We start from the raw sequence: 72,089 nt of genomic DNA on the forward strand, positions 1-72,089 counted from the left end.
TATGTTGTGTTAGTGTACTGTTTATTTTTTTATCTTGTTCATTTCGGCCTGGGTGGTTCCAATATACATGTAAGCTTTATAAGCTTTGGGTATTGTTTAATCACAATCTGACTAAAATACATCTCTATTAAATGCTACGCTTTGGATCTGCAGACGTGCTATTGATAGCCTCGTTCTGACTACCCTTGCACTAGCCAATCAGAGCCTTGCTTTCAATATTTTGATCGTGACAGTAAAAGTTTAAAAAAATTATATTTAGTCGGGGTTTTCATGTTTACAATTCTTATGACGACCGCATCATGACTGCGCCCTCATGTTTTGAGAGGAATCATATGTCACGGTACGGACTTGGTCACGTAAGATGTCTGGCAACCGGTAAGCTCAGTCGGTAGAGCACTCGCCCTGTAAGCGAGGGGTCCCAGGTTCGAGCTCCGGACTGACTGCATATTTTTCTCACCCTTTGACATTCGAGGCTATTTTAATGGTTCAGCCAAATGTTTGTTGAAACGAGTCGTCTGAAAGAAAAAAAACAACTAAAAATAGCAATATCGGAAATCCAAATATATAGAAGATGAATGTGAATGGGTCATCCTCAGACCTTCGTTTAGAAGATCAAGTACTTTAGTCAGATTGGTTTAATCACCCCTTGGATATGGTGCCTGCTTTTTAAGTTTGTTTTGGCAGTTTCTGTAATATACAGGCTCCATAACAACAGATCCCCTCTCTAAATTCCAGTTTGTTTAGCTCTGCCCATTGTTTTCTCGTTTAGGGCACAGCCATTATTTTATCTGGGGACATACGCCACTTTTCATGGAATTGCACTCTGTGCATCATTGAAAGTTCCATGTGCACCGCCGTATGAATACATCTGTATATGTCTCTAAATTACATTCTGGTACTTATAACATAAAATGTAAATGTTGAGGTCTGCTCAACCCGGGGCTAGAGGGCGTGGACGGTATATTGCACTTCAACTACCGAACCGAATCGGCTCAATCAAACCGAGCCTGCAGCATTTTCGTTTATGTCGTGTTGGGCGACCTGTAATTTTCCACTTTTTTCGGCGAACGCCGTCTAAGAACGAATTCGTTACCTATGCCACGTGACTTCAGTTTGCAAATCAAACTACTTGATAACGCATTATAGATAATTTATCAAAATGGAAGATTTATGCAACACTCTGCCTGATTGGACGAGAGTGTCAATTTCTTTCACTCTGTTGATTGTGCTACGCTGAGTGAAATGTAGACAAAGCCTTTATCCTAAACGACGCTGTTCACAGTTTTAAAGCTAACTTTGGCTCAGTATATTTAGCAAGAATATTGATATATCTCAAAATGATAAGTAAGTTTAATAAATATGATAAAAACCTGTTCAAATACCAACATATATCAAATTAAAGAAAGAGCTGAATACGGTCTGCGTATCACATGAATAAGGGTGTGATAAAAGTCTTTTATGTAGAGAAGTGCTTTTTAAAAGATTTTCCTTGTTACAATTGTCGTCTGTATATGAAAAGGTTTCTTGCTTTGGTGACTTATTAAATTATTAAAATGAGTAATTGTTTGCTTTGATAGATTTGTTATAAATTATTTAACTGATTTATTATATATGAATATTTTTCTTTAGTATGGTATGCAAATATTGAACTCAGTTGAAATCTATTTGTTAAAGCGGGATCAGTTGGCCTATTTTAGAAATAAATAAAAATGATAAATAAAAAAATGCTTTAATTGATTTTTTCACATGTATTCTAATCAAACTTGATTTGTAGCATCTTTATTAGGCCCGCAGCCAACTTTGTTCAGCTGGGACATTTGACCCCTTTTAGGGGCTGCTAGAGCTAAAACTAGAAATGCCTTTATACAGCGTCTCATGAACAGCTTGGTGGATCTTTGTCATACTTGGTCTGGAGCATCATTATAAGGTTCTCTTCCAAATTTATTTATATAGGAACTTGGGCCGTATTAGGGACCACTATAGCTAAAAGTAGATATGCCTTTCTTCGCATTAACCACTAAAATGTAATGGATTTTTATCAAACTCGATGTGTAACAATATCGTAAGGTCTCCTGCTATTTTGTTACAAATGGGGATAGGGACCAATTTAGCTAAAAATATAAACACGTTTAATGACCTCTTCTCATGAACCGCTTCATGAATCTTCATCAAACTACTGCTGTAATTATTCGTCTAAGAATAAACGAAACAAAATTGCAACCCTACGAAACCTTTGCGAAAAATTAAAAGAGAACCATTTAAATTGTTAAAGTGCGGGGTTTAGTTTTGCAGTTTGAAAAATGTTAGATGAAAGATGAATGTTAGATGAAAAATTCATAAACTTCTTTCCTTATTACAATTCGCCGACCATCATTTTTAAAGATATTTCTTGTTTATTTCATATAGTCTGGCTACCGACTACATAATATTTTCAACTGTTTTAATCATTTCTCTTATATATTCTGACCGATCTTTCTTGGCTCTGATTACCTTGTGTTTTGAGAAGAAAAGAGACATAATTATACAAAATTTAAATTTGAATAGCCTCATGAGTAATATCCTGTGAACAAAACACAGAGTCTGAACACAGACTAAGCTTCATATATTGTTAATATTTTCTGGTCCTTAGGGATCATGGCGTCCATTCAACATAATTATGTATAATAGAGTTCCGCTTAAGCCGGTGCTGGTGGGGGTGGGTGGGGGGTGGGGCGTGAGAGGTGTTGCACATTTCATTACCTCTCATGAATAGACTCAATCAAACTGAGTCTGCTATTATTCTTCTTGGTTGCATTCTTTGCTTCCAAAGGATCTTTTTACAGATTTGATTCATAGTCACTAATTTGATATTTGATAGAGTGCAGAGATGAAGATCTGTTTGCATATAAGAAATAATAGAGATGAAAATACCAATGCAATTGGCATTGACATGTGTCGTCTCAATTAATTTCAAACATAATCGATAAAAAGTGTAAAATCAAAGAATGTGTATGCATTAATTTTATAGTCGATCAGGGTTAATTTGTAGGCTTAAAACATGCGCATATAAAATCAATATAGAATGAGAAAATTTATATCTGCATCTGTAAAAGTGATAAGTAGAGTGGTCACATACAGACATTCAAACAAATGCAGAGACAAACATTCACAAAGCTATACAATGTGCTATCGACAAGTATACATCTACATAACTGTTATTATCTATGTTATTTCTCGCCTTTTTCTATGTGAGATATTATTTCATATATAAATATGTTTATCTTTATTATAGTCTCATCTTTGTATAGAACATAAAATAATAATCTCCAATAGTCATGCACAGCTGTACAAAGTCATTCTGTAAAATAATTATAAAAGGCTAAGTATACTTACTCAAGAAACACCGTCATAAAGAAAAATAATAGTACATGCTATATCTGAGGAACAATTGCTAATTTCAAAGTTAAAGCTAATAAAAACAAGTTTGAAAGTACTGATTGTAGTAAATGGGCTCTAACGCACATTTAAGAAATGTTTTTCAGCCTCGATCAGATCGAGAGTAAACTAATTAGCCTATATAGTTTAAATGCATAAATACGTTGACTTTTCAATTTCTTTTAATAAAACTTAAGGATCACATGAAGAAGCTAAATACATTCACAAGTGTAGAACTTGTATACTATAGATTTATCGCAAAAGTCCTGAAAAAGCCAGATTATGAATGTGCTAACAAATACATTAGAACACGTATTTGGTTCATGCGCGAATCAACATGGCGTCATATTAATTGCCAAAAATAGTCCTCCATCTCTGATTCATGTGGGGAAGTTGGCAGTTACTTGCGGAGAACAGGTTTGTACTGGTACAGAATCCAGGATTGGTTAGGTTAACTGCAGTTACATGACTGAAATACTGTTGAAAAATGGTGTTAAACCCAAAACAAACAAACAAACAAACAAATAATTGCCAAAAATAGTGCTTTGCAATGACAATTATTCTAAAATCATTCTGTTTTCAGGTAGTTGTTACCGACCAGTTTTACGTGTTATAAAGACCATTAGATTCACAATGTTCACACCTCTGCAAGCAGAAAATAATCTTAACTATGTGAAATAGGTAAATTTCAGATAAACAGAGATGCTCAATGATAAAGCACGCATACGCTAATACTTTACTTAAAGCAAAATAAGGAATATTCATTAAATTCTGATAGATCAATGGGTATTTTCTAGGGCCGGTTTTTTCAATAGGATGTTTAAAACAGATAAGTCTGTTTATCTATAATTTAAAGATAAGACAAGCCTGTAGTACTCCTACACATTATTCTTTATAGACAAATTAACTTAATGTGTTGACAAACTGCTGGTTTATTCAAGAGATCTTCGTTCGATAACATTTATTTCAGTAAACATATAATGAGAATCGATGTTTCTCATTACAGATCTGGTGCAGTCGTTCTGCACATGTCACAAAATCATTATCATCGGAGCGCACAGCAAAAATACGCAAATTTTTGCATGTCCTCACGCATTTAGTATTTTACAAGTATAATATACTGACTAAAGATTAGGGCTAGGATTACCATGGTTATTTATATATTAAAGATAAAGAAAATCAAATCACTTGAAACATGTATATACCGGAGTGTACAATACATCACAGGTGCATCAGATCTGTTTTAAGACATAGCAAATGAGAATAGGATCGGTGCTAAAGCCTACTACACAACGAACAGACTCAATCAAACCGAGGCTGCCTTTACTTTGCTTGATTGTATTCTATACTTTCGAATGATTTTCTTACAAATTTTATAGTATTGCAAAACGATCTAACACAAGAAAGTATTTAATCGAATTCTTTTGGCTAAATTAGTGCTTCTATAATAAATCCATCGGATATTTGCTGTATATTGATAAGGTAACATCACTGGCATGAGTAGCTCGGTTACTGTATAGTTTTTAAGTCACGCTGATGAGACTGCCGATATACATTTTATTAAAGAATTAACTGTCGATGTGTCAGGCATTACAGTAAATGAATTTATAGTTGCTCAAAGTTAGCTTATAAATTCAATTTAATGGCTTCTCTGTATACGTGTTTGTAGAATGCAACTGTTACAATTGGGTCAATATCAATAAAAAAGAAATATTTAAAGCCTGTATAAATAAAACAGGAAAGAGGGGCAGATACAAATTATTACGACATTTCATAATTTACCAATGGGCAATGCATATTAAGTACAATGTATATATCTGGTTTACGAAAATATTTTAAAATGGTTTATTTGGATTTTCAGAACAATGGCAAATAAAACCCGTAAAATGACTGATATTTTAGATGTACAATTAGTGAGTGAATTGGCGAAATAAATAATGTTTACATTTTTTATAATAACGTGTTTATTAAACCAACAACAGCAACAAAATAAATGAATAATTGCAAATAAATAAATAAGTGATAATATTAATAATGATAACAACAACAACAACAACAACAACAATAATAATAAAATAATAATAACAACAATAATGAATAGTAATATTAATATTAATAATGATAAATAATACAGACCATTCTCATATTCATTATCATAGTCATCATTATCAACGGAATTTTCTGACCACTGTCCTACTGAATTTTCTATGAATATTGAAAAAATGCTATTATATGATAATGATGTATTAACATTTGAAAAAAAATAATATGGAGTGAAACTGATCCCGCTAGCTTATTATTATTATATTAGCTATTATTCTTAGTGAGGAGAAACACATGTTTGATGATACTGAACACAAATTGATGTCTGGTGAATCAGATTTTGATAATAGTATTTGTACCAGACATAAACTGAGCTAAACCTTACATTTTGATTCAACTGAAGCGGCTTTTCCTTATTGAGTAATATATTTTTAGAGTGGTAACGTTAGAATGTTTGAAACATGAAAACCCGATATATAACAAATGATCTATGCTGTTTTCCGACCTCGGTGTCTGTTCTCATTATTAATTGTAATTTATGTAGACAAGCATCAAATACCTAAGAATTACATTTAATCAATACAATTAAATATTTAATACTATAAATGAATATATGTACGAACTACGTTTGTCGAGGAATGTAGATTATGTATATCATACTTCATGCATATAATTATCCACCTACCTGTAGATATTTACCACCGGTAGAAAATTCGAAAAAAAAAATACAAATGCATAACTCAGACTTAATTTCCGCTAACAATTTATATTCTTAGCATGGTGTATCATCTGTGTGCTAAAACCATCAACAATAGAGAAATATGCAAATATATGTTGAAATTCCTCAAACACAAAATGATTTTGCACTTTTCGCTCTGAGAAAATTTCACTGCAGGGCTCCTATGAACTGTCAAATAAAGATGGAAAAGTAATAAAACAGACAAATACATCCAAACTATTTACAAATAATTATTATTGTTTCGATAAGAGACAGAAGCGTGGATAGGTTGGTGTAACGTTCTAGTTAAAGAAGGTACTTGGACATGTTTGTTGAAATTCCTGAAACATAATCTGATGCAACTTACAAGCTTTGAACGATTTTAGGTTAGGTAATTTTTCGACTGTATCTTGTAAACCCTTATCGATGTGGGTTCGAGCCTCATTCAGCGCGTTGAATTCTTCATATGAGGAAGCCAGCTGGCTTACGGAAGGTCGGTAGTTCTACCCAGGTGCCCGCTCGTGATGAAATTATGCACGGAAGGGCACCTGGGGTCTTCCTCCGCCGTTAAAGCTGGAAAGTCACTATATGACTTATAATTGTGCCAGTGCGACGTTAATCTCAACAAAAAAATAAATAAATACGAGAGTTGTCCCAGAAAATCGAACTTTATTATTTATGCAATATTTACTCGTAAGTATCTGGTGCAGTTATATATAAAACGTTTTATCAAAAGAGGTTATGGCCCAATTGTTTTGCGATACACCGCATCCCCTTACGCATTTCACTGATTGTGTCTGACGGAACAGGCGGAGGTCTCTTATACAGGCAGTTTTTAAATCTCACTGAGGCTGAGTTGTTTTGATATCGCTTCTGCCCTGTTGCGTAGGGCAGTTTATGGTGTTTTTCATTATGTTCTGTCTTCTACAAAAGTCTGAGTTCATGCGTTTTTTTTTTTTTTTGTTTCTTAAAAGTTTGTATTTTGTATACATTTACAAGGGCATTTTTTGTGTTAGGTGCGCACCATAAAGCGGTTTAAGCTCCGCAGTTGTGTTTTGTCACTGACCGTTCCAAGGCGGTGCCCAACTGTGATCCTTAATTTGTTCGTTTTGTCATTGTGTGTTTTGTGTGTTGTGTGTTTGTGGTGTTCTGTGCTTCCGAGAAATATACCCTTATCTTTTATCTTTTGCTTTGTATGTGCGTGTTGGAAGTGTGCACATCTGTGTGCTGTGGGTTGCGATTTGGGGAGGCTGCGTTTTTGGTATGTGACATTCCCTTTTGGACATTTGTCCTTGCTCGTTTTACATGCCATGCTTTCTGCTACTGCTTCTTGTGTTAAGAGATTCGTCTTAAGGGAACAACGTTGATTTACACTGCCATGTGACTTCGAAACACGGTGGAGGTGAGAGTAAGGTTCGGTGCGCACCATAAACCGGTTAAAGCTCCCCAGCTTTGCCACTGACGCCCCACTGTGATCCTTTGTTTCTGTAAAACTTTCAAGCATAAGCATTCAATAGTGTTTGAAGAATTGGACACAAAAGATTTCTCTCCATACTTTATATAGCAAAACTATAAAAGGGCCATAACTACGATAAAATAGTCAGAGCAAACGTTCCTTCCTTTATGGCCATCTGCACATCTAGTTTGTTCATCTGTGAAAGTTTGAAGCAAGTCAGGCTAATAGTATGGGAGCTGGACACACAAAATTTCATAACGTACAGACGTATGGACGGACGTACGGACAGCAGCAACGTTGTGTACCCCCATGACCGTGGTGGCATAATAAATTTAGTGATTAAATATAAATTTAGTAATAGTCGTAAAAATAATGATGATAACAACAATGATGAATAATAAAGATCATCCTCATAAACATTAAAACCCTGATCATCATTTGCATCATCATCATCAGCAGCAGCCAGCAGAAGAACCAACATCATCAGTGTCATGCCCAGCATCACCATCGGATTTGCACTAACCTCGAATCTAGTTGTAATGCAATAACAATTTATTTAGGACAAACAGCTTTTTCAAATAAAGTCAAATAGTGCAAAATAACTCTACAAATATATCAAGGTTCTTTTATAATATAATAAACGCCCTTGATGAAATAATTCGTTTAATGACTTAACCGGCTTTGGCGTGGATTTTTCTCGAGTAGAACAATTAGTTTATTCCAAGATATGACAACCTAGTAGTATTCTTAGTGCAATGATATTCAGGGTGAAAGGCAGGTAGCTTTTAATTAAACGTTCAGTTGCTCCTGGTTGCTGCTTTTCATGTAAACAATACACAACTAACATATGTATTATAACACTGCACACATGTTTACTAAATGTTATGTTCGAATAAATCATACCCTTAACTCTCCATTAGTTACTACTTACAAACTATATAACTACTAGCATTTAAGTTTAAGTGTTTATGTTCTTTGGTGCAAATACAGTGATGTTTTTATCACTTAACAGATCAGCTAAGACAAAAACTTTAAAGCATTTAGTTATCTTCGTGTAAATCTTAAACATATCCAAGTAAAAGAAAAATGGCAAGTATGAGATGCTTTCAATGATACAAAGATGGAAATACTACACAGATTCTGGTAATATGCATATTCAGTTCAAACATTTTTTTTTCTTTTAGTAAATGAATCTGTTAATTTAGTTCTCATCTAATTTGAACATGCAGCTTTTGAGCAATTGGTTCGCCAACCAAGGTTATCTTGGTGTGTTTTTATTTAAGAAAGCCCTGTCCGATAAATGAGAAATATTTCCCATTACTTTTTGTAAAGCCCTTTTATGTAGTCATGACTATGCAACGAAATCCAGTTGTGTGTGACTGGTTACACAAAGGCTGTCTTTATAAAATAAAGTCTGCAAACACCCCTCACGTCTCCGGTTTATGCGGGTTCTATTATGGTAAACTTGAATGTACTCTAAGATCTAAATAAGAACAATGTGTCCAAGCACGGGGAGACATTTTTAAGTTTCCTGTTTCGGTTTGCATGTTCATACGTCAACTCGAAAGTAAAGTACTAACTCAAAAGTATGTCTCTGTTCTGGTAAACCGTCTTGTTGATTATCCAATATAAAACGTCACCGTTGTATAACTTCCAGTGGTTCATTCTCAGCATATTCAAAGTTTGGATGATAAGATTTGTACCAGAAATATACAGAGCTAACCCTTATTTGTTTATACCTGCACGTCGCTCCAAATATTTTAACCAATTTTTTTTGGTATATTTTAGAGCGGTGGCGTTGATATTTAAGGAATAATAAGTTCCCAGTCGTGGTTTATCATAGAAAAACCCGTGTTTTGAGTTCTTATGCGTAAGAATATATCACGAAGGACGTAGGTCTGGGTGATATATTGTTTCGCATAAGAACGAAAAACTCGGGTTATTCTACGATAAATCTCACTAAGGAACTTGTTATTTTGATTATAACACGACAAACTACATCTACAGTGTTAGAAAAAAAAAGGTAGCTACTTTTTACGACCGTGCTACGCACCTGGATCGGATGACGTCATTGTACGCGTTTGGGTTATTGCAGAATAACCCGACATAGATTTTGCTCTACATGTATGTAGTTTATTTGCTGGTCGTGTTAGAATTTTAAATATATGATACTGTTATTACACACGATCACCCGCAGCGATGCTATTGGTCTAGTTCTCGTTCATAATATTAACTTATGTAGACAAGCTTGAAATAACTAAGGAATTACATTTAATCGTTATGTCGTTGATGTGCTATAACGCGTGCAATTTGATTATCATATCAAGTGATAAAAAGTTATTAGGTAATTAATTCTACTGATAGATTCACTGAAAGATAAAGGTATAATTATTACACCGAAAGAACAAAGAGTTAAGGAATTATCAGATATTACTCTGTCTAATAACGATTAACACGTTTTCTGTCGCATACATAATTTGCAACATAAGCATAATATTATCACGTATGTTTCTACTACGGATCTACTATATGAGGCATTAAAAGTTGTAATATTGTTAGAAATGGCTTTTGTTACTATATGTTCCTGTTGCGATCTATTACTTTTGTTTGTGGTTGTTCTATCCACTACATCGCACCCACTCCTCATCCCAAAATATAGTTTCTCTTTAGCTACATTAATGACATTTTAAAACAAGTGCTGTAATAATATTACATTAATGAAATGTTTCCATGTCCTGGGAATAGATGTTTGTTTCCTAGTCCAACAATATGAATGATAGCTAAGTTTACTGAGGAATGTCAATGATGTGTATCATACCTCATACATATGTTTATCCACCTAACTGTAGTTATGTAACGCCATAAAAAAACAACAGAAGATTACAAATGCATAATTCAGAGTGCATTTCCGCTTCACAACATTGAAAACAATGATGTAACATCTTCATGTTAAAACAATCAGCGTTAGCGAGACGTGCGAATAAATGCACAAAAATGGTTTTGCACTGTTCCCTCCGCGAAAACTTCAATGCTGGGCTCTAATAAACTTTCAACCAAAGATTGAAAATTGAAAAAACAGACAAATGAACATTCAAAACAGAAACTTCATAGACAAGAAACGGCCACATGCGGAAATTGGTTTTGAATAGAAAATAAGAATGAATATTTAATAGGGATAGCCACGTTCCAAAATCACAGCCTCCAATAACCACAACTCACAGCGCGTAAACATGCGCACAACTGTCACAAAGGCACACACTTGTGTACGCGAACGCACAAACGCACATACAAAGACCAAGCAAGCATAAAGGGACAAAACGAACTAGAAAAGACCCTCGTTGGGGAAAGGTCAGTGGCCAAAAGCATCAGTGGGAAGCTCGTCCGGTTTCATTGTGCGGAATTTCTCTCACTCATACGCTATCATGTATCTGTCACACGACAGTGTGAATAAAGTTAATCCCGCCTGGTTTTCTCTAACACAACCAATGGCAACAAAGGGCATGTCATGTAAGCACAAAAATGCTATAGTAAATTTATTTAAGAAACAAAATTATGAATTTTAACCGCATGTACTATATGCCTTTGCAGAAAACAGCATCAAGAGAAACACTCTTAACATCCAAAATATTTTCACACGCGCGCACACACGTGCGTACGCAGCACAGTTTTAGCCCAACAACATTAATGGAAGTGCAAACTAAGTCTGTGATAGAATGTTAATAATCTATACCATTATTCATACCTTTATCAGAATACGCGATGATATTTTAAGCAGTCAGACAAAAAAGCACGCATAATTCATACTGCATTTCTTCTTTGCAACAATGAAAACAATCTTATATCTTAGCATGGTGTATCAGCAAGAGCGGATGTGCAGATATAACACTTGGCACTTTTCGCCCTAAGAAAAAATCATTGCAGGATTATTTAATTACACAATTTAAAATACACAATTTGCACTTACAGAATGTTTAAATTTACGTATTCATAATAAATATCGTCAAAAACTCCAGTAGTGCATATAATTCTTCACGGCCTAGTACTATTATGTAAAGAAACGAAAAAAGTGAGATTAGGTAATAATGTCAGTTAGTTTATTGGTTGTCATAGGTTGTGGTGTGTGTCTGTGCGTATGCATATGCCAGAGTGCGTTTGCAGATTTATTGGTGCTATGTATTTGCACGCAGATTTGTGAATTTTGTGATAGAATGGCTATGTTGCCGGTGGTGTAAGCGGAGTTATAGAATGTAATAATTGTTTTCAAAAACATGTATTTCAAATAAAAACCCGATCCCATTTTCATTGACTTTATCTTTCATTTTAACTATGTTATTTTCTTTTTCACACATTTTGCTTTAAAACTTTATACTTTTTATTGCCTCTTAGCCCTGGCTTAAGCGCAACTCTATTTCACATCTATTGAATCGACTCCGTGATCCCAGTCCTCCGTGAGGACTGGAAAATATAACAAAACTGAATCCATGTACGGAGAGACTTTAACAGCCGCCACACGGCATTTAAATAATGCTGTTATGATAGCAACCAATCAGAATAATAGCAGACTCGGTTTCACTAAGTCTGTTCATTAAATCTGCATCAGCTTAAACTTTGTCCGTTTTGTATTATATGTTATGTATATTGTCCTGTTTGCATGTTGTGTTACTTTCCTTATTTCTCTCCTCGTACGTTTACGCCCCTCTACTTTCACTACAAAGTAGGTTAGGTATCAACAGTATTTTTGCTTGAGCTCCATCTGTTTTGCTCCCTCCCTGAACAGTCTCCCACTGTGTTGTTTTGCCCTACTTGTCAGTTTTGCCTTGTCTATGTGTGTGCACATTTGTGTATGAGTGTATATTTGTGTTGGTCTTGTGCGCTGCTTGCAGTGTGCGGAAACTAGACTTTGGCCTTCCCTGTTAAATATTCATCCTTGCTTTTTCCATTCCCGCCATATCCCCCACCAAATCCCCACCCTTCTCTCTATAATATCCGTATTTTTTGCATCTTGCATATAATCAAAAAGTACTTGTAGCTGTGTTCTGTGCTTCCAGTAACCCTACTCTTACCTTTTTTGTTGTGAAACTACAGAAACCCTGCAAAAGTCACAAAAGTCCTAAAGAATCCCTGAAACATAAATTCACTAGAAAGTGTAAAAGTTGTATTCCGACTATATCGACCTGGAATATATGCTCTCTGGCGACCAAATTCTTACAGCTTAGCTTTTGAGGTGTTTTTATCAGATTAATCCGTTGACAAACTGTTGGCATAAAAGCTCGAGATCTACGTGCGATATCAGTTATTGTTGGGAATAAAACAGGTGTTTTGATTACAGGAAAAATAGATTTGTTGAAAGTTACTGCCTATTTGTTGCTTTTGATTAAGCGGAATAGTTTAAACACGATGAATATATCGAGAAGCTTCCACTCGTCTTTTTAAGACAAATTCATGCAAGGCTTTGACTTACAGCGTTCGAACTTGCCTATCCTATCCACTAGGCCGCGGACGCGGCTTTCGTTCCAATTTTCAGATAAAATATGCAATAACGTTTCATGTGTTATTAAGACAAAAATTAGAGATTAATGGCGTGATATAAACTGATTCTTATAACAATCTTTACTTTTCTAATAAATTAGACTTTTAATAAATCACTGAAACCTTTAAGGTGATAAAGCATTTCATTGTTTACTGGTATATAATAAAATCTGTAAAAAGATCCGTTGGATGCAAAGAACGCAACCAAGAAGAATAAAAGCAGACTCGATTTGATTGTTTTGTCGTCCGTGCACAAAGTGTAATTTCCTTTCATTTCATCATGTATACTTAAGTAAATTTACCAAGAAGTAACATTAATATTGTTACAGTTTGTCAAAGATAAGTTGCATACCATCTTCTTGCAAGTAAGTTCAGATTGGTTTGAATATTAGTAATCTAACCGTGTATATGGAATATATTATATAACCGCTGGCTGAATTTTCTTATAGCTTCGCGTTGTAAAAATCGCAGAGTACGTAATTTACCCATTGTCATTCGGGTCCATCAGCTTGAAAGATAATAGAAACAGCACAGGTGTTGACATTTACTATTTACACTGTTGCTGTTAATATTGTTGATTTCCAAAATGATTTATTGAAGATCAAGCCAGAAGTGTTTTGCCTCTGGCCGTTCCAAGACGGTTTCACTCTCTGTTACTTAACCTGTTTGTTTGCATACACAGTTGTAGGAGATTTTGTTTTGCTCTTTCTTTTACTTCGTCTATGTTTGTACGTGTATTTATCCTACCTTCATGCGAAATAAAGGGCAAATCTAGGGGTATGTGTATGTCTATATATTTCCGCCTGAATTGGGTTTTGTTTTGCGTAGGTTGCTATCTGGTCCAATTGTATTTGTGTTATTGTTCGTCTGCTAGCCAAAAATGTCGGTTTGTCTGTTTGCTATTTAAGAAACCATAACAGAATGTAACACAGGCATATCTTTTAATTTTCACTTGAACAGAACATACAGTTACAAGCAACAATTCATATAGATGTATAAGTCATAAATATAGTTACACAATTCTTGAGAAGAACTGTACACAAATGCTGCACATGTATATACCTATATAACTACATATACTATACAAATAAAATTGGGCATGTCAATCAAGACATATTCCATCAATCAATATGTTTTTTATGAGACGACTTTCCAAATGTTCAGATGATAAAAATTATTACCCATACCTGGCAATTAACTATATTGGTGGTCGAGTCCATACTCGGCAGTTTACATACTCGGCAGTTAACTGTCGACTAGTCCATACTTTGCAGATATCATACTCGACAGGTAACTGTCGTCTAGTCCATACTTTGTAGTTGACACACTTGGCAGTTAACTGTCGACTGCTAAGTTCATACTTAGCAGTTAACATACTCGGCAGCTAACTGCCGACAGCTGAGTTCTTATTTCGTATTTAACATACTCGGCAGTTAACTAACGACTGCTGAGTCCATACCTTACAGTCAACATACTCGGCAGTTAACTATCGACTGCTGAGTCCATACTTTGCAGCGAACATACTCGGCAGTTAACTGTCCATGGCAGAGTGAAGCAAGTTTTACTTGTACCTAATATGCCCAAGGTTCCAATGTAATCTTTTCCGATGAACGTCAAATAAATATTAAACAGATGGCATCTAGCATAGGATGGTTACAGGTTTAAGTAAGTGCATTAAATTAAACCCTTAAAGAACTATATGAAAGGAATTACAAACAGTGAAAAAAAAATACTGTACAATCACAATAGCGGTCCTCATTTCGTCACACGAAATGTTGCGCAGCGGTTCTGCGTTTACATGGTATGTGTTTAAAGGTTTCATTTTTTAGAAGTCCAGTTAAGATGTATAAATTCTCTGCACATAAGCTGACACTTTATAGCGGTATTTAAACACTTTAATGCCATCCTAGAGCGAATACAAAATCGATTAATTTTTCATTTGAGTGATTTGAAAGAACATGTGTATCTTTTTTTTTCAAAGAATACAGTTGTTATTTCAATAGATTGATGAGGAAAAGGTAGCGTCAAGAACTCTTAACGAAATACGAGTTGGTCACTTCTCTTGCGTACATTTATCTTAAAATTAGCAAGTGTTAGATCCTGGAAAAATGTGAGAAACAAATTCGTCTTGCTGTTGACAACCTCATCAAAGCATCAGACATAAAACACACGAAACCAGCTAATAAATTTGAATTAGCACTAAATGCGCATACGTTGTTAGAAACCATCTAACAAATCTCAACCTTTGCTGGATGCTTTTGTATGGCATCTTTTTTGAAATTCAAAAGTTCACACCGCAATGCCTTTGGCAAATTTTAAGTAATGTCGAAGTATCTAAGGTGAGAGGTAGTCTAATAGTTCAAATGTCGGCACCTCAACCTGGAGGTTGTTGGCTCAAGCCCCACTTGTGTCACGGCTATGCCTTCTTATACGACACCAGTACTGGTTTTTCCAGGAAGTGGACTTGGTAATGGTTCAAATAAGCTTATAGCTGTCACTCCAATCGGGTTTAAACAAATTATATAAATATCTACGGACCATTGGGCTAGGTATGAACGGTCGGTGATAAGTTCCAATTTAATTTCCAAAAACCTATTTTTTTTCTTGGGTAACTTGACGGTTTATCCTCCTACAAGTTCAGTCATACCATATAATCAGATGCGTTACCATAGTTACAATGATTCTACCTGTACTGCATCACCACATTTATCAAATATGACTTCAAATTTCTAATTATGAACTTCTATCATAAAACTAAAACTATATAAACTAGACAAAGAAGCATTTCAAAGTTGTAGTTTGACGTCAAATTGTTCGCTGAAGATTTTGGTTTCTTGCTCTTTTCGTTCGTCTGTCCTTCATAATCGTCGTAGTCATAGTCATCCTCAGTTTCAAGGTCTGCCATGTTCTCCTTGGAGGAGAGTTCTTGCCATCTTTCTGCAAGCGATGACTTTGCATAGGAAGATGAGCCTGAAGAAAAAAGAACAATGTACATTGTTTGTTACCAGAATGTTTATTTACTATTGTGAGTTTAGTTTTTCTTTTAATAAACAAAATTTATTATTTTGTTCGAAACGTGTCAGTAGACATGGCTGGTATCAAATATTATTGAGACAATTAACATTTGTGCCACCTTTTGGTTACATGGAAATGTTTCAATAGTAAGCACAGTCAAGGACCACAAAACTCTTTTTACCATAGGTCCATCTTCTTTCACAGAATTTACGGTTATTGTACCCCCTGACAACAAAGTTGCAAGGGGGGGGGGGGGGGAGGTATACTGGTTTCAGGTTGTCTGTCTGTCCGTCCGTCTGTCTGACCGTAGACACAATCTTATGCGCACCATCTCTCCTCATCCCCTTGACACAATTTAATGAAACTTCACACAAGTGATCAGTAACAACAGTAGTTTTGCATGGGGCATGTTAGGTTCTTTCAGAAAAAAAAAATTGCAGAGTTATGGGACTTTGTTTTTTGTTACTATACTATATACATAGACACAATCTTGTGCGCACCATCTCTCCTCATCCACTCGACACAATTTAATGAAACTTCACACAAGTGATCAGTAACAACAGTAGTTGTGCATGGGGCATGTTAGGTTCTTTCAGAAAAAAAATTGCAGAGTTATGAGACTTTGTTTTTTGTTACTATACTATATACATAGACACAATCTTGTGCGCACCATCTCTCCTCGTCCCCTTGACACAATTTAATGAAACTTCACACAAGTGATCAGTAACAACAGTAGTTGTGCATAGGCCATGTTAAGTTCTTTCAGAAAAAAAATTAGAGAGTTACGGGACTTTGTTTTTTGGTACTAAACTATATACATAGACACAATCTTGTGCGCACCATCTCTCCTCGTCCCCTTGACACAATTTAATGAAACTTCACACAAGTGATCTGTAACAACAGTAGTTGTGCATGGGGCATGTTAGGTTCTTTCAACGACAAAAATTGCAGAGTTATGGGACTTTGTTTCTTGTTAACATACTATGTACATACAGTCTGCATATGCAGTCTTGTGCGCGCCTAATCTTCCGAACCCTTGCACACAATTTAATGAAAATTCACACAAGTGATCAGTACCAACCCTAGTTGCGCATGGTGCATGTTACATTCTTTTAGATAAATATTCTGCATAGTTATGGGACTTTGTTTTTTGTTACTATACTGTATAATTACAGTCTATATACATACAGTCCACATAATTATGCAATCTTGTGTGCGTCAATTTGCAATGTACTGTGTCAGTGCATCGGGGGGTACATTCATCACCTTTAGTGATAGCTCTAGTTTTTTTTTATTGTGATCGATAGCTATGTTCATATTGAAAAGTTCAGATTTGGTTCATAATTCGGGTAAAAACTGAAGGTTTCTCATACCCGTAATGTTAAAAGTATTTTCATTTACGTCAGATATTTTCTTTGCTACTGGTTAAATTGTAACATATTTCATGCAGTTTGATAAAACAATACTTCTTGTTGAAAGAAAACGTGTTCTTTTCTTCATTTATAGGCTTTAAGTTTTTAGGCAAAAATGAACCTCCTCCTTTTTAATTCATGTGACATTGTCTGAGCACAAGAACTCTGACATGTTAGGATAGAAAACGGAAAGTTCAGACAATATCGGTAATTAGCTTTCATTCAATTTTCTATCAGTTATTTGCCATATCAAATACGCTTCAGCGACTCATCTTAATTGTTTGTGTATCAGGTGGTTTGATGGAGTTTCTGTTGAATTGGAAAACATTCAGGATAAATGATTACTTTTATAGCTCCTAATTGATTGATCCGTATTTCACGCTCAAATGCAAATGTTTGTGTGTAACGAGTTTTCATTCTTTACGAAAATTGTTAACCTTTTCGTTATATTCTGAGAAAGTAGTTGTTTTGTGAAGATTTCTTTAATTATAAACATAATACATGTACTGTTAAAGACTTCAAATATAGCAAAGTTTCATTTCACTCGTGTACATAAACAATTATCTTAACCTAAAGTGTCTAAAACTGATAGCAATTCTATAAAATTACAAAATCCTTTACGTTTATTAAATAAAGAGCAGGTTTTCCTGCATATTTTTCTTTCTTCCTCCTTGCTTTGTATGTTAGAGAATACAAAATAGATATTTAAGGCAGTGGACGTGTAATGATATACTAAGTGGTAGATAGTTTACATAAATTCCTAAGAGTAGTGAACTACCCAAAGGCCTCCTGGGATCTGGACACTCTGCAATCGTACGTAAAGGAGCATTGACACTGAACAGCAAGTACGGTTGGTAGTGGCCAAATAAATCCTATTTTTACACTAAATGGTAGTTTCCACTTTTGACTCTTATCTAAAAGCGTATTATATCAAGTGTGTGACTGTACATACTAAGCCTAACCTGATGCTCCAATTAAAATATGAACGAATTTTCGGTTAGTTTTTAACGGAGAGCTGATGAAATTAGTTTCGAGGACAAGAGAAGAAAAACAGTTACAAAGTTGAATAGTGGCACAAATTTAAATTCATTTTTAAATTAAAAAAAATCACTATTTCTCCACATTTATTGAATTCATAGTTACAGAATATGAATAGTTATTAAGTTGACAAGCTATTTAACAAATTTTCATTTTCTGCCATAATTACCCCCACTTTTTTTGCATGACAAATTTTAAGGTATGTAAACGGAATATTAATCAACGTTGAAATATTGTTCTCTTATTGTTTAGCTTGAAGAACATTAGTTTCCAATACAAACAAGAGAAACAAAAAAAGAAAACAGTATCATATGACTCAATTTATTTGTATAGGCAATTTTTCACCCAACTGTATAAGAGTTTCTGTTTTGGTAAAATTAAAATAATGTTGGTCACTTTCATACAACATTCGGAATCCACTGAAGTTTTGGGAGTTTCATAGTCTCTACGAGTAATTTGTAAATACAAAGGTGAATTTTCATCATAATTATACAGCATTACAATTTAGGCCTAACATACGTCCTTTAAATTTTTAATTAGTGTTTGCCAAATAACTTTATCCACCAACATTTAATTTCAAGTGGAAACCAGGTTTTATCAGTACGTAATCTACAAAAAGTCTGACATTAAGATTTTCAAAATATTTTGCAGCTTTAATGACACACCAAAATGCTTCATAATGGAAAGAAGAAAAGTTGGGGTCACCGTGCATCTAAGAGATTTATAAAGAAAAAACTGTTATAAACTGGTGAATTTTGATATTTTTGTTCGTTTTCTTTTAATTTATATTTTCTAGATAATATTAAGTGCTATATTGAAAACTTTTATTTCAATTATAGCTTATCATCATATGCATCAGTCAGGAAAATATCAGAACCAAACCTGATCTACTTTAATAGATATTTGAAATTACCTACCCTTACCCCGTTGTAAATCTTGCATCAATTTTAGGAAAATGCCAGCCAAAAATAAAGATGAAAAAAATTTTCGCAAAAAAGTAGAATCTATTTGATTAAATGGTACATTATTAGCCGTACTTTAGTTTTTTAGCATTAATATCTGGCAAAACTTTTGTTAAAAAGCAATATTCGAAGAAACAGTTTTCAAAATGGCGGATATCCTGAAAAAAAAAACACGCTCGTATATCCTTAAGAAAACGCCTGAAAATTGCTATAAATGCCACATTTCAATTTTCTTTTTTCTTTTTCTTAATTGTATAACGGAAAAGGATAGGAAGTCTGCTGTTTTATCTCATTCTCTCTAGAGAAATCTTTGAAATTGTTAGTATTGTTAGTATTATTCATTGAAGAAGAAACTGTAGTACTTTAGTATAACGTTGGAACTGAAAGTATATTGAATATACTTACTGATTTTTTGGCGTTGTTTTCCAAAATATTCTGAGGGGGTCCTGTTGTGTTATCTCATTCTCTCTAGAGAAATCTTTGAAATTGTTAGTATTATTCATTGAGGAAGAAACTGTAGTACTTTAGTATAACGTTGGAACTGAGAGTATATGAAATATACTTACTGATGTTTTGGCGTTGTTTTCCAAATATTTTCATATTCTGAGGGGGTCCTGTATCGAATATTTTTAAAACCCTTTCGTTCTCTCCCGTCGCCTTGTCAGCCTGTAAGAATCAAAACATAATGACAGTGCTGGAAATATAATTTTAAAAATATGTTATATGAAACCGTGATATATAAAAATGTTTAGGTAGTGATGAAACATTATCCAAAAAGGGTCTTCAGAAATGAGGTTTTACAAATTTGAAGTTTCGCAGAAACTTTACTCTATTTTCTGTTTCGCTTTCAGGTTAAGGTGGCGGACCCGTAGAGACACAAGACAATTTCAGATTTATTACATACTCTCGTTGCGTAATTCGACATTCTTCGTACGGAAATGTAGGTGAACGCGCATGTGACTTTCCGTAAAGGAACGGAAAATGCCGAAATCGCATACGGAAAGGACGTAATTTGCCGATTGTCATTACGGGTCCACTACCTTGAGTAAGAAACAATTTGACTCAACATTGATTATAATCTGGTGCTTTTTTTAAAAACAAAGGATTACCTAAAACCACTTTTCTTTATAATATTTGAAAATATATAGAATGGACTCTTCGCACTTTTTCTAAATATGCACTGATATGCTTCTCCACGATCACCCACATCGATACTGCATTATTTTATTTTTTTTTGTCTCGGCGTTTATGTCTCAGTCAAAACTGTTCTTTACATAAACAAGCATCAAAGAACTTAGGAATTACATTTAATCAAAATGATAGTGAGATGCTTTTAATGCGTGCAATTTGATTATCATATCTGGTGATAAAATGTTATTGGCCAATTAATTCTTATTCCAATGATAGATCAAGGTATAATTATCATACCGAAGGAACTTGGAATTAAAGAATTATCATTTATTACACGCAATACACCTGTCAAAAGTGCATTTTTTTCTTCTACCGCATACATAATTTGCAACAGGCAACATATTAATGCATCGTTTTTGGACCGGTCCACAATGGATATGTTATGTAGAATGTGTTATACAATATATTTCAGTTTTTAATTCTATGGATTAAGTGTGTTCACATAATCTAAGGAATTATTTTTATTTCTTAGTCCAACAATAATAATAATACTTTCCACTGGTTTCTAGTTTAAGGCTATCCCAATTTTCTTAAAAAACTGGACCATATGCCTTTTTTTCTTGCAACTGCACTCAAGATAGTGTACCATTGAATGTTACTTGTACACCGATGTATGAATATATTTTCTCAGGAAGTATCAAATGTATGGTTAAACCATCAATGATAGCAGGACGTTGAAATTTCCCAGACAAAAATTGTTTTGCACTTTTCGATATGAGAAACTTTCACTGCAGGGTTCCTATAAACCGTCAGTCAAAGATTGAAAAGTAATAAAACAGACGTATCATTATCCAACGTACAGATTATTTGGAAAAGAAGATTTTTTTATCTTGTATCGACACAAAACAGGCGCATTCGGATGATGGTTGATATACCGTGTTAAATAGAATGTGAAATGGTATAAAAGCGCCACTGAAATATGACACAAGTGGTGTGCAGATGTGTTCCACTGTATCACTTTCTGATTTCTCCAACTTTCATTTTTAAAAAAATCAATACAAGAAAAATTTAAACAATTTCAGGCATTATAAAATTCAATTACTGCAAAAATAGTTATAGTAGAGATAGCGTAAGCAAAATGTATGTCAAAAGTGGCCGAAGTTTATATTTTCAAGCATTATACAGAATATTTTCAATTACGTGATAAAAGAATTAAAATACTTAAAAGGAAAAACGTTTCTCAGATATTATTTATCAAAAGAAGAAGAAGATGGTGGAAGAATATCCAAGGTGCCCTCTGTGTATTATTTCCTCATGGACGGGCACCTGGGTAGAACTACCGAACTTCCGTAAGCCAGCTGGGTGGCTTCCTCAAATGAAAAAATCAAGGCTCCGAAAGAGGCCCGAACCAACATCGATGAGGGGCAAGTGATTTGAAGTCAGCGAACACGGAGGCGATAACATCATAGTGACAAAACACTATGAATGAATGAATATTTAATTTCATTTTGCGCTTTTGGTAGGGTGAGCCAAGTTGTACATATATTACAAAATATACATATTCATACTCTGTATTATTAAAAAGATTCAAACATCACGGTTTTTGATTGCAAATAATTGTGACTGATTTTACTATTTGTGTACGTATTTCAAACCATTCTGCAATCCCATAAATTGATTACATTTACAGAGGCTTCACAGACAGGGGGGTAAAATTAGTCGACGTTGTGGCATTCATATCTATCATTTCAGCGTTGTGAGGATTCAATCTACAGATAAGTCCGTTATTGTCCTATTTCGTACTAACATTGCTTCAAGGAACCAGTAGATGGGATTTCCAAACCCGATCATTTGAATATTTTGGACGTCCAATATGTGAAACTCTATCTGAGGAGTAATACTTAACAAACGAAATCAATTCATACCAGTCTACACAGCTTCGAATGCATTAAACACTAAATTTGATATAAAAACCTGGAGGTAGGCAGATCGTGGAATTTAAGATTTTTGTTTGATAATTATCAACACAATCAAACATATAAATTCTTCCGTGTACGTAATAAGCTATGTCTTAGTTATCATGCAAAGATATTATGCTTAATCCCATGTAAAACATAAATGTGTGTAAATTCTTTTAAATTGTCATAGAACTTGAAATGCATATAATGAAGCAGGATAACATAGCGAAATATTTATTGCGCAATATTTTCTTTTTCATTTTGACGGACAGTAAACTATTTGAAGTAATTGTTCAAATTTTCAAATCTACTCTATCTTTAATACATTAGTTTTGCATATTTTCTTAAAATAATAATTATTCCCGAGGTAATGTCATCTAGTACGTCTGCGCAAAATGTGAAGACTTGCAGCTTCTCTTTAAACATAGAATCGAAGAGTGTTATTAACATGTGACTAGACAACGTATCATTATCATGGAGAATTTTGTTACGCGCAGAGTTATTTATAATAGGTCTTGCACTTTTCACTTATTTCTGTGTGCAAGTAAAACTAAAAAGAAACTTGGCATTCGTCATTAAAAAGAAAACCCCATGCAGGTTACGTTGGAACGTTATTGTATACGTTTCAATTATTGCCAGTGTGTTTAAAGGTTTCAGGAAGAATAAAGGAGACGTGTTGCAGACACCTACATATAACAGACATTAGACATATAATGTAAAACCATGCATTAAATTGCAAATGGAATAGGACAGTTTTCTAGGCAGTAATCAGTTACACTAAACTAATTCTTCGGTTATATGTTTCACATTCAGGCTACTTGCATTACTTTGAAACACAAATGTGAATATTTCTTTCGATGTAGAAGTGGGGATACATCGCGAAAACCTATTTTGTCTCTAGAATTCGTACTGGAATGGTAAACAATAGATATATCCGTAATCAAACCACAATGTCAATCCAAGCCGGTGGAGAAATGTTTAACAAGTTTTCCAGGATAATGATACATACCCATATGAGTGCCCTAGATATTTTGTCTACCCATAATATATGACCTTCATGGAGAACCAGTCTGTCTACATCTTTCAGGTATGGATGATTGGAAAGTAAAACTTTATGGTCGCTTCCGTCGTATTTGATAGAGTGAAGGGACTGAGACCTGTTTGTATAGAAGACAGAGCTGCGGTAGTTTTGAAAACATGTGTTACCGATATTAAAGCAAGTATTTATATATTTAATGAAATAAAATATATATTTTTTTCACCGTTTCAAAAAAAAAGTGAAAATATATATGTTTTCATTTTTCACTGGTTTGGTCTACACTTGAAAACATATGGAAACAAACAGATGCATACACGCACATTTAGACGTACTGAAATCTAAATGAAATCTAGAAGTCTTAAAGAACTATTTTTCCAAAATGAACCCGCAAAAACAAACCACACATATTGTGACGTCATGACGCAATGCAAGTGACGTTGCACGATTGCATTGGGTATTTTTTTTTTGGTTAAAACTATTGAAAATACATGAAATAAAAAAAGACAATTTGTCTTTCACTACACTACTCATGACAATATTGGAAAATATAATATATAATACTAAAAGAACATGGAAAAGGAATAAACAATGTTGTATTAAATACTTTTTCAAATATGAAACATGAAATATAGAATTATTATAGCACAATGTTGTGTACTGCATTTCTTTGACATTTCAGTATATAATATATATATATTTAATTTAAACATATACTGAAGGTCAATTACATGTCACATCTTAGAATAAACAAGTATATATTATACCTTGCATCTACAAAATAAATTCGTTTCTGTCCAATATCAACCACTAATGCTGTAGCCCGTCCTCCATTGACAATTGTCAGTGAGGTTATATTAAACACGGTAGAATGTTCCTCAGTTACTATGGAATAACTTTCTATAGACGAGGACTGGTCGAAAGCAACTCCACGCCGGTCAATCCAAAACAACTTTCTGAAAAATAAACAAACAAAACGTATAATTGCCAGTAACAAATATACAGCATTACGTTTTCTACTCTACAGCTGTACATTGATATTCAAAGATAAGTATAAAGCAAGTTTTATTTTTGGACGATTTCAATGTCTTGTAAAGGTGCAAGCCTAGAACAGTCAAAACTGTGCCCAAGATTTTAATAGAGATAACATGGATTTTACAGACCGCTGGTTTAGAAACCTGTTTTAACATTTACAGTGTATCTTTACATGTGAATATAGATTACATGCCAAAAAGACCACGTTTTTGTCTGTCCCAATTGTGGTCAGTTTAGACGGTGGTCGGTATAAACGGTGGTTAGTATAGACGGTGGTCGGTATAAACGGTGATCGGTATAGACGGTGGTTAGTAAAGACGGTGATTGGTATAGACGGTGGTCAGTATAAACGGTGGTCAGTATAGACGGTGGTCAGTATAGACAGATTTGACTGCAGGACAATATTGGTTACACGTTATAAACTGTCAAATTACATTATATAAATATTAAGAAATAAATACCCTTCTAATGGATCTATTGACAAACTGATTGGATATTTCATGTCATCTGACAGCAGTGTTGTAACCATTCTGCCACTTAGACTTGACGTCCTGAGCCGGGCAACCGGCACACTCTCTGTCCAGAACAGTACTCGCAAATTCCAGTCGACAGCAATGGACTCGACACTGGCAGATCCTGTATCAATAATCGGGCGAATATTTCGCAGTGCTGTTTGTTGTAAAAATAGAAAAAAAAACAAAAGAATTAAAAAATATATATATATAAAAAAAACAATAAAAAACCTATATTTTTCTAAAAGGCGAGCTCGCCGGTGACTCAGTTCTAACAGAACGAGATAAGTAATGTTCTGTAAAAGAGAGATCTCATTATATATAACAGAACATGTATTTGTATTTTACACAAATTGAAATGACATTCATTCTCTGCATTACCACGAAAATGAATGCAGGTGGAAGGTGATTACGATCAAAACATGCTATTTTAATTTTTTATTCTCTTTCCTCTTCGGTAGTGTAAACACTGGTTTTAGAATCTACGTATTGTTATAAAGACTATATCATTCAATCATAATTGTTCACAATTACGTTAGAAAACACTTCTAGGTCTATGAAATAAGTTAATTCCAGCAAAACCCGTAGTTCGTTTGATCAGCATGTTTGAAGTGCTTAGTGCTAGAAGGGGCTAATCCAAGAATGAATATCCAACAGGGAAAGCCACGCTCAAAAAACGCAGCCTCCCCGAACGTAACCCCAGCACGCGGACGCTTACACGACCAACGCACACACAATATAAACACACAAGGACAAAAAAACAACAAATAAAGTAACACAGTGGGGCACCGCCTTGGAACGGTTAGTGGCAAAACCACCACAGGGGAGCTTAATTGTGCATCTAAGTTACATTTTAAGCAAAACTGAGAAATTGATTTTATTTTTATCTGAAGGGATTTTTTTTTTGATTTTTCACGCTTTTTCAATATAATTAAACTGATACACGGCACCCTTTTAAGTCCTTCATTTCTCTAAACAACATGAGCAAGTTTCATTAAATTTTGATATATTGATAGAAGTTGCACAGGTGGATTGAGTCTATTAAAACAGCATGGTTTAAACGATATAATCTACATCAAAAATGATTCGCCACGATCCTCTTTGTTTAGCTACAATTAAGACATACAGACAAACCCGTGGAGTTTCTTCCTAAAACCTTTGTAGAGTTATTGAGTATTGTCAGATTTACTAAATCATAAATGTGTTGACAAACGGCTGGCTGATGCACAAGATGCACGTGCGATAACATTTATTACCGTGAGCAACGCAAAAGTACAGATAATGTAAATAGGACAGGTGCTGGAACCTTCAACGCATTGTGTTGCTAATAGTATATTGCAAAATGATGTAACACGTATGTTACGTACAGAAAATATTTCAAAGGAACTTGTTATTAAAGAAGACATTCACATGTTGTATTGTCTGGTCATAATGTTTCTAGTGTAACAAATATGTTGCGCAGAGAAAATCAGAACCATAAAACAATCTGGTTTTGAAAAACATTCTCGAACGTGCATCTTCCAGCGTTTTCTTTAGAAACACTACAAACACTTTCATGAGCTGAATGCAGTTTTAAAATCTGTTTGTTAAAAGTCAGTGATTCACAAACATGACAAAATGAACTCTTTCTACTACAAAGAAGAAGAAAAAAAAGAAAAGAGAATATTTGGAAAGAATGAGCAAATCAGACCCACTCCAAACAATGCCACAAAATGTGTTGATATCTCACATAATACAAGAAAACGATTTATAGGAAACGGAGACACCCGCATTCAACAAACGCATCTAAATATAATACAGAGTAAAGGAATGACAGTATACGAGACATTTAGACCGCCTGCACAGACGCTAACGTCATGCATATTTGAGAGGTTTCCGTCATGTCTATGATGTAGTTTCACAACGACCTATACCTGCAAACATATTTTATACTCGCGTTAGCTGCAAAAACTGCGCACTGTCATGTCATGTATAGAAAATTTGTATTTTGTTTTATTATTTTCGAAGTGTTGTAATTGATTAATCCGCTGACAAAATGCTGGCATAAAAGCCCAAGATCTACGTGAGATAACATTTATTGCTGGAAATAATATATGTCTTTAGATTACAGGAATAACACAGGTGTTGAAAGGTGCTGCATTATCTGTCAAGTTTAATTCAACTGATTGGCAGTTAAAAGCCTCCATTCCCCTGCTTAAATAGTGATTCATATGACTTAAATTCTAGTCAGGCTATATTATTATACCCTAATTGATATGTTGTGTGTTTGCCGTACTTCGGTAAGCAGAAGAAATAGATTTGTTCGTAAAAATCATAAGCGCTGTTGCACATGTTATGTGCCATTCTTACAGTAAGACGCTTTCGTTGCTGAGTGGTTAAAATTGGTAAGTTTCGCTACTGTGCGTCCAAGCCTTGCATGGACGCCGTCAAGTTGACCTGCTGATCTTCAGTTATATCTGGTGCCCCCCTCGTGCCTGAATTAAAGCCTAGAGGCTGAAGTTTCTACCAATGACACTGTTTGTACAGCTGTACTTTTTCAACAGTTCAAAAGTTTACAAGGTAAGGGGAAAGTTTAATGATGAACCATCTTTCCATGTTTTTCTCTTATACCTTTCATGTTTACTGCATCCATCTGACGGAAAAGAAGAAATAAATGTGCATTGTTGAACATTTAACGCTTTGATGTCTTACGATCACTTGCGAACATTATTACATTATTAAACATGTGCACTCATTGTTGTTCGCAATTTATGATCGTTTTGAGCTAGGTGTTGGGTAAAACATGACAGTTCTCTTCCAATATTGTAGATGCAGTATAACTGTGATTGATTTGTGTCATACATAGAATTTAAAAAAGAAACTTAAGGTATTTACGCGGTATTACAACGATTGTTACGGAATCAGATTGAAGGTCAGATCAATGGAATCAGACATAATTTTCAAGAAGAATACTATTAGAATTAGTAATAAAGAGTAAACTTATCTTGTAGTAAAGGACAGTTTACCACCTTTTTCAACTAGGAAGACGCATTAATATTGTTGTTGATGAATTGTGTTAGACATTAACAGTCTGGATAATGGTACTCATAACAATTGTTGATTGGCTGAGTTTTCCTTGGGGGTTTCATGCTTAAAATCACGAGATCTATTTTGTCACCAGACATACTAAAAGAGTATTATCCTCATTATGCGATTATATGATTGTCTTTTAATGTTTTAGGAGTTTCATTGACATCGATGGCTGTTTTGTTTACTAATTTATTTTCTTTTGACCGCCAACTGGTTGAGAAGTTCATTCATTTGCAATGATACAAAACAGAAAGAATAATACAAATACAAACGCAAACGCAAACGTATTTGTTGTTTTATCAGGGTTCGTGCCCTTGTGAAAAAATAAGAAACCCTTGTGATCCAAAACTAATCCTATATGTTTTGATCATAGAGCGGAATGACATTACTGTAAGAAAGGCTCATGCTATTCCTTCTGTTGATTTTTAGGTAAGACATTTAGGCGGAATTTGCATTGTTGTTGTCAGATTATGTTTATCTGTTGACAAACTGCTGGCATATGCACGGAATTTACGAGCGATTACATTTAATGAGAGAAAAATAGATTACAGATATATCACAGGTGCTGAAATTTATTTTGCATTTGAACTGTGTTACGTTTAGTTAAGCTGAAATACAAACTGCTGATATGCAGTACGGAACGTTAATACTGTATAAATATGTTGCAATCATACAGTTAAAACATATTCGTGTAAAGCGAATACAGTTTTCGCACAGGCAGTTTTTTTTCACATAAAAAAAGAAGAATGATATTATAATATATTCTGGAGATAAACGTGACAGGTATTAATACTGTACAGTATAAGTACTGGCTGTGAGAGGTATTAGTACAGTACAGCATAGGTACTGACTGTGAGAGGTATTGTTAGAGTACATTATAGGTACTGACTGTCGGAGGTATTGGTACAGTGCAGTATAGGTATCGACTGTGAGAGATATTGTTACATTGCAGAATAGGAACTGACTGTGAGAAGTAATAGTATAGTACAGCGTAGGTACTGACTGTGAGAGGTATTGTTAGAGTACATTATAGGTGCTGACTGTCGGAGGTATTGGTACAGTGCAGTACAGGTATCGACTGTGAGAGATATTGTTACATTGCAGAATAGGAACTGACTGTGAGAAGTAATAGTACAGTACAGCGTAGGTACTGACTGTGAGAGGTATTGTTAGAGTACATTATAGGTGCTGACTGTCGGAGGTGTTGGTACAGTGCAGTATAGGTATCGACTGTGAGAGATATTGTTACAGTGCAGAATAGGAACTGACTGTGAGAAGTAATAGTACAGTACAGCGTAGGTACTGACTGTGAGATGTATTGTTAAGAGTATAATATAGATACTGACTTTGGGAGGTATTGGTACAGTGCAGTATAGGTATCGACTGTGGGAGGTATTTGTACAATACAGTATTCTACGATATGTGAAATAGTCCAGCAAAACCAATAGTAAAATATTTGAAGAGCTTATTGGGCAAAGCCAGATTTTGATCCAAAATGAGATTATAAGGGTCTTACTTGCATGCCTCGGTAAGGCACGATTTTATCATCCCGATGGACAATGTGGAATGAAAAACCAAGCGTTATCGGGATTTTTATCCGGCATGTTTTGAAAATAGGTGTCATTCGCAGGCAGACATGTAAGAAAGAGCACTTTTCTCACTGTAGATCGCAATGACACAGATTTTGGTATCTCCTGGCATTATCTATATAGTTTATGACGTCATAATAGGGCTAGTACTATGTGACGTCTTTTAAGACAATGTTTTCCCCAAGGAGACAAATATTTCCTTTCCCGGCCATGTAGGCAAGAAATCAGTATCATTTTTATTCTATTTAAAACACGGCAGTACCTCTCATGAATAGACTCAATCAAACCGAGCCTACTATTATTTTGCATGGCTGCATTCTTTGCTTCCAAAGTATCATTTTACAGATTTTATTAACCCCATTCTTGTATACACACCATTCTGAAACGCTTCTAGTTAAAATATATTATTCAACATTTGACAGAAAATTACCACATTCTTAGTTTGAAATCAGCATTTTGATCCACATATTAGATCTACCAAAGGTTATAGAAAAAATAAAAAATATATGTTTTAGTGCTTTTCTCAAAATAATTAAAATGTGACATGGCACCCTTTCTAGCAATAAGGCCTTCATTTCTCTAAACAGCAGAAAACACTAAATTATGATATATTAATAGAAACTGCACAGATGGATTTAATGTAAGAAAACAACATGGTTCAAACGATAAAATCTGCATGAAATAATTCTGAGACATACAGACGAACCTGTAGAGCTTTGTAGAATTATTGAGTATTGTCAGATTAACTTAATGTGTTGACACATGGTTGGCTGATACACGAGATGTACATGCGATAACATTTATTACAGTGAATAATGCAAGAGTACAGATAATGTAAATAGGACAGGTGCTGGAACCTACAATTCATTGTGTTGTTATAATATATTGCAGGTATGTTAAGAAGAGAAAATATTTCGAAGGAATTTGTAAAGAAGACATTCACATGCTGTATTGTCTGGTCATAATGTTTCTAGTATAAGAAATACGTTGCGCATAGAGATATGAGCACTAATATGAACAACCCCATACTGGCATAATTGGAATACGGTTACATATTTGAAAGAGCTGCTCAAATAGAACGTAAACATTTAATTGACTTTGCCGTTGAATTCAGGATCTTAAGTCGTTGTAGAATACAATCATTCTTTACTTTCAATATATGCAGTATGTGTTACAATCAGGCATTTACTTGATCTTTCTTGTCCTTACAATCTGCGATATGTTATTTATAATCTTAAATCTCACAATAACCGTTCTAGACGTACGTTTTCCATTTTACATGTTCAATGTATGTACATGTAGCATGCGACGTTCTTTGTTCGCGTTGCAAATTTAAATAGATTACATTTTGCTGGTTTAAGTAGATTACAGTCTGAGAGTTAAAATGAGTAACACTGCGAATTTAAGTAGATTAAACTTGCGAATTAAAGTAGATTACACTTTGTGATTTACTTTGTGATTTTAATTAAAGAGACTATACAGACATTACTCATTAGGCAGAATACCCCTTTCTGACAAACATAGACAATTTATATGCTTTAAGTGAACGTTTTAAAAATGTTTATTAGGATTTATGCGGCAGCAGCGTATGTTAAGAGAATAAATGCAGGTTTAAGGTAGTTTCAAGAATTATACCCAGAATTGCACCCTTTACCTGTGTCTTTAGAAAACCTACAGTGTTTTCTATGAGGTGCATGCTGTTCTACAAACTGTTTTTTTTTAATTGCATGATTTACAAAGTGAATTCTTTCCATTACAAAACATTAAAAAGAAAAGAAAGAGTATCCGAAACAAAGAACAAATTAAACACAGTGTCACAAAATGTTAGCTAAGTCACTTTCAACAAACACGTAGATATCTGACAAGATACAGGATAAAGGAATATTAGTATATGCCGCATTCAACAAACACATAAATGTGTGTGGACACATAATAGACCATCTGCAGAGGCGTTAACTCGCACATATTTCAGAGGAACACCCTTATTTTGTTCCTTAATACCCTTACATCATCCTATAAAACAAATTCTTTGTTTGTTTTCAGTCATGTATAGAACATTTGTAATTTGTTCTGTAACTTCGAAATGTGTTAATCGATTAATCCATTGACAAACTGTTGGTATAAAATATCATTATGGCTTAAATGTTTTAAGAGTTCCATTGACACCGCTTGTTTTTAACGGAATAATTTGCTTATTCCGTTTTTACCGTCAACTTGTTGAGTTTTCCATTGATTTGCAATCATATAAAACAGATAAGACTTAAACAAACGCAAATTTTCGGAATTAATGCCCTCACGGATTAATAAGAAACCCTTGTGACCTAAAACTATTCCTGATATATTTGATCATAGAGCGGAATGACATTATTGTAAGAAGGGCTCATGCTCTTCCTTCTGTTGATATTTTAGGTTAGACATTTAGGCGGAATTTGCATTGTTATTGTCAGATTATGTTTATCTGTTGACAAACTGCTGGCATATGCACGGAATTTACGAGCGATTACATTTAATGAGAGAAAAATAGATTACAGATATATCACAGGTGCTGAAATTTATTTTGTATTTGAGCTGTGTTACGTTTAGTTAAGTTGAAATACAAACTGCTGATATGCAGAACGGAACGTTCGCATTCAGCACGTTAAGAAGTCATGCATGTATATTCCTGTCACACAATTAATACTGTATAAATATGTTGCAATCATACAGTAAAAACATGTTCGTGTAAAGCGAACACAGTTTTCGCACAGGCACAGTTTTTTCACATAAAAGAAGAAGAATGATATTATAATATATTCTGGAGATAAACGTGACAGGTATTAATACTGTACAGTATAGGTACTGACTGTGAGAGGTATTAGTACAGTACAGCATAGGTACTGACTGTGAGAGGTATTGTTAGAGTACAATATAGGTACTGACTGTGGGAGGTATTGGTAAAGTGCAGTATAGGTATCGACTGTGAGAAATATTGTTACAGTGCAGTATAGGAACTGACTGTGAGAAGTATTAGTACAGTACAGCGTAGGTACTGACTAGGTGCTGAGAGGTATTGTTAGAGAACAATATAGGTACTGACTGTGGGATGTAGAACTATTAATACAGTGCAGTATAGGTATCGACTGCGAGAGGTATTGGTACAATACAGTATATGTTCGAAAACACTCTACGATATGTGAAATAGTCCAGCAAAACCAATAGTAAAATATTTAATGAGCTTATTGGCAAAGCCAGATTTTGATCCAAAATGAGATTATAAGGGTCTTACTTGCATGCCTCGGTAAGGCACGATTTTATCATCCCGATGGACAATGTGGAATGAAAAACCAAGCGTTATCGGGATTTTTATCCGGCATGTTTTGAAAATAGGTGTCATTCGCAGGCAGACATGTAAGAACACTTTTCTCGCTGTAGATCGCAATGACACAGGTTTTGGTATCTCCTGGCATTATCTATATAGTTTATGACGTCATAATAGGGCTAGTACTATGTGACGTCTTTTAAGACAATGTTTTCCCCAAGGAGACAAATATTTCCTTTCCCGGCCATGTAGGCAAGAAATCAGTATCATTTTTATTCTATTTAAAACACGGCAGTACCTCTCATGAATAGACTCAATCAAACCGAGCCTACTATTATTTTGCATGGCTGCATTCTTTGCTTCCAAAGTATCATTTTACAGATTTTATTAACCCCATTCTTGTATACACACCATTCTGAAACGCTTCTAGTTAAAATATATTATTCAACATTTGACAGAAAATTACCACATTCTTAGTTTGAAATCAGCATTTTGATCCACATATTAGATCTACCAAAGGTTATAGAAAAAATAAAAAATATATGTTTTTGTGCTTTTCTCAAAATAATTAAAATGTGACATGGCACCCTTTCTAGCAATAAGGCCTTCATTTCTCTAAACAGCAGAAAACACTAAATTATGATATATTAATAGAAATTGCACAGATGGATTTAATGTAAGAAAACAACATGGTTCAAACGATAAAATCTGCAATAGTAAAATATTTGAAGAGCTTATTGGGCAAAGCCAGATTTTGTTCCAAAATGAAATTATAAGGGTCTTACTTGCATGCCTGCTAAGGCACGATTTTATCATCCCGAAGGACAATGTGGAATGAAAACCCAAGCGTTATCGGGATCTTTATCCGGCATGTTTTGAAAATAGGTGTCATTCGCAGGCAGACATGTAAGAGCACTTTTCTCGCTGTAGATCGCAATGACACAGATTTGGGTATCTCCTGGCATTATCTATATAATTTATGACGTCATAATAGGGCTAGTACTATGTGACGTCTTTTAAGACAATGTTTTCCCCAAGGAGACAAATATTTCCTTTCCCGGCCATGTAGGCAAGAAATCAGTATCATTTTTATTCTACTTAAAACACGGCAGTATTTCTCATGAATAGACTCAATCAAACCGAGCCTGCAATTATTTTTCTTCGTTGCATTCTTTTCTTCCAAAGTATCATTTTACAGATTTTATCAACCCCATTCTTGTATACACACCATTCTGAAAACGCTTCTAGTTAAAATATTTTATTCAACATTTGAAAATTACCACATTCTTAGTTTGAAATCAGCATTTTGATCCACATATTAGATCTACCAAAGTTTAGAGAAAAAATAAAAAAATATAGATGTTTTAGTGCTTTTCTCAAAATAAATAAAATGTGACATGGCACCCTTCTTGCAATAAGGCCTTCGTTTCTCTAAACAACATAAAACATTAAATTATGATGTATTAATAGAAATTGCACAGATGGATTTAATGTAATAAAACAACATGGTTCAAACGATAAAATCTGCATCAAAGAATTCTGAGACATACAGATGAACCTGTAGAGTTTCTTCCTAAAAACTTTGTAGAATTATTGAGTATTGTCAGATTAACTTAATGTGTTGACACATGGTTGGCTGATACACGAGATGTACGTGCGATAACATTTATTACAGTGAATAATGCAAGAGTACAGATAATGTAAATAGGACAGGTGCTGGAACCTACAATTCATTGTGTTGTTATGATATATTGCAGGTATGTTAAGAAGAGAAACTATTTCGAAAGAATTTGTTAAGAAGACATTCACATGTTGTATTGTCTGGTCATAATGTTTCTAGTATAAGAAATACGTTGCGCATAGAGATATGAGCACTAATATGAACAACCCCATACTGGCATAATTGGAATACGGTTACATATTTGAAAGAGATGCTCAAATAGAACGTAATACTATACATTTAATTGACTTTGCCGTTGAATTCAGGATCTTAAGTCGTTTACCATACCATTTGTTGTAGAATACAATCATTCTTTACTTTCAATATGTGCAGTATGTGTTACAAACAGGCATTTACTTGATCTTTCGTGTCCTTACAATCTACGATATGTAACACAATAACCGTTCTAGATGTACGTTTTCCATTTTACATGTTCAATGTATGTACATGTAGCATACTACGTTCTTTGTTCGCGTTGCAAATTTAAATGGATTGTAAACATTTTGCGGGTTTAAGTAGATTACAATTTGAGAGTTTAAATGAATAACACTGCGAATTTAAGTAGATTAAACCTTGCGAATTAAAGTAGATTACACTTTGTGATTTACTTTGTGATTTTAATTAAAGAGACTATATAGACATTGCTCATTAGGCAGAATACCCCTTTCTGACAAACATAGACAATTTATATGCTTTAAGTGAAAGTTTTAAAAATGTTTATTAGGATTAATGCGGCAGCAGCGTATGTTAAGAGAATAAATGCAGGTTTAAGGTAGTTTCAAGAATTATACCCAGAATTGCACCCTTTACCTTTGTCTTTAGAAAACCTACAGTGTTTTCTATGAGGTGCATGCTGTTCTACAAACTGTTTTTTTTTTAATTGCATGATTTACAAAGTGAATTCTTTCCATTACAAAACATTAAAAAGAAAAGAAAGAATATCCGAAAACAAAGAACAAATTAAACACAGTGTCACAAAATGTTAGCTAAGTCACTTTCAACAAACACGTAGATATCTGACAGGATAAAGGAATATTAGCACATGCCGCATTCAACAAACACATAAATGTGTGTGGACACATAATAGACCGTTTGCAGGGGCGTTAACTCGCACATATTTCAGAGGAACACCCTCATTTTGTTCCTAAATACACTTACATCATCCTATAAAACAAATAAATTCTTTGTTTGCTTTCAGTCATGTATAGCACATTTGTAATTTGTTCTGTAACTTCGAAGTGTTTTAATTGATTAATCCATTGACAAACTGTTGGTATAAAAGATTATTACTGCTTAAAGTTTTTAGGAGTTCCATTGACACCGCTTGTTTTTAACGGAAGAATTTGCTTATTCCGTTTTTAAAACTGATAAGACTTAAACAAATAAAGACGAATAAGAAACCCTTGTGATCTAAAACTATTCCTGATATATTTGATCATAGAGCGGAATGACATTATTGCAAAAAAGGATCATGCTCTTCCTTCTGTTGATTTTTAGGTTAGACATTTAGGCGGAATTTGCATTGTTATTGTCAGATTACGTTTATCTGTTGACAAACTGCTGGCATATGCGCGGAATTTATGAGCGATTACATTTAATGAGAGAAAAATAGATTACAGATATATCACAGGTGCTGTAATTTATTTTGCCTGTAAACTGTGTTTCGTTTGTCCAGTTATTTATTTATTTATTTGGGTTTTACGGCGCACCAACACAGTATAGGTTGGCTGAAATGCAAACTGCTGATACGCAGTACGGAACGGCTGCATTTAGATGGTTAAGAAGTCATGCATGTCATTGTATATTCCTGTCAAACAATTAATACTATATAAATATGTTGCGTTCATAAAGTATAAAACGAACACAGTTTTCGCACAGGTTTTGTCACATGAAAAATTATGTGGATAAACGTGACAGATTTAAGTACAGAAATTATATTGACCCTTAGAGGTATTAGTACAGTACAGTAGAGATATTGACGTCAATGATTAATTACTCTTCAGGAAATGTGGACGGCATTTATCGTGTTTCATTTGTATTGCCGATTAACAACCCTTGAAGTGTAAATTATTTGTACAATAACTATTAGAAATAATTATCACAGTATCTAGCTCTTCTCATTTTAAGAAGTGGTGTCAACTGTCGCTTTCTGGGTTGCAATATTTAAGGCTAATACAGATGAAATATAAAGAAACTAGAGGTGCTTTTGAGAAAAGCGCGTGTCTCCCTCAACTGCCTAATCATCTGAGTAGCAAGTCTGTCTTTATATACTATTTACCTGTTGGAGTCAGCAATAAAAAGCACGAAGTTGTAAAATGTTCCCGCTTTTTGTGTGTGCAACAATTGGATGTAAACGTCCTAAATATATTGTCTTTAGTACTGATTATGTATGAATCCTAGCCGACTCTCAGCTCTTTGTATTCCTTTGATTATCTACAATAAATAGTCAATGTACCGAAATACCACTCAAATATCAAGACTGTATACAACTATACATGTTCTTCGGTAATTGAATTGCTTACCAAAATGTTCTTGCCATGTGAACAAATGTGTGAAATCCTCTATAATGAGCAATCTAATTGCACAGTTTGAAGTTTTCAGATGTGCCGATACATTTGATTCGCATATCTTTATTATACACGTGCTTTTCGCGCAAGGTGCTCTGCAAAAACGTTTAATTTCTGATATGAGATGCAGTTTTTACCATTATAAACATATGTTTTAAACATACAGTGAAACTAATAAAATTTTTGTCATACCGAACATCAGTAATTTTGGGGTTCAAATGGCATGATTGTACTTGGTACAAACTCAAATATTCTTGTCTGGAAATGATCTATATCCTAGTGATGTGGTATTTTAAACATTACATATTTTACTGTGTAAAGCTCTGTAAATGCTTTGAAATCAGTATTAATAGTTCTTTTGATGATTCTCTTGCACTATATTTTAATTCCTGGTTGGAGGTAAAGTTATAAAAACATGTTGTACACCCGCAGCATGTTTGTCATTTCCAAGGCTTTAGAAATAGTTTATTTCAAAGTGAAAACACACACAAAAAGCAATTAGACATAATGAAACGCATCTCAATTCAACTAGGTATGTCTTATGTGGTACAATATACTTCTTGCATTATTATATGCCATTTTCCTGACAATTTGGGCCGCGAGGTTATGAATTTGACGGTAGCACTGAACAGTGAAAACAAATAAAAATCTAGGATGAATAAAATATAAAGGTACAATATATCGATTGTTTTCATTATCACATAAAATGAAAGACAGTGCAAATTGCTTTATAGAAATGTGTTTATTACGCTAGGGTTGCTGCTAATGAAAGACAGCGAACATTGCTTTATAGAAATGTGTTTATTATGCTAGGGTTGCTGCTAATGAAAGACAGCGAACATTGCTTTATAGAAATGTGTTTATTATGCCAGGGTTGCTGCTAATGAAAGACAGCGAACATTGCTTTATAGAAATGTGTTTATTATGCTAGGGTTGCTGCTAATGTTATTTAGCAACAACATTGGTCATCAAGAAAAGTACGAGGAAATCGTTTTGCAGAAGTTGCTGCTCATTTTTATTAGCAACAAATTTAGTCTCCTAGGAAACCGTTTTGCAAAGGTTGATGCTAAAGTCAATTAGCAGCGAAATTGGTCTCCTAGGAAAGTACAAGGAAACCGTTTTGCAGAGGTTGATGCTAAGATAAATGAGCAATAAAATTGGTCGTCTAGGATCGTACAAGGAAATCGTTTTCAAAAGACGATTTTAAGATAAATTAGCAATAACATAGATCTCTTAAGAACGTACGAAGACATCTTTTAGCAACGGTAGATGCTGACGTTAATTAGCAATAAAACTGGTCTCCTACGACCGTACAAGGAATTCGTTTTGCAGTGGTTGATGCTAAAGTACACTGGTCTCCTACGAATTTAAGAGGAAATCGTTCTGCAGAGGATTCGTTAACAGTGGCGAGGCCGTACATGCCGAAAGATAATGTTTCACAGTAATGATAAAGTTCAGCACGTCTGAATTATGGATGTAAGAAAGGTAATTGAGTAATGTAGTGCAGTAGCTATTTGGTGCTTTCAGGCAAACATTTGCGCGTCATTTACAGACTACAAAGTATGAGGTCAGACACACAAAGTAATACAGCGACAATTACATAGAAAAGATAGCAAGATAAATGAAAGTGTCGACGCCAGGTAAAGATTTGCAAATTAACTTTTGTAATGTACCATATAATGATCGTTATCAGAGATACACAGAAAATTACCAGTGAATTAAATATCGATCTATTTGTCTTTGAATTTTGAAGAACACTCATTTTCATGGTGCATTTCATATACAAAAACATATACAGCATTTTTGAATACACGTTTATAAAGGCATTATTATTCAACTACGCAATTTTGTGCACCATTTGAGACTGAACTAATACCAAACCAAAATCAGCTGAAATAATAAACTTAGGGCCAAAATGAGGATACAGGGCCATACTTATTGTTTAAAATAAGAAATATACATGCCAAAACTACACTACGTATGGTAAGTCCCCTTTATTTTGAGACATTGTCATGATTACAACATAGCTCAAAATAAAGAAAATGCATATATACATTTTATTTGACCATATGAGCCGCACCATGAGAAAATCAACATTGTACATTTGCGACCAGCATGGATCCAGACCAGCCTGCGCATCCGCGCAGTCTGGTCAGGATCCATACTGTTCGCTTTCAAAACGTATTGCAATTAGAGAAACCGTTAGCGAACAACATGGATCCTGACCAGGGCCCAGTTGTTTGAAACTTTAACAGGCTGTTAAACTAACCGTCTGTTATATTTTGATTAAAAATATCTGTCTTTGTGGGAACCACTAGTATGATGCTATGATTTTACTGTAAAAACATTTAAGACCTAATAATCCTTAACTCATAACTTTGTTTTTCTAAGTCTTCTAAATGTTGAAATATAACCCTAAAAGTTAATCGACTGTTAGCTTAATCGCCTGTTAAAAGTTTCGAACAACTGGGTCCAGACTGCGCAGATGCGCAGGCTGGTCTGGATCCATGCTGCTCATAAATGCACTATGTTGGTTTTCTCATGGTACGGCTCATATAATGAAACTATATTATTTCCTAGCTTTGGGTACTTTCATTAAATCTACATTATACAATTATTGAATGTTGAGCCATTGGATATGATGTGATATTCACCGGAAGAGGTCAATATTGCCCTCTTCCGGTGAATATCGCATCAAATTCAAAGGCCCAAGAGTCAATAACTGTTTTATTATATGTATTATTGTTTATTTATTTTTATTATACTGTTGAAACCTATTTAATGTTTGAAAGTAGCAATAACTGTGTGAAACTTTCATTCTGTTTTTAGAGAGTCATGTTTAATGGGGAAAACCCACGAACCATTACACATGAAATATATTTTGAAAGATGATAAGCGGTTTCGGCCAATGAAATTTAGGTTTTTTTTAGAACATATAATCTTTACTTCATGAAAATGTCTTTGAGGTTCAATATTTAATCCACCCATCAAATATTTAAGTTCAATAAGCTGATAAATAGCATCATTCGTAATACAGATTTAACTTAAGGGTAGTGGGCCCGGAATGACAATCGGCAATTTCCGTTCGTTTACGTACTTTCCGTATGCGATTTCGGCATTCTCCGGTTGTTATGAAAACCATGTTTGTGCTATGGATGAAGGGTGTCGAATACGCATACGAAGAATATATAATCGCACGGGAACTCTCGTTTGTCATTACAGGTCCACTACCTTAAATGCAGTTTGAATATGAGCCGCCGCGCCATGAGAAAACCAACATAGTGCATTTGTGACCAGCATGGATCCAGACCAGCCTGCGCATCCGCGCAGTATGGTCAGGATCCATGCTGTTCGGTAACGGTTTCTCAAATTGCAATAGGCTTTGAAAGCGAACAGCGTGGATCCTAACCAGACTGCGCGGATGCACAGGCGCGCAGTCTGGTCTGGATCCATGCTGGTCGCAAATGCACTATGTTGGTTTTCTCATGGTGCGGCTCATATATGAATGGTCCTTGTCTTTAGAAAAACCTGTATTAGTGACATAAGATATATTTATTGTGTAACAATAATAATATTAATTTGAAATATCACTGTTTTTCTGATGTTCATTTATAAACAGAAACTAGTATTTTGTAATTCAGTTATCTAACGCAAATCAAAATCTACCATAATTTATAAATAAATTTTATTTTTGTTTTCATGGCAATCTAAATTGTCCAAAGCACCCATGCACCATGAGAATACAGACTGAGGTGAAAAGAAAAGGCCCATGATGAAACCAAAAATACGAGGTTAAGTTATATTTCGGTAAACCTATTTTAAACTGTTTCTAAACATTCAAATACTAGTATGATGTTTAGTTCATGATACGCATTAGTTGTCACAAAAATGACATGAAATGCATACGCTATGCACGTATTAAAATAGTCAAGATAATTTCTTCAAATTTTCAGATTTGAATTTACGGTAACCATATGTTCTTCATGGATATTTTGTTATCTCAGTTTTTATTTCGTTTCGTTACTAATAAAGGTTTTGTCATGGAACGGTTCATTTGTTTTTCATGTACAGAGTTTAGCAATTAATCGAATATACTTACATTCCACTACCAATGTGCCTCTGAAAATTTTTCCTTCTGTACTTGAGGCCCAGAATATATACTGTGATGGTTCGTAATAATCGATTGTCGTACTCATACGTGTGGGTAACCTTCGATATAATGTTATAGTATCCATGTTGTTTGTTGACCTTATGTCAAGCAGCTGTATGTTGTTTCCACTGGTTACCAGAAAATTTAGGTCAAGGTCAATTTCTTCTAAAAAAGAAATAAAAAAAAACAGTATTACTGCATATTCTTTTCGAATAAAGCTTTTTTTCGACTCCAAGACCCAGGTAATAAGTTCTATTTTTTTTCTGTTTTGTCTGTGTTATTATATTGAATACATTTTCAGATTTGTGGTTGAAAGTTTATACTTCCATCTTTTAATTTGGACACTTTTCCTTAAAATGATCATTTCCACAAAAAATGATAATTTTGAACGAGATTTTTATGTTTGCAGTACAGTATTGTAATAGGTATAGTTAAAATATTTATTTTAATAAAACAAACAATCGAGCACGTTTGACTGTGATAGGAAAATTATGCAATTCCTTCATAGGAAACAAATCACATGTTGGACAAAAAATATGAAAGAAATAAACAAAACGTAAAATTATATATGAACAAAACGTAACATTATCTATGAACAAAACGTAAAATTATCTATGAACAAAACATAACATTATCTATGAACAATACGTAACATTATCTATGAACAATACGTAACATTATGTATGAACAAAATGTAACATTATCTATGAACAAAACATAAAATTTTCTATGAACAATACGTAACATTATCTACGAACAAAACGTAACATTATCTATGAACAAAACATAAAATTATCTATGAACAATACGTAACATTATCTAAGAACAAAACGTAAAATTATCTATGAACAAAACGTAACATTATCTATGAACAAAACATAAAATTTTCTATGAACAATACGTAACATTATCTACGAACAAAACGTAACATTATCTATGAACAAAACATAAAATTATCTATGAACAAAACGTAACATTATCTATGAACAAAACGTAACATTATCTATGAACAAAACATAAAATTATCTATGAACAAAACGTAAAATTATCTAAGAACAAAACGTAACATTATCTATGAACAAAACATAAAATTTTCTATGAACAATACGTAACATTATCTACGAACAAAACGTAACATTATCTATGAACAAAACATAAAATTATCTATGAACAATACGTAACATTATCTACGAACAAAACGTAACATTATCTATGAACAAAACATAAAATTATCTATGAACAATACGTAACATTATCTAAGAACAAAACGTAACAGTATCTATGAACAAAAGATAAAATTATCTATGAACTAAATGTCACATTATCTATGAACAAAACGTAAGATTTTCTATGTACTGGACATAAACTTTTCTATGAACAAAACGTAACATTATCTATGAACAAATCGTAAAATTGTCTATGAACAAAACGTAACATTATCTAAGAACAAAACGTAAAATTATCTATGAACAAAACGTAACATTATCTAAGAACAAAACGTAAAATTATCTATGAACAAAACGTAACATTATCTATGAACAAAACGTATTACTAACATTATCTATGAACAAAACGTAAAATTATCTAAGACCAAAACGTAAAATTATCTATGAACAAAACGTAACATTATCTATGAACAAAACGTAAAATTATCTATGAACAAAACGTAACATTATCTATGAACAAAACATAAAGTTATCCATGAACTAAACGTAACATTATCTATAAACAAAACGTAAGATTTTCTATGTACTAGACACAAACTTTTCTATGAACAAAACGTAACATTATCTATGAAAAAAACGTAAAATTGTCTATGAACAAAACGTAACATTATCTAAGAACAAAACGTAAAATTATCTATGAACAAAACCTAACATTATCTATGAACAAAACATAAAATTATCTATAAACAATACGTAACATTATCTAAGAACAAAACGTAAAATTATCATCTATTAACAAAACATAAAATTACCTATGAACAAAACGTAACATTATCTATGAACACAACATAAAGTTATCTATGAACAAAACGTAACATTATCTATGAACAAAACGTAAAATTATCTATGAACAAAATGTAACATTATCTATGAACAAAACGTAAAATTATCTATGAACAAAACGTAACATTATCTATGAACAAAACGTAAAATTATCTATGAACAAAAAATAACATTATCTAAGAACAAAACGTAAAATTATCTATGAACAAAACGTAACATTATCTAAGAACAAAACGTAAAATTATCTATGAACAAAACGTAACATTATCTATGAACAAAACGTAACATTATCTATGAACAAAACGTAAAATTATCTAAGACCAAAACGTAAAATTATCTAAGACCAAAACGTAAAATTATCTATGAACAAAACATAAAGTTATCTATGAACAAAACGTAACATTATCTATGAACAAAACATAAAATTATCCATGAACTAAACGTAACATTATCTATAAACAAAACGTAAGATTTTCTATGTACTGGACACAAACTTTTCTATGAACAAAACGTAACATTATCTATGAAAAAAACGTAAAATTGTCTATGAACAAAACGTAACATTATCTAAGAACAAAACGTAAAATTATCTATGAACAAAACCTCACATTATCTATGAACAAAACATAAAATTATCTATAAACAATACGTAACATTATCTAAGAACAAAACGTAAAATTATCATCTATTAACAAAACATAAAATTACCTATGAACAAAACGTAACATTATCTATGAACAAAACATAAAGTTATCTATGAACAAAACGTAACATTATCTATGAACAATACATAACATTATCTATGAACAATACATAACATTATCTATGAACAAAACATAAAGTTATCTATGAACAATACATAAAATTATCTATGAACAAAACGTAACATTATCTAAGAACAAAACGTAACATTATCTATGAACAAAACATAAAATTATCCATGAACTAAACGTAACATTATCTATGAACAAAACGTAAGATTTTCTATGTACTGGACATAAACTTTTCTATGAACAAAACTTAACATTATCTATGAACAAAACGTAAAATTGTCTATGAACAAAACGTAACATTATCTAAGAACAAAACGTAAAATTACCTATGAACAAAACGTAACATTATCTATGAACAAAACATAAAATTATCTATGAACTAAACGTAACATTATCTATGAACAAAACGTAAGATTTTCTATGTACTGGACATAAACTTTTCTATGAACAAAATGTAACATTATCTATGAACAAAACGTAAGATTTTCTATGTACTGGACATAAACTTTTCTATGAACAAAACGTAACAATATCTATGTCAAAATAACAAAACATAACATTATCTATGGTTTAAAAAATTCATCATTTTTATCGAAAGAATAAAGAAGGATGTATTATGAATGTATTTGAATTACAATAACCTCGAACATTACACTACAATTAACCTTTAGCCTGTTCTGCCTTTGAGACCAGTGCAGACCAAGATCAGTCTGCACATTCGTACAGCTGATCATGGTGTGCACTGTTCGCTATTCTGTCAGTAAATTTACAGTGAACATTCCTTCAAATAATAAATGGTATTGCCCAAATTGAAAGATGGACAAGTCCATTATAGAAATTTAGCAGGGTAAAGGTTAAGCAGTCAATAATATGGCAATGAAAACACTGTTGTTTGTTTCATGGATTATAATATGTTATTTTAGTTACTGATCTAGTTTTTGATCAAAGTAGTTTTTGCTGTAATAAATATAAATAAAAATTCCTGTAAACCATTATACCTTCGTTTATAATAGAAGTACATGTATTTTGCCAAGGCGTGCTCTCAATCAAGCAGAATAATACACACTCGTATTACGTCAAGTATGAGGAGCTTCCATCGTGAAAGTCTTACAGGGGGTGGTGTGTGTGTGTGTGTATGTGTGTGTGTGTGTTTGTGTGTGTCTGTTTTTTTATTGAAATTCAATTTGTATCCTTTGCTGCAGGGGCGGCAACTATTCTTGGTAAATCGGTTAATGGATTTTAAATGGAATTCGTATTTTCAACGGGCATCACACATAAAACGCCCATGATAGATCCACACGTGAAGATTCTTTTATCCGCTATAAAAATGTAAATATTGCAAAATGGATATATTGTCTTTTTTTATTGCACTAACACTTAGGGTACTTTAAGCACAGACTGTAGGAAAAGCGATTTGGTAATTGAAAATTTGCATTCTTGAGAAGTGGTTGGCCGTATAACGACAATAAAACCAGGGAAATGGGAAACAGAAAATTTACGATAAAATATTTCTAAAGTTTTTGCGTTGTAAATAAAAAAAAGTATTTAGTAAGAGCTTATGGAGACGCAAAATGAAAGCAAAAATTATCCAAGTGTTGTTTGGAATCAATAATTCATTATTTCGGCTCAAGAGTGAGAAATAATTCGAATTAATATTAAACTCATTTTTTTAAAATAAAAACAATAGATAAAGGGTAAATCGTTTCAGTGTAAGATGGAAATGAGGCGCGCCATGAGAAAACCAACATAGTGCATTTGCGACTAGCATGGATCCTGACTAGACTGCGCTTTATGGGATTTATAGACTTCTTTAAAGTTTGAAAATGGTTATATCATCACGATATAGACCCCCATTATCACAAAACAGTTCACCGCTAAAAATGTTTAAAAGTTTGGGATATGATCATTGTTTGAGAAGATACCCTAACGGTTATATACATACATATATTTCCTTGATTTTTTTTAATTATAAGTAAGGGAAGGCCAATTAGTCTAAACATATACCCATCTCTCGAAAACCTGAAATATATCTGGAAGGTACCTGCTGGAAAGTTGGCACACAACAACAAACTTGACAAGAGGTTTAGATTTGCAGTCTGGAATTCCTTTAAACAATTCAAATTTAAATGATTAGTAAAGCGATATTTTCGAACATTGTCTGACGGCGAAAAAATGACACAGCGACTCGGACCTATTAAGAGACAACATCATCTTTCTGGTATGCGAAACTTGTAGAATGCACAAAACAAATTGGCAAACGTTCAACGAACAAGATGCATTTTGCAAGCGCTTACTGAGAGATGCAGTTGATAAACGAGTGTATACAATCTCGGTGATGGGTTTATAGCAAATGTCTAAGTTTTCAATTAGCGTCTTATGTCAAACTGTAAGAGAATTTATCCCCCTACCGTCTTCTTTTCAATAAAGTTTCTTAGATTGAATTTTGATTACTTCACATACATTTGTCAAGAAGATCTTTCTGATTCTGGAATAGATTGTATCAGTTCAAATTGTAAATTCAAAAGATGACAAGTTAGAGCTCCGACGGAAACATAGGCACACATGTTGCTTTTCGCATAGGCAGCGACTCTAAGGGTAATATTCGCAGCGACCAACGTAAACGTAAATGAACTAACAATTCAGTTTAAGCAGTGCCCCTGAATAAATAATCTAATTTAAGCAGCATCATAAGTAAACGTAAATGAACTAACAATTCAGTTCAAGCAGTGCCCCTGAATAAATAATTTAATTTAAGCAGCATCATAAGTAAACGTAAATGAACTAACAATTCAATTTAAGCAGTGCCCCTGAATAAATAATCTAATTTAAGCATCATCATAAGTAAACGTAAGTGAACTAACAATTCAATTCAAGCAGTGCCCCTGAATAAATAATCTAATTTAAGCAGCATCATAAGTAAACGTAAATGAACTAACAATTCAGTTCAAGCAGTGTCCCTGAATAAATAATCTAATTTAAGCAGCACCATAAGTAAACGTAAATGAACTAACAATTCAGTTTAAGCAGTGCCCCTGAATAGATAATTTAATTTAAGCATCATCATAAGTAAACGTAAATGAACTAACAATTCAGTTTAAGCAGTGCCCCTGAATAGATAATTTAATTTAAGCATCATCATAAGGAAACGTAAATGAACTAACAATTCAGTTTAAGCAGTGCCCCTGAATAAATGATTTAATTTCAAGCAGCATCATAAGTATACGTAAATGAACTAACAATTCAGCTCAAGCAGTGGCCCTGAATAAATAATTTAATTCAAGCAGCATCATAAGTAAACGTAAGTGAACTAACAATTCAATTCAAGCAGTGGCCCTGAATAAATAATTTAATTCAAGCAGCATCATAAGTAAACGTAAGTGAACTAACAATTCAATTCAAGCAGTGCCCTTGAATAAATGATTTAATTCAAGCAGCATCATAAGTAAACGTATGTGAACTAACAATTCAATTCAAGCAGTGCCCTTGAATAAATAATTTAATTCAAGCAACATCATAAGTAAACGTAAGTGAACTAACAATTCAATTTAAGTCGAGGCAGCACCATAAGTAAACGTAAATGAACTAAAAATTCAGTTCAAGCAGTGGCCCTGAATAAATGATTTAATTTCAAGCAGCATCATAAGTTAACGTAAATGAACTAACAATTCAGTTCAAGCAGTGGCCCTGAATAAATAATTTAATTTAAGCAGCATCATAAGTAAACGTAAGTGAACTAACAATTCAATTCAAGCAGTGCCCTTGAATAAATAATTTAATTTAAGCAGCACCATAAGTAAACGTACGTGAACTAACAATTTAATTCAAGCAGTGGCCCTGAATAAATGATTTAATTCAAACAGCATCATAAGTAAACGTAAGTGAACTAACAATTCAATTCAAGCAGTGCCCCTGAATAAATAATTTAATTTAAGCAGCATCATAAGTAAACGTAAGTGAACTAACAATTCAGTTCAAGCAGTGCCCCTGAATAAATGATCTAATTTAAGCAGCATCATAAGTAAACGTAAATGAACTAACAATTCAGTTTAAGCAGTGCCCCTTAATAAATAATCTAATTTAAGCAGCATCATAAGTAAACGTAAGTGAACTAACAATTCAATTCAAGCAGTGGCCCTGAATAAATGATCTAATTTAAGCAGCATCATAAGTAAAAGTAAGTGAACTAACAATTCAGTTCAAGCAGTGCTCCTGAATAAATAATTTAATTTAAGCAGCATCATAAGTAAACGTAAGTGAACTAACAATTCAATTCAAGCAGTGCCCCTGAATAAATGATCTAATTTAAGCAGCATCATAAGTAAACGTAAATGAACTAACAATTCAGTTTAAGCAGTGCCCCTGAATAAATAATCTAATTTAAGCAGCATCATAAGTAAACGTAAGTGAACTAACAATTCAATTCAAGCAGTGGCCCTGAATAAATGATCTAATTTAAGCAGCATCATAAGTAAACGTAAATGAACTAACAATTCAGTTTAAGCAGTGGCCCTGAATAAATAATTTAATTTAAGCAGCATCATAAGTAAACGTAAGTGAACTAACAATTCAATTCAAGCAGTGCCCTTGAATAAATAATCTAATTTAAGCAGCATCATAAGTAAACGTAAATGAACTAACAATTCAATTCAAGCAGTGCCCTTGAATAAATAATCTAATTTAAGCAGCATCATAAGTAAACGTAAATGAACTAACAATTCAGTTTAAGCAGTGCCCCTGAATAAATAATCTAATTTAAGCAGCATCATAAGTAAACGTAAGTGAACTAACAATTCAGTTCAAGCAGTGCTCCTGAATAAATAATCTAATTTAAGCAGCATCATAAGTAAACGTAAGTGAACTAACAATTCAGTTCAAGCAGTGGCCCTGAGTAAATGATCTAATTCAAGCAGCATCATAAGTAAACGTAAGTGAACTAACAATTCAATTCAAGCAGCGTTCCAGGTAAACGTGACTGACATAGAAAGTCCTCAGTATACGTGAATACACTAATATTCAATTCAAGCAAAATCCCTAAGCTAATAATTCCATTCAAGCAGCGCCCCAATTAAACTTGAATGAACTAATAATTCAATTGAAGCAGCCCCACCCACCCATAGAAAACATGAATGAACTAATATTTCAATTCAAGCAGCCCGCCCAGTTAATGTAAATGAACTAACAATTCAATTAAAGCAGCCCCTACCCCTTGTAAACGTGAATACACTAACATTTCAATTCAAGCAGCCGCCCCACCAGCTGAAAATGTGAATGAACAAACATTTCACTTCAAGCAGAATCCAACCCCCACCCCACCATAGTAAACTTTAATTAACTAACATTTCAGTTCAAACAGCCCATTAATAAACTTGAAGTAACTAATAATTCAATTTAAAAAGTGCAACATTACAATCCAAGTATTCACAACCCTATTAAACGTGAATGAATCAATAACTTCATTACAAATAGTGCAACATTTCGATTCAAGTAGTCGAATGAACTAATAATTCAATTCAAGTAGTGCTTCTAGTTATCAATTTAGATTCAAGAAAAATAATCTTCATCTCGTTTACTGTATCAATAAACAATAAAGTAAAACTAGCATTCATTTATGTTTCTTGTAATTGCTTTTGCTGTTAGTTAAAATTGTCTTACATTTTTGCTGCTTTTTCATATTCACATTTTCTTTAAGATTTAAAAAAAACAGGCAAGAATATTTTCATATTATCCTGATAATGCAATCATGTGTTTATATTGTTCTGTAATATGCATCATGTATTTCCCTTTATTATATACCTATATAAATTCTGTAAAAAATTGGGTTGTATTTCACAATTAAATATGAACGGACAGACAAAAATTCCGTATTGTACCTTTTAAACTCCGTATTGTACCTTCCGTATTGTATGCTGCCGGACTATTTTCATAAATATGCATGACCCGACACATTTCTATAAATAGCGCACATAAAAACTTCACTAAGTTCCATTTAATATCGATAAATATTGAGATTTCGTTCAAAGACAAAACAAGAATCAAAATGGTAAAGGTATATAATAAAAGGGTCATTATAACAGTAGCTAGATCTGGAACTTTGTATTCGGCTCTCGTGGATTTTGCAAGGTAGGATCACACTCGGCGCTTGCGCGCCTCGTGAGATCCGATCTGGCAAAATCCACTCGAGCCGAATACAAAGTCCCAGATCAAGCTATTGTTATAATAACCCTATTATATCATCCTGTTACATGCATGCATATGTTTATATTGTTCTGTACAATACATCATGTATTTCCCTATATCATCCTGTTACATGCATGCATGTGCTGTCATCTTATTTGCAAGAATGCTTTTATAATGTCCTGTTGTATATTTATTAAAGATGTTCCCCCCATACTGGAAATTGAATTCTATTTGAAATGTTATGTTTATTCATCTGCTATAGTACTTGTAGAATAATGATAACGTTCCACTTTCTTATAGTGCTAAATTAAAAACATTTTGTTTATACATTCTGACCGAGGAAATAATTGAAGACATATTTATTTAATTAAGTAAAACACAATTACATATTTTATCTTAAAACGTTCATATGTGATGTCTTGTAAATACTTGAGAAATTATTAAATGACACTAAAAGTCACTAGTTCTGTCAACCGATCGTTAAATGAGCAACTATTGACATGTTCTATCTAGTGTAGGTTTCATTCATTGGCCTTAACTGACACTCATATGAAGTTGGCCAAATCATGTAAATTATGAAGAATAGTCCTGCATATTAATAAAGTTCAGAGACAAAATAATTAACTAAAGATATTTTTAAGAACGGTGCATGTGTTTCCAAACACCTTCCGCTAAATGATCGACTTTAGGTAACGCATATCGTTTTATGAAATTTTATTCTCTGAAACCTTTGAAAAAAATGCATCATTTTTATTTATTTAGAAAGTATACAAATATATACATTTCTGAAATGGTCTTTTAACTCCCTAAACATATAAAACAATACTGATCAATGAGTTTAACCCTCATCAGTTTTTAACGAGGCTAAGAAAGAGTGGTGGCCCAGAATACCCAAGAGATTTACTGTATTTTATACATTTCTCCCTGCTTAGGGAAAGCGTATTTGATTTTTACGCATGTGTCCTTTGCAGAAAAGTAATGGTTAAGAGCTCAGGGACAACTTAGTCGTACATTAGTAAAAGATAAAATAGAATAAAACAGTCATTCATTTAGAGCATAAAATCTACGATCCGTAACATTTTATGCTCCCAGCATTCTGTGGTAACTCACCTTCTTTAGACTCTAAAGAACTTTCGTCATCAAAATTGTTAAAAATCACAGAACCCGACGTCGCTGTTGCAACTGTTCCGCCATTTTTTGAAATAGTATTGTCGGGCTTAATGCACACTACATCACTTTCCGACAGGGGGTATTGTCCGCATTCAAGAACAGGTGGACGTGTATTAAACTTTTTTAAAATTTCCCGACACTCTTCGGTAACTGCCTCGTGGCAGTAAGACCGACAGACTTTAATTGTAGTGGGGTAAGATGTACAAGGAGGAAAATAAATAAGACATAGAAACTCTTCCAGGCTAGCGGAGCAATTTACATCAATAAGAGGTTTAAAATCTTTGAACTCTTCCTTCGCTTCCGATATATCTTTATGTCCAAGAAGATTTGGGAATGTTGTCATGTTGTAGTGCGCTTGAACGACGTTACAGACTTTTTCCTTTTTCCCTAATTGAACACATTTTTGCTTAGATCCGTCTAAATAGGTTTCCTGCGAATGTACGATACGTGTATAAGCATAATCCAAAGAAAACATCAAAATCCAAAATGAAACATATTTCAAAAATGTATTAATTCTATACATTTTAACTGATATAGTATTGTAAATGATTATATTTAAAGGTGTGATAGTCTTTCATTTATAATCCTTTGGTATCCAGGTAGATCACACTCTGTTATATACCAGGTACTTTCTCTGTCTACCGATACTGCATCGTAGTTAATCAAACTGACTTTAATCGAATAAACAAACGAACAGCAACCGATAGTTTCAAGCCTATTAGAAGTTCTATATAAAACTTATAACTGGTATTCATGGTGGAGAAAAAAGTTACAGTTGTTGATCTAAATTCGTGTTTAAACTACAAAAATACACCACCAGTAGAGGGAAGACAATCTTATTATAATCATACAGCTTTGATCTGGTCTTAATGTCTCTCAGTGTTTTATAGAATAGTATTTTGTTACTCTGAAGGTTAATAGTTTTTTTTTTACATTAGGCATTTTAGCTAATTTGCATAAATTTAATTTATGCTAAAACAGACAACCTCTGGAAACAAGATATAACTAAAACTGAACAACAAGATAAAATAAACTGTGATCAATAAACTTGTGTTTAGAGTTTAACATTTAATGTAGTGGATAAAAATCAAACATGCAGTCAATTTACAATTTACTGATATTCCAACGCTTCAGCTACATGTCTTTTTTAAGGGAATAATAATAACGATAAATAACGGATAAAACGTCAAAGTATGTTACGTTAAAATTGCAGGAAATAGACGGCAGTATAATGAACGCAACGTCATACCTACTTAAATGTGAAATTGTACTGTCTATATACTTCAGTATTAAAAGGTTTAAATGTAGTAGCAATGTGACCAGTTACACCAATTTTGGCGTAAAATACTTTCTGCAATAAATTATTAAAATAACCTTAAACGTTAAGATATAAAGAATGAGCCTTTTAATATATTTCACATACAGTGTTGTATATATTGCATAGTTTCAATGAAAAGATACATAAGCAAACTTTGAAATGTTAAAGATAAAATAAAGAAATGTGCTTACGAATAAATTGTACGTAGTGGGACATAGCCGGACATACTTCCTATTAATTACTTTTTAAAAATACAAACTTCAATATGTAGCATGTGTCCTGTCTTGAGAAAAGTGTAAACATGAGTAGGTCTATTTATTAATTAGAAAAGATCTTAATTCAATGCTTTTCACACAAAATGATTAAATTTATGTATCATGTTGTTTTCAGATGACAATGGATCTAATGTGTTGTATGTTTAGATGTTTTCAGTAATTTGTCGGTATATAACTGTGCCTAGGATCTTTAAAACTGACATTCTAACATGAATAACATGAAGTGGACCTCTTCTTCAATAACATGATTGTGTAACGATTACTGAATGCATAAAGGGAAGTAATTCCATTAATATGCAAATTTGTAAACCTGTCGATTGCCATTTGAGTAAAATGACAGTATATAGACACAATAAATCACCTTTGGTGATGAGCTAGCTTTTCACCGACGGGATTTGTGTGTGGATGCCAGTACGTGGCACTAAAAACGTTACAAATGGTGGCAGCGGTGGGATGAAGTCAACTGCCGGACTGGAGTTGCCTTACCCATGTATTTCCTAGGCCAAATCTCGGGACGGGATTTCTCGGAGGGGAAAGTAATGTAACGATTACTGAATGCATAAAGGGAAGTAATTCCATTAATATGCAAATTTGTAAACCTGTCGATTGCCATTTGAGTAAAATGACAGTATATAGACACAATAAATCACCTTTGGTGATGAGCTAGCTTTTCACCGACGGGATTTGTGTGTGGATGCCAGTACGTGGCACTAAAAACGTTACAATTGCATATAATGCCCTTCCTTTCATTTGTTTGATTTATGTCGTGTGATTGAGTAATTAAATTTAATCAGGGTCCATTCAGCCTTTCAGCCACAGTATATCATTACGCTATGTAGAGTGAAGAAAAAATACACCAAAACATCCAAAAGTTGGTTCCCGTTATTGTTCACGGCCAATTAGACCTAAAGGACAGTGACCCTAGAAACGTGGTTGCTGACAAAGAAGTGGCGGTTGTAGCGGCAAGGCGCAGGCTGTTCTGCTGTTTGTCTCCGCTCTGCTATCGGGGTGTTTGGCCCCTCCCTCCCTCACCCCAATTTTAGGGCTCGGGGGATTCCCTACATGCCGTCTATCTCCAGGCCGTCACCAAGATATTTTTTTCTCAAACAGTCCCTTTTCAGCGTCTCTCTCTCTGGGATAGTCGGGACACCGACGGCTACACCCCAATATAATTATGGGCTACAACCGTCGATGTCCTGACGTGAGCGCTCCGGGGGTGGGGATTCATGTCATGTTTATGTCTCTATCAATTTCAACGAAGTCATGTTAATGCAATTCTAAATTTTGCAGTTTTTATTCTAGTCTAGATGATCTTCAAAATATAAAGGCAGTGACCTCCATATTTTCACTAAAATGATCTTTCTTTAAAGTTTAAGTTTGGTCATATCATGAAAATTTGAACAGGAGTTTTTGTTTCTAAACTTCCTAAAAATGCAAAATTAAGAAAAAAAAACATGAAGTTAACGAAGTCGTGTTAATGCAATTCTAAATTTCGCAGTTTTTATTCTAGTCTAGATGATCTTCAAAATATAAAGGCAGTGACCTCCATATCTTCACTAAAATGATCTTTTTTTAAAGTTGAAGTTTGGTCATATCATGAACATTTGAACACGAGTTTTTGTTTCTAAACTTCCTAAAAATGCAAAATTAAGAAAAAAAAAAAAAAAACATGAAGTTAACGAAGTCGTGTTAATGCAATTCTAAATTTCGCAGTTTTTATTCTAGTCTAGATACTCTTCAAATTATAAAGGCAGTGTCCTCCATATTTTCACTAAAATGATCTTTCTTTAAAGTTGAAGTTTGGTCATATTATGAACATGAGTTTTTGTTTCTGAACTTCCTAAAAATGCGAAATCAAGAAAAAAACATGCCCGAGTCGGGATCGAACGCAGGTCGCCCGCGACAATGAACATTTTCTTACGGTGTTGACCAATACACTATGGAGAAATACGTACATAAGGATTGTTTAATATATAGTTTTATAATTAAGGCAGTTTACCTTAGGTGTCCCGTTACAAACGCTTTTTACCCGCCCGCTTAGAGTTCGATCCTCGGGCTGGGCATATGTTCTATGTGACTATATGATAAACAATATTGTGTCTGAAATCATTAGTCCTCCACCTCTGATTCATGTTGGGCAGTTGGCAGTTACTTGCGGAGAACAGGTTTGTACTGGTACAGAATCCAGGAACACTGGTTAGGTTAACTGTCCGCCGTTACATGACTGAAATACTGTTGAAAACGGCGTTAACCCCCCCCCCCCCACCCCCCAAAAAAATTTCAATTTTGAATGGAAAAATAGTAAAAACCAGTAATTCTTCTGTGTTTCCATAATATGAAATGTGTCAGTGACTAAGTTTTAAATCCTTCCTAACAAATATAACAATGGTTTTCTGATATCTTGACATTTTCCTCTTTTTGTTGTCGTACGATCTGGAGATCAGTGCTTTAAGAAAATATTATACGTTGTTGTTCTTGATACATTATCAAAAAAAATCATTAATCGTTCGAACTTTGCCTAAGATTGCTTAAATGATGAAACCAGAGACGCCAAATCCATAGTGAAATGTTCACAGTGTGAAGGGCTATCATTTCAGGATGTGGGGGTGGGGGTAGGGGAACTCGGACACCAGGGTAGAATGTGTGAATTCGTCCATCGTTAGATAGTTTACTTGGAGGGTAGTTCAAGATACGGATGCTCTTTTAGTTGCAGAGGCTTTACTGGTGCTTTTAGTATGCTCATCGTCCAATAACCGGGACCAGAATTTAGTAATGTTAGATGAAAGACGGGGGCTCAAACCCACAAACCCTGGTTTATAGTCCGACTAATTACTTCTTCACGTGCATTGGTGCTCTACACTGGGCACGTTAAAGAAATTGGCTGTCTACTAACATACAGCTCAACTACACTAGCTGGACACGGCTATATCTATTCCCCTCTCTGTTCTCGGAAATTAATCGGTCTCTCGGTCTCTCTGTCTCTCTGGTTGGACCCGTATCAGGAATGGTAGAGGATAATTGGCGCGTTCGAATGGTTGTCGTTGTCTGCGTATAGGCATGTATGAATGTAAAGCACGTGTTGAATGTGTTTATCATAAAGATGAGCTATGGTACAACACACTGGACCACAGTGTCCGCTCTACCATGATTGAAACGCTTACATCCCGCAAGCCAGCTGGATGACCCTTTCGGGCGAGAAATATAAGACTGATATCTTTCAGCAAAGACATGGACGGAGAAACACAATGCCGGGTATTAGAGTTACGAAATTTTCGTTCTTAAACCATGTAAAAGAACAAAAAAATGAAAACCAAAATATCAAATCTACTTTAGTGTTGATGAAATGCATTAAAAGAATTGTTTATTGACAACTAAGGCAGTCTTAATGTGAGTTATGGTAGTCGCTGTTGTATGATGCAGCTAAACGTCCGAGAGTGGGACTCCGCTATCGACTGAGAAAGGAAAAACATAGCTGTCAAAATTTATATAAAATAAAAAGTCCTCCCTCCCGCCTCCTCTGGATACTCTCCTTTCTTTGACTCAAGAAAATGTACATAATCATAAATTTTTAAAATCACTCTGCGCGTTATTGTTGTATCCATTTCCTCGCAATTTTTCAAATGCTACCACCTGGCTTCAAGCATAATTCACTATTCGAAGGTATTGGTAACATTCTAGAACAAATAGTAGTTTGTCTTTTTTTAAAAGTTTTCTAACATGTCCCTGAATGCATCTTTAACGTCCCCTTTCACGGTACTTACGGCAAACTCAAACTACCGGTAAATGATAACATTCAAATTTTTGAGATTTTTTTTTATTGATGTCAAGTAGGAAGTGGTCCTTTTAGCCAAAAAAAATGCGACTTTTAACAAAAACGAAATTAAATAAGTTTATTATATTTTCATAGCTAGAGACAGACAATATATGTAACACAATTTTGAAGGAACAATTCTCTAGATATTTTACACAAAACTATCAAACTTAAAGAAGAAAAGAAAAGAGAAAACAACCACGATGACAACAAAACAAACACCGTTACAACGCCTTTTGCTATATGCTATATTCTGAGAGTTCAAAATACAAATGCATGCTCGGGCTTATAAGACTTATATTTGCTATAAAATATTTGATTACTGATTACTGTATCTCCACCCTGTCCATTATCTCACTACAATATGACCTGTGTTGTCGGCTGGAAGTAAACTACTAAGCAGCAAAAGCTAAAATAGACAGGATACCAGCAAGGTTACGTTATACTATGATATAAATACAGAAAGGAGAAAAAATATCCGTTGCTTTGACACATTTTTGGCGATGTCGACAAATAACCGGTCGTTAGTCATTAATTCATATGACATTATCAGGGTAGATAAGTATCTAGGTTTTATGAATTATACGATTAGTGTCACTTCAATACATAAGAGAGTTCAAGATTTCTTTTGATATTGCCACAAACTCATACTTTTACATACTTTTATTATCGTAGAATTCTACACGACCTTTCCAGAAATACCTTAAAGCCTTTAACTTACAGAGACATTTATTTGTGTCTATCGAAACATCTTTTATCGAGTGAGATACAAATAAAACAGAACAATGGTCTTCATGAGTAAAGGATTTTACGTCTTTTCAATATGCATCCCTTTTATCTAAACAGCATCATGTCGACATTGTAGTAATTTCTTTTTATCATCTTTATATCTTTCGGTTATTTACTTAACTAATTAATTCACTGTTTTAAACATCGAGATTATCCAGTTTAAGATATATACATATATATAAAGTAACCACTGTGACTGATTCCATGTAATCGCATGCTTAAATACTTGGTACATTTCCTTACCTCTGCTAAACATTAAAATACTTTTCATAAACCGTTTCCCTTTTTTACAAAAATAAGAAACAGTTCAGATATTCATTGGAAATAAAAAAATAACTGCAGCATTTGGAAGGATTGAGGATACAACATGCAACAAGACCCATTATCTCACAAAGTTGACATTGGAACGATTGTTCATATACTCACAAACAAGATAAAATATTATAATAAGGTCAATATATAAGCTGCGATAAGAAAAAGGAAAATCGCATTGGAAAATACATGTTATTACAGGATCAATATATAAGCTGCGATGAGAATTGCAAATAATATGTTACATTTTAAAAATGAGTGTAAGTGAATACACGTGTTTTTGCTGGCCGACCTCCACTTAATTATCTAACTTGTTTGGTCATGTTATGAACATGAGTGTTTGTTTCTAAACTTCCTAAAAATGCGAAATCAAGATAAAAATGTTTTGTGATACAACTGTATCGGTCCATAAGGTTTCGGGTCTATGAGTAATACTTCTCAGTGTTTTATCAACTAGGAAAGAAAAGGCATTACTAGAAGTGGGGTCAACTACCAATCATACAATGCTTGAAGACGCATGCTTTGTAGTATTATGGAACACGTGCATTTTAAGACAAATTCCTCCTTTTGAACATTTGGTTAAGAAAATCGTTATGCCTGCTGTTGGCACAGGAAGTGAAAATAACTTTTAAGACAGTAAACAGTGGGCAGCACGGTGAATATAAGGTAGCTTAGATGTTATCTTCAGGGAGGACTGGAAGTAAACAGATATTTCCATGGCATCTTCATTTTCATTTTCAGCCATAGCAGGGCGGCCGATAAAAACTCTTTGTTAGACCTTTCAAAATGCTATTTCAATTAATGCTCAATATGGATGTGGTTAACTTTTTATTTTTAATAACTCTTGATGTGTAATTATTACTTCCGTTTAAAATTCAAAAGTTAAAAGTCAATTGCACATGAAACGGAGATAAATGAAGGTATCTAGATACGAACATAATTACAATATCGAAATATCAAGAATGAATAAGCCATAATTTCTTTGAAATAAGGAGGTAATAATACCAGGTGGCAAAACTCTATGTTCTGTCCAGTTGTATGTTATTTCAATCTGAGTCGAATGATTTTATGGATAGTCCAGCACCTGGCGTAATTATCACTTGCATTTAATTTCAGTCATGGGAGGTAGCTATATAGTGGCTTGGACTTGTTTTGACATAATGCAATAACGCAAATTGTATAATTACAGTAAACAGTATTTTGAGCAGCGACTTCTGCGGGGAAAAGTCATGTAAAAGATGGACTCGATGTATTCAGGGAGTCTACTATTTTTTCTGTTGAAAAAGCGGTAAATAATGTGAAAACTTGAGAGTTTATTCATTTGTACAAACGCCAAAAGGGGCTCAACACCTAGCGTACTTTTCCTTCCTAATAAACATGCGCCCTCGTGAAATTATTACGTCCCGAGTGTATTGTGTTTAAATAAGGTTTTGCTGTAAATTATTTCTATTCTAATATGTCTTTTATTGTAAAATTTTAGATCAAACTATGACAGAACTCTTTCTTCGCGTATGTATGGCGCCAAATGGTAGGACCGGAAATGGTAATGAGTCTTTCGGAATAGTTCCATTAGGGCGAAAATGATGGCGAATTATTCTGCACAGCGAATAACCAACTCAGTGCGTCTGTAAATTAATCAAGACAGTTATGCTATGTGACATTTCGTTTTAAACATGTTTTTATGTAAAATATTTGATCAAATTAAAAGCGCTAATTCTGGATGCATACATCGTCGATGTGACGTCAACATAATATCGTTGCGTTGATTTATTCAATTTACGTTCAAATTTACAATGGTAGCAACTTTTCATATCAAGCAACCAATAACGAAATATTATTTAAATCAAAATGAAGATTATGTATTTAATACGGTATTTCAAGTGTTTTACATTGCCTTTTGTAAAATCATGCTGTAGAAAGTACCTTTCATTCCCATATTTCCCTAGTAAAATGTCAAGTTAGTTTATACAAACCATTTCATTCATTTGAAATATGATTAACAAAATGAAATAACCGTGCTTAATTCTATCGTGCAAATACTTTTGCTGAAAACTGAGCAAACAAATTAAAATACCATGCTGCAGTTTGGAAGGTAAAGCAACATTCCTGCTGTGTTCGCACCGGAAACGCAGAGAGATCTGTGTGTGTGTTACGAGGAATATTAAACAGATTGTGTTTTCCATTTTATTGACAATTATCTTGATAGAGATGCTACACTAGATGGAATTCCAATTTAATAACATTGAATACAACAGTGTTGCATCTACAACTGTGTTAAAAAACAAAACAACCAGGAACCTGGGTCTACAAGTGTTGAAGAGTCCCCTGTGTTATGAAGAGGATTTATTTTGTTTAGTATTTACAAGAAGAATATCAATACAAAACAGATGTCATCAAAATTCTAAAGAAAATTATGATCTATTACATATAACTTCTTAGTTTTTGTACTTTATAAAAACATAATTATGTTGAGTGTATGACAATAACTCTTGTGTGGTAATATTTAAATTCAGAAAATCAGTTCATAGATCTATACAGGAAGTAATGAGTTTATTTTGATAGTGTCATATTTCTGTTTAATAAAATTATTAAATAATTTCGTCCACAATTTATGCAGCCTTCGATGTTTCACGTATTCGTCAAGGTATATCATTTTGCATACTATGTTTCTAATCTGTCACAAGCTATTTTCACATATCTATTCACTTTCTAGAAACAGGTCAATGTAAATATAATGGTCTATCATTTATGCAAGTGCGATATTATAAACCTATTGGACATCCAACAGCCGAAGATCCTCTATAGCAATAGAACTAGACGTACTGGAGAACACACAGGAAATGATTTGGTAAATATAGCCCAGAAGATTTAACTGGCCGTCTTCTTGCAGTTTACCACTGGTTCTTTATAAATAAACTATGGTCAAGCCCTTTGAAGGGACAAGAAGCATACATTATACCACTGTGTCAGCTTTTCGAATGCTACTTCAGTTCCTGAATGCATTAAATGTCTGATGAAATAACAGTTTTGCAAATAAAAGCTACAAACATTGACAAGGGTGCATGTCTATTATCTTTTGGACAACAGCATATCCTTGGGTATACTTTTGATTTTTTTTTGATCGAGAAAATGCACTTTAATTGTCAACTGAACACTTGGATTCAGATTATAATTCATACATGTACAGAATTCTTGGATGGATTTTGATATATGTGTGACTCATGTATCAGTATTACATTCATAGCATTATGCGGTCGAACGGTGATTTTGTCCTGCCAATGTCATGCTTCTCAGTGAAAAATTAAACTGTAACGGTGGATTACGTCCCGACAAATTCACTGTATCTAGTATCGAAATTATCATGAAAGAATTAAGCAAAGAAATGGTAAAAATATATGAATTAATCAAATAAGTGGTAAACAGTTAAAATCTGTAGAACCGCTTAACTTTTGATTAAACAATGATAATCAATTTATTTCAAAGATACTTGTGATACAGTGGTCCCCAAGGGCTTCGAAATGTTTCAACAATTCATTACTTCAAATAGATCATAGTGAGAGTACGAAGACTAAAATGCAAATGAGCCGTGCCATGAGAAAACCAACAAAGTGGGTTTGCGACCAGCATGGATCCAGACCAGCCTGCGCATCCGCGCAGTCTGGTCAGGATCCATGCTGTTCGCTAACAGTTTCTATAATTGCAATAGGCTTTGAAAGCGAACAGCATGGATCCTGAACAGACTGCGCGGATGCGCAGGCTTGTCTGGATCCATGCTGGTCGCAAACCCACTATGTTGGTTTTCTCATGGCACGGCTCAAATGTTTGTATTTGGTGAAAAACCTGCCGTGAACACGATGACAAATATTCATAATGCTAACTCGATGAAAGTAACGAAGTTGAATGCTAGTTTTGTTTGTTTTGGGTTTAACGCCGTTTTTTCAACAGTATTTCAGTCATGTAACGGCGGGCAGTTAACCTAACCAGTGTTCCTGGATTCTGTACCAGTACAAACCTGTTCTCCGCAAGTAACTGCCAGCTTCCCCACATGAATTATCAGAGGTGGAGAACGAACGATTTCAGACACAATGTCTTTTATCAAATCGTCACGGAGAACATACGCCCCGCCCGAGGATCGAACTCGCGACCCCGCGATCTATAGACCAACGCTCTCCCTACTGAGCTAATGTTAGAAGTAAGCAAGTAGGAAGTCATGAAATTGGAAGTAGGAATGAAGGAAGTTGGAGAATAGAAGTCATAAAGTTTGAAGTTAGATATCATAAAGTCAGGAGTAGGGAGCTCACAAGTTAGAAATATTAAAATTAGAAGCCCATACGTGGTTTATGTAGAAAGGGATGCATATGGCATGAATATTTTTATTTTTACTCTGGCCCTTAAATTTGGAGCATATTTGGGATATAATGAACCAGTTTTTACATTTACTCCTCGTAGGTGTACTTTACTTTGTCTACAAACATAAACTGGTGTTAGGCTTCTTTAATGAAAAATTGTTATTTGTCCATGTGTTTATATGTTCATAGATTTTCTAACAAACACCCGCACTACATGTTAATGATAAACATTACCTTTCAAAGTGCATTTTGTTTTAATTGTATTAAAGATAATCTTTCTTTCTCTCCTATATATATTTACAACAGATATCACCTGAGAGGCGTCTTGTTTGATTTTACTTTTTCACTTATTCTAATATTTCTGTTGATATAAAACGTTACAAGAATATAAGTAGGTTAATTCTGCTAATCATAGTGAGTTGTTGATAGCTTGAGAGCGCAAGAAGTACCACTTATTTAAAGGCATTCGAAAAAAAAATCAAAACATACTTTTTCTTTAAGTAATATATCAAAATGCATGAAGATATTCAACAAGAAAGAGTTACACTTTATATACGATAGGGTTATTATAACAGTACCTTGATCTGCGATGTTGTATCACATACGTTAGACTGGTGCCCGTGTTTATTCTCTACGTTAGAGCGGTAGTCTCACAACCAGTCGGGAACCAGGCTACACTTACGTTAGAAGCTCTGTTATATCTCTTGTGCTATACTAAGTGGGTGGGGTATGTTAATGCATATATTTATTGAAGAGCTTTAAACGCCTGTGGCTGTATTAATCCCGACCTGATTTTGCCAAATCCTGATGTAGTTTGTCTTTCGAATTTCAAGTAACTGTAACTTCTATTTCACACCATTATAAACAAAATGTAGTTCAAAACCAACATAAGATCAAAGAAAAAAAACCCCACTACATTTGAAAGTTAGTTCCTTACGCATCCTCGACCCCATGAAACTTAGGATACTCCCCTGATGAAGGTCGAAGCCTGTTGCCATTTATTTTTATAACATACCCCTATAAATTCTGTCAAAAATATGGCTTGTATTTACAAGTAAATACAGAAACATCCGTATTGTATCTTTTGTTGTGTATGTTGACGGACTACTTTCTTTTAATATGCATGACCTGACAGAGGTTTATAAATATTTCACACAAAAACAACATTCAGTTCTTTATTATCATTGGTTAACTGTTAAAACATTGAAGATTTCGTTTAATAACAACACGACAAACAAAAAAGGTGGATTTATATTATAAAAGTGTCATTACAGCAGTAGCTAGATCTGGGATTTTGACTTCGGCTCTCGTGGATTTTGCCAGGTCTTGTCACACTCGGCACTTGTGCCCCTAGTTTGATCCGACCAGGTAAAATCCACTCGAACAGAATACAGCATCCCAGATAAAGCTTCTATTATAATCATGTAATAGCCCTACTGGATTAGTGTTTGTATTAACCGCTATTTCCTTAATTTAAGAAGGTGTTTGATGAAAGAAACTCATATTTCTATTTTAAGATCTTATATGAGCCGTGCCATGAGAAAACCAACATAGTGACTTTGCGACCAGCATGGATCCAGACCAGCCTGCGCATCCGCGCAGTCTGGTCAGGCTCCATGCTGTTCGCTTTTAAAGCCTATTGGAATTGGAGAAACTGTTAGCGAACAGCATGGATCCTGACCAGACTGCGCGGATGCGCAGGCTGGTCTGGATCCATGCTGGTCGCACACCCACTATGTTGGTTTTCCCATGGCGCGGCTCATATACAACAGGAAAAGCTAAACATTAAAACGCATAGTATAAGATATACGAATACATTCAACGGTTTTGACAAAAGGAAATGAGTTTATTTGTAGATGATATAATAGGTAAATTATATAATTTTCTGCAATTTTCTGACTGATCTGCCTTGGAAATAACCTATATAACATATCAGACATGTAATAATAAACAGTAAATGGTTTTCAAATTGTATCTAGTTTTTGTGCAAGTTTTCGTCTTACAAAGTCTTCTGTATAGTCAAATAGGAAAAAAAAAACGCCCTTACGCTGGCGTTAACGAAACAGAAAAAAAATAACGGATTTGGTTTGTCCATTTTATTTTTTTTTTGTTTTGGTGGACTTTACGCCGCACCGACACATTTATAGGTTATATGGCAACTTTTTAGCATTTGATGGTGGGGAAAGACCAAAGGTGCCCCTCCTGGCATAATTCCATCATGGACGGACACCTGAATTTGGTAGAGGGTCACTTAAGAAGCATTGCTTTGAACTTATTTTTTTAAATCCAACAAGTGATTTTAGAGCAGAGTTTCAAACTTTTCATACAGCCATTTAGGGAAAACTAGCCACGCCCTGGATGGTCATGTTTTTAACGAAATATAATGATTTGACAGAATTTGAGGATCAACTAAGAATTTATTTTTCATAAAACTATTTTTAAATAATGCCATTGAGAACATTTATATATTGTTTCCTTTTGATGCCATGGCAACCAGCATTCTGCATATATTACCTTCTGAAAGAGAACCACGAAAGGAAGTTTAGGAGATTAACTTTAAAGAAATTTGTAGACGACGGGCAGTTGATTGACAGTGGAGCTAACAAGTGCTTGTTTCAATGCCCCCATGTAAAAGTGTCATAAGTAACCAAACAAAATGAACTTAATGTTATCTCTTACGCATTAAGACTCTCCATACATTCCAAAATATACAGTTTTCAGATATCTACAGAAAAATTATTGATCTTTGTAAATGATGCAGCAGTATATCAATCAAAAACGTGCTGGCGAATCAAAATTCCTTCAGCTGTTTAACATTTCAGAGTTTAGGAAAGCGATTTACCTCCTGTTGGAGAAATTCATAGAGGGAAATTCAGGCAGACAAACACTGTGCGTCAAAAAGAATATCTAGAAGTATTTCTTCCCCTTTAAACGAGAGAAAACGATTTTAATAATTCTGCGCGTACGAGCTCCGAGTGTTTTAATCTGTTTTTACAGTCAATCAAATGTGAGATGATGAAGTTTTCAAAAATGTGTACATTTTTGAATTTTACTGATTAGATTAACAAAATCATCATCCTTAACTACTATAAATGGCATTGTCCTTCAATTTGCACAGCGCGTTCATTTCGAATGGTGTATATTGAATCAAATGATGACTTAGGAATGTGTTACCTTGAAAGTAGCTTTGTGACTTGAATTATACCTCTTTGCATCTAAACCTAATAATATATTAATAAGACGTTTTTATGCGCACAATGTAGGTATTTACAGAGAGTTATTTAAACCTAAAAACACAAGACAATTTTATTTATCCTCTAAGGCCAGTTTTGCAATAGACTGTATAAATAAAAATATCAGTATTGATAAACTTTTTGGAACTTTAACATATGTCGCACATCCAATAGATATACGTCGGCATATCATCAAGTATTATAATAATCAAAAGAACAATAACAAACTATTGATGAAAATGCATATACATTTGCGAAACCTTTATGGCATACCCTGTTATCTCACAGTATACCTGTTATCTCACACTATACCGCCCCATGTGGTTCTGGGACGATCTGTGTATGAAAAGAATTGGAACCACTGCCTTACCCTTGCATGATTGTAAGAGACGATTAATAGGGTCTTAACACTTGGTTTTGCTGTAACTCTGTGATTCCAGCAGGTATGCAAATTTTGATTCCATACCTCATGTTTTTATTTCGATGTAAATGAGAAGTTAAACCAAAATTTGTAGTCCTGTTTGGTGCCATATAACCTATACTGTGTTGGTGCGCCGTAAAACCCAAATAAATAATTAAATAAATAACTCACACTATACCATTACTGTAGAGATAATACACGTTTTGTTTTGTATAAACTGCAGAAGTCCGCAGAAATGTTGGTCGAGGTCACAAACATATCTCAGGCAAGGGTACACAAAACAAACGTGTATTGTCGCTATTCTTGCATAATTTATTGTTTTCATATGTGATGACTTAACGATTCAGGTACAATTTTTATTTCCGATTCTGTTGTTCTTCGAAACGGTAAACGTGTTTTAAATATGCATAACCGGGGCCATTAATCAACAACACGCGATTCTTATACATTTACGGTTTTTGACAACAACTGAATCAACGCTGGCAAAGTTTTTCAAAAATAAAAATCATGTATCAACAGCACGCTGTTTGCACACGATTTGGTAGAGCCAATTAAGTGTTAATAGATTTGTGTAACATTTTACCCTAAAATTTTACAATTAACAGTGTAGATCCTTTATCCTGACATCACATAACAATAAATGTTTCAATAGTCAGACATACTACAAAGTTTTGCACGAAAAGGCGTTTCTTGTATAACCGATCCATTTTTTTCAGTTGTTTTGTTTAATATCTGTTCTTCATATATAGGCTTAACATTTATCTAGAATACGTATTATGATACAGTCGTTGAGCACCCTTGGTTTTAACTTATTACAGATTAATTCCACATTTGCCAAAGTGAATGTCCAGGACTACACAGTCCCCGGGTTTAGCTGTTAGGCCCTTTGGTAGAGTAACTGTCAAGCTAATATAAATTACACCCACCTCAAAGGTCTAAACTCTTGTATTTTTTTCTTTGGATCGATCACATAAAAATAAGTCATCTATAGACTGTTTACACCAGATAGGAAGGGAACGACATCTTTTTTTCTCAAATTGACATTTGGCGCCCGGTTCATTATAAATCGTATAAATACAGTTCAGCATAGCTTTTTTCCCATTATATTAAAAATGTAAACAAGACTCTATTTTAGTTTACCGTTGATATACAACGGTTCATTACGTAAGTGCCGATAGAGTATACAGTGCTTTAGGGTATAGCGGATTTTAGGGTATAGAGGATAGGTTGATAAATTTTATATTTATACTTGAATTTTTGTATAAATTTTCATATCATTCTTTTACTGGCATGCAAACAGACATTCTGACATACATTTTAAATATTTGCTCGTTGTGTTATTTTTCATATGTCATCAAATGTAAAATAAAGCTATCCCCTATAGACTAAATCAGTGTATATGTAAAAAACGTCAGTGAATGAAAAGTATTTGACAGAAATTTAAAAAGCTGAATGTTTTTGAAAAGAGAATACATTATTATTCTGATTTGTAGTAAAGAAGTCTTGGAAAGTTTGTTAAGATGTGGATTTTAAACTAATAATGTAAAAAATGACCAAAGCTATTCTGTACACCCTAAATCAGCTCATATGTAAACAATGGCGTGGAGAGAAAAAACACATGAATTTCTATGAAAAGCTGACTGTTTTAAGAAGAATAGATGTTTTCTGTCTGATATACTAAAAAAAACTATTATTGTCATTTCTTTGAATTGGAATGCAGGAAAAATTAGTTAGCTATCCGCTATACCCTAAAGCACTGTATCTGAATTAGTAGAATTGTTAGTTTTTTCATGTACCAGTGCATCACTTATGTTTTAATACTAAATTGAATACTTACAATGTTGATTCTTAGAATTAAAAAAATCGTATGTTATGAACTACAGAGAATATCTTAATTTTCTCTCGGGTCTCACATCAGGTTATAGTTTGGAATGAATCAGCACTGAAATTTTCACAAGCATACACTTCGGTAGAATATGCGTATTTCCCCCTTTTTCCAACTAAAAGAAAAGTGTCACTTAAATTATAACAAACACTCAACTTAGTGTTAACCCTTACGCTGCTAAATTTCTATAATAAACCTGTCCATCTTTCAATTTGGACAGTACCATTAACTGTTAACAGATGTGCAGGCTGATCTTGGTCTGCACTGGTCGCAAAAGCAGAATCACTTGCCGTCAGCAGGCTATGGGTTAACCTAAAATATTATGATTTGACGTTAATATTCTAAAGATTGGCTGGTGAATAGTGTTCCAAAAGAAAACAATACATTTATATTCGCTAACGGGTTTTTGTAAAAAGAAAAGGCGTTTATTTTTGTACAAACAACATCTGTGCAATAATGTGAAGGGTGGCCTGCACGATCAAGATTACTGAAAAAGTCGGAGACCAAAACTTCAAAAATAACATTAAATTATACCTAGAACTATTTTTATGACGGTAAAGAGATATACAGTTACAGAGAAAATAGCTTTTTCAACGTGTTTAAGTGATCACAAACTCTGTCTTATAAATCTTTCTGACGGGAAATATGTTTTTGTAAATCGAACAGAAATACCTTAATCAACTTTTTAGGGAATGCACCTTTGCGAGAAACATCAGCAATAACTAAATATTCCACTTTTAATTATAAACCTGCTGTCCTTTCTAGACTTTTTGATTACTCTGATACAAACGCTAATCTTTGAAATAAAATGGGCTGTTTGGAAATACAGCAATAACTGTTTACATAATGATACACGTCAGACAATGCCATACTTTTTCAGAAAATTGTTTAACGTTATAAATGAACAAATTGAGTTTCAATGTAAAACAAGGACAAGACTGTCGCAGACTTTCTTAAATAATTCTGATGTGAAATATGTAATATATCGCATGTACGTTTTGCTAAAGAAGGACCGCAACTCAAAAAATTCAATACAAATACGTGTTTCATCCTTTTCAGCTTTTCCGAATTCGGTCAGTTTGTGTGCATGTGTTCGGGTTTAACGTCTTTTGTAACAATCTTTCAGTCATATAAACGACAGTGTCTACTTGTAGCAGTGAGCACAATACCCAACTTTATAGTGCTGCCTCACTGGAATATCACGTCGTAGACACGTGACATGATACCCCACCCAGTTACATTAAACTGACACCGTATAGTACCATTTGTACGCCATTGGTTTGACGCGGCCAGGGATTATTATTATTATTATTATTATTATATACCACATTTATATAGCACTCTTTTCATATAAAAATACGTTCAAAAGTGCTTTACATAAAAACATTTATATAATGTTCAATAAAAAATGGGAATTGAACTATTATAGAAGAAATTAAAATTACATTACGGTAATAAGATACCAAGCATTTTAAATTGGAAGTTAGGCAGATCAAAACATGAAACAAAATACAATATCATAAAACATTAACTGACCTATCAAAGACACAGGTCAGAGCAGAATAGAACAGAAGATATCTTACATTTTGAACAGACAGAATTAAACGGTATGATGTCTGCGAAATGCATCACAGCATGCAAACCGTCCCGGATGATTGGGCCAATCCCTACCTAAACGGTCCGGAGAACATCCACGATACATCCCACAGAAAAAAAACACCGCCAATATTATTCTGTCACACTGGAGTTCTTAATTAAAGTAATTAATTGGCCGGCAAAGTACCTACATTATAAATCAGGTAATCAGTGAGATGTTAGTTGCCAAAGAACTGTATGAAATAATGCGTCTTTAGCGCTTTTTTGAAACTTTGCACGGTCTTGCACTCTCTTATGCCAGATGGGAGGTCATTCCATAACCTCGCAGCAGCTGTCTGAAAGCTCCTGTCACCAAAACGTATTGTTCGACATTTGGGCACCACTAGTTTTAATGCATTATTCTGCGATCTCAGATTTCTGGATGGTGTATATATTTCAGCATGTTCGCTACATAAGCTGGTGATTGATCTTTGAGTGCCTTATATGTATGTGTTATAATTTTGTATTCTACCCTACATTGCACAGGAAGCCAATGGAGTTCACGCAGAACAGGCGTTATATGGTCGTATCTGGATGTTCTGGTTACGATTCTAGCTGCCGTGTTTTGGACATATTGCAGTTTGTTCATTGACCGTTTTGGAATTCCATATAGAAGAGAGTTGCAATAATCCAAACGTGATGTAACAAGAGAGTTGATTAGAGATTTGGTTGCGTTTGCGGTTATATATTGTCTGATGTGACTAATTTGCCGCAACTGTGCATAGGAATTCCTACACACACTATTCACATGTTGCTCCATCCTCATGTTCGAATCCAGGAAAGCACCGAGGTTCCTGACACTGCCTGATTGTTTGATTTCAGAGCCGTCCACTTTCACAGATATGTTTGAAACAGATTGTGTCTTGTGTTCAGATGAAAATATGATTAATTCTGTTTTTTCAGCATTGAGTTTCAACATGTTAGTATTCATCCAACTTACTATATCCTTTAAACAACTTTCAACGCGATGAATGGTCTCTTCAATAGACATTTTATTTATTGGTTTGAAGGATTGATATAACTGCGAATCGTCCGCATAGAAATGATTGTTCAGTCCGTGCTTTCTGCAGATAGCTCCAACTGGTTTTGTGTACATTGTGTAGTTCTTTGGCCCCAGGACAGACCCTTGGGGTACACTGTACTTCATTAGCACTGGTTGTGATAGCTCGCCATCTATGCATACGGTCTGGTAGCGGTCACTAAGGTATGACATCATCCATGCGAGTGGCTTGCCTGTAACACCAAAGTGACGTTCAAGGCGATGAATCAACGTCCCGTGGTCAATAGTGTCAAATGCTGCAGAGAGATCAAGCATCACAAGAATAGTCACATTGTTCTTATCCAACGATTGAAGAATGTCATTTTGAACTTTTAATAGGGCGGTTTCGGTTGAGTGGAATTTTTTATAAGCAGATTGATTAACTTCATGAAGTTCGTTGTTCCTCAGATGATTTTCAATTCGAACATCTACCACTTTTTCTAAGATTTTAGACAGAAACGGCAAGTTTGACACAGGTCTATAGTTTTTTAGGACATTAGAATCTAGGCTTGGCTTTTTTAGAAGAGGTCTTATTCGTGAATGTTTGAACGCTTTGGGCACATACGCAGCATCTAGAGATGCATTCATAATTGTTGTTATCACTGGTGTTAGTTCGTCAAGACATTCTTTTAATAACCATGTTGGGATAGGATCTAGTTCGCATGATTTGTTCGCTGACTTTTTGATAATTGATTTCACTTCGTCTTCTGAGGCTTGAGTAAACTCTACATAACTGACACCTGTGTATTCAGTTTCTATGTCATCTAAATCAGATACAGATTGTGTTTGCGATGCTATATCGTTTCTGATTGTTTCGATCTTTCCAATAAAGAAGTCACTGAAATCTTGTGCGAACCCACAAACTCTCGCACTCGAAGCGCTAGGCTACCGAGGCGGTGTCGCCTTTCGGACAAGTCAATTATATTTCAGCGAATCATTTGTTTCGCATTAATCACATCGATTTATTTTACTTTACTTAGCAAGGATATAAGAGAAATATCTTCTCTTTTTTTTTTAGAAAAAAAAAAAGATTGTTATAGTAATGCTCAATTTTAATTATCAGAAGTACAGACGTTCCCTCAACAATACTTCGTTGCTAAAATTTTGACAACAGTTTGTTTCATTGTAAGGTTATAGACGGATGACACGCCGAAGACGAGGAAGTAAATTGGGTTTATCCCTTTACTGGGAACCTGGAAAAAAATGTATTGCTTGCTTTATTGAAATGTAGGATAAGATAA

At 34.0% G+C, this 72,089-nt stretch overlaps 1 protein-coding gene across 1 annotated transcript; it reads right to left on the minus strand.

Moving 5' to 3' along the window:
* Positions 1–14,084: 14,084 nt before the first annotated feature.
* On the minus strand, positions 14,085–52,458 carry LOC123538459 (low-density lipoprotein receptor-related protein 2-like). Its single transcript, XM_045322577.2, has 7 exons — positions 51,722–52,458; positions 41,602–41,817; positions 25,209–25,416; positions 24,480–24,668; positions 23,686–23,833; positions 20,154–20,253; positions 14,085–16,130 (listed from the first exon to the last, which is right to left on the minus strand). Exons 1-7 carry the CDS (start codon positions 52,302–52,304, stop codon positions 15,907–15,909), a joined length of 1,668 nt encoding a protein of 555 aa, XP_045178512.2. The 5' UTR covers positions 52,305–52,458; the 3' UTR covers positions 14,085–15,906.
* Positions 52,459–72,089: the final 19,631 nt, after the last annotated feature.

This window comes from Mercenaria mercenaria, chromosome 18, assembly GCF_021730395.1.
Source record: "Mercenaria mercenaria strain notata chromosome 18, MADL_Memer_1, whole genome shotgun sequence".
Taxonomy (NCBI): domain Eukaryota; kingdom Metazoa; phylum Mollusca; class Bivalvia; order Venerida; family Veneridae; genus Mercenaria; species Mercenaria mercenaria.

Bases quoted from the DNA above. Each gene is read 5' to 3' on its own strand.
- LOC123538459 (XM_045322577.2), bottom strand. From the start codon at position 52,304: ATGTATAGAATTAATACATTTTTGAAATATGTTTCATTTTGGATTTTG. The intron at 41,818-51,721 runs GTGAGTTACCAC...TTTCTTTTTTAG, and splicing joins TTCTTTAGAGTCTAAAGAAG to AAGAAATTGACCTTGACCTA. The intron at 16,131-20,153 runs GTAAGTATATTT...TTTTTTCTTCAG, and splicing joins AAAACAACGCCAAAACATCA to GCTCATCTTCCTATGCAAAG.